At 40.2% G+C, this 72,089-nt stretch overlaps 2 protein-coding genes across 17 annotated transcripts in view; both read right to left on the minus strand.

The window, feature by feature from the left end:
• Positions 1 to 11,375: 11,375 nt before the first annotated feature.
• Positions 11,376 to 39,065, minus strand: LOC114304758 (transducin family protein / WD-40 repeat family protein). Of its 3 annotated transcripts, none has more exons than XM_082909836.1 (7): positions 38,715 to 39,065; positions 36,352 to 36,751; positions 35,999 to 36,155; positions 25,677 to 25,721; positions 16,303 to 16,468; positions 13,684 to 14,054; positions 11,376 to 11,999 (listed from the first exon to the last, which is right to left on the minus strand). In XM_082909836.1, the coding sequence occupies exons 1-7, from the start codon at positions 38,919 to 38,921 to the stop codon at positions 11,681 to 11,683; spliced, it is 1,665 nt and encodes a 554-aa protein (XP_082765962.1). In that variant the 5' UTR covers positions 38,922 to 39,065; the 3' UTR covers positions 11,376 to 11,680. The 3 variants fall into 3 exon arrangements, 2 of the variants coding, with proteins under 2 accessions (XP_082765962.1, XP_082765963.1); XM_082909837.1 differs by having other exon boundaries at positions 11,376 to 12,253; positions 38,715 to 39,044; XR_014357054.1 differs by having other exon boundaries at positions 11,932 to 12,253; positions 12,348 to 14,054; positions 38,715 to 39,044.
• Positions 39,066 to 60,576: 21,511 nt separating this feature from the next.
• Positions 60,577 to 72,089, minus strand: part of LOC145813781 (protein MEI2-like 4) — a 23,017-nt gene continuing 11,504 nt past the window's right edge. For all 14 annotated transcript variants that reach the window (XM_082909835.1, XM_082909829.1, XM_082909821.1 and 11 more), the window contains 9 exons: positions 71,985 to 72,089; positions 71,749 to 71,900; positions 71,495 to 71,580; positions 70,985 to 71,404; positions 62,690 to 63,341; positions 62,064 to 62,148; positions 61,885 to 61,953; positions 61,593 to 61,772; positions 60,577 to 61,038 (listed from right to left, as the gene is read on the minus strand). The exon at positions 71,985 to 72,089 is cut by the window's right edge and continues 12 nt beyond it. In XM_082909835.1, the coding sequence (XP_082765961.1) occupies positions 60,877 to 61,038; positions 61,593 to 61,772; positions 61,885 to 61,953; positions 62,064 to 62,148; positions 62,690 to 63,341; positions 70,985 to 71,404; positions 71,495 to 71,580; positions 71,749 to 71,900; positions 71,985 to 72,089 (1,911 nt within the window). In that variant the 3' untranslated portion in view covers positions 60,577 to 60,876. The remainder of the gene's footprint in view (positions 61,039 to 61,592; positions 61,773 to 61,884; positions 61,954 to 62,063; positions 62,149 to 62,689; positions 63,342 to 70,984; positions 71,405 to 71,494; positions 71,581 to 71,748; positions 71,901 to 71,984) is intronic.

Below are 72,089 nucleotides of genomic sequence, written 5' to 3' on the forward strand. Positions count from 1 at the left end.
TGTCAACATCTGAAATTCTGTGGTTTTGTGATCTCGAACATTGAGTGGAAAATGCTTGTCAAAGAACAGCTCCAAAAATCTGGCCCAAGTCAAGTCTGGATTACCTTCTTGGATCATCATCCACCATCTATGAGCGTCGTCTTCCAATGTAAAGGCTGCCAGTGACACTTTCTGAGCGTCGGTGCTGGGAAAAACCTCGAACAACTTCTCCATCTCAAGAACCCATGCTTCTGCTTTCATCGGCTCTATACCTCCATGGAACTTCGGTGGTGTCATTTTCTTGAATTCTCTGATCAGGGTCAATGTGTCATCTCCATACAAAGCTGGCTGCGGAGGCACTTGTGGTACTGGCGGTGGTGGAACTGCATGTTGGCCATCTGTCTGCGCGGCCTGGGTGGAGGTTGTACCGATGTTCTGCTGCCTTGCTTGCCTTAACTCATCGGCCAAACTTTCGACCAGTCTTTCTAATCTGTTTATCCTGTCTTCGGACTCATCTCGGCCAACTGGGGGTCTACCTCTTCTCATGATGCTAGGAGTATGCAGGATGTGACTCTTAGAACAAAATGAACAAATGAACATGTATGAACATGACTCTGATACCATTCTGTCACGACCCCAAACCGCCCCTAGTAGTTTGGTGCCGTGATGGCCAGTAATCCGAGATTACCGAAGGCCAACTTTCAAAATTCACACACAATCAGAGTATAAATATATGGGGCTCACAAATGCGGAAGCAATAATTTAAAATACAAGTGGTCCATAAGAGCAGTGCATAAGTCAATTGAAATGGCATACATCTTTACATAGCTTTATAACTTGATTACAAATAAAATGAAGTACAAAAATACATATTACATCTTGGTAAAAGGCTTCTCGAGCCGACATAAACAAAATACATGAAATACAAGTTAAGAAATATAATCTTCGGATTGCCGACATAAATATTGCCAACATAACAAATGCTCATGCCGAGATGATGCACACCTTGTCAAGTAGCAAGCAATATGATGCAATCCTAACATCGTTCTAAGGGACATCCTATGCTCTTTAGGACTCAAAGTGTGTGAATAACGTACTATAAGGAACTTGTGCTCTGATACCATTCTGTCACGACCCCAAACCGCCCCTAGTAGTTTGGTGCCGTGATGTCCAGTAATCCGAGATTACCGATGGCCAACTTTCAAAATTCACACACAATCAGAGTATAAATATATGGGGCTCACAAATGCGAAAGCAATAATTTAAAGTACAAGTGGTCCATAAGAGCAGTGCATAAGTCAAATGAAATGGCATACATCTTTACATAGCTTTACAACTTGATTACAAATAAAATGAAGTACAAAAATACATATTACATCTTGGTAAAAGGCTTCTCGAACCGACATAAACAAAATACATGAAATACAAGTTAAGAAATATAATCTTCGGATTGCCGACATAACATGCATCCAAAACATCTGACAAAACACACATCTCGGCGTAACCGACTTCTTGCTTGTTACCTACATACATACATACATAGGGAGGGTGAGCTTGGATACTCAGTGAATGGTACAAGTAATAAGGGGGTTAAATGAATGATACCCGAGATCTTTTCAAAAACGATACATAATATATCTTTATCAAAACCATACATAACATAGCTTAGCTTGACTTGAAATAAAACGTCAATCGAACCTTAGTCTCTCAAAACTTACTTACTTAACATACGTCAACTTAAAACATGGGGTGATGACATTCCGGGCAAAACAAAAGCATAACCTCGGCATCGAGCACACCCGTTCACAGTCCGTCGGTGGCCGATATCTAACAATGGTACTACTTAGGCTTAACGTCCCCTAGCACGAAAGGACAGTGCTACCTAGGCTTAAAGTCCCCTAGCACGGAAAGACCCTCAAAACAAGATGTGCTGCGAAAGTTTAGAGTCCTCCAGCACAAGGGACCTTCAAACAAGATGTGCTGCGAAAGTTTAGAGTCCTCCAGCACAAGGGACTTTCAAAACAAGATGTGCAGCGAAAGTTTAGAGTCCTCCAGTACAAGGGACTTTCAAAACAAGATGTGCTGCGAAAGTTTAGAGTCCTCCAGCACAAGGGACTTCCAAAACAAGATGTGCTGCGAAAGTTTAGAGTCCTCCAGCACAAGGGACTTTCAAAACAAGATGTGCTGCGAAAGTTTAGAGTCCTCCAGCACAAGAGACTTCCAAAACAAGATGCACTGCGAAAGTTTAGAGTCCTCCAGCACAAGGGACTTCCAAAACAAGATGTGCTGCGAAAGTTTAGAGTCCTCCAGCACAAGGGACTTTCCGAGAATGTCACCCAAAACAAAACTTATACTTGACACGCAAAACTTATACTTGATACATAAAATAGGGATATCATTCATGCTTAATAATTACTTTTATCAAAACAAGGCAAAGCTTTATCAAAACCTTATAACATAACTTTATTAAAAATACCACTCACATAGTTCTTGGGACGTCGGGGTCAAGGCAAAGGTCCAAGTCCTACAAACACATGGCAAAATCTACTGAACATACTTCTCAAAACAAGTCTTACATGCATGCAAATGATCTCGGAAAAACATGCTGGGAAACATCTAGGGAAAACATGCTGGAAGTCAAAACACTGTTTTACATGTCAGGGAGACATGCTGGGTACCAACCAGGTCTTAGTCGAGGTCCCACACCTCTTGGCCGAGGTGTGACTACCTAGGCTTCGGCGCCGCACGCCGAGGTGCGCACAAGACAAACCAAAGGTATAGTTGATCATGCAAGGTAGGCCAAGGTGAGATACGATGCTTGGCCTAAGTGTGTGATCTAGGCAAGAGTGATCTCGACGACTACACTTAGGGAAGTGAGGTCTGGAGATCTGGGTTTCCACCCGTGAAGAACAGGAAGAACATGAATATGAAGATCATGAAGAACATAGATGCCAAAATCATAACTTCTTTATTTACAAAATGTGGGATTTCATGCTATGAGTTCGAAAACATGGACCTGGGTACCCATACTTGAAGATCATGTGTGAAAACAAACCCAAAAACATGGATCTAGGCATGAGCTTTCGAATCAAAACATGACTTTTCTTGAAGAATACATGAATGCTATTTTCTCTTTCTAAAACCGAACTTCAAAGCAATGCATGGCTTACAAATCGTATTCAATCATGCAATGTAATAACATGAACATGAAGAACGACAAGAGCAGATCAAGAATCTAACCTTAGAACACAGATCTAGCGGTTCGATCTCTAGAAATCAAGCTTGGAAATCTACTCTCCCTCAAGAACTCCTCTCCCTCTTCTAGAGCTTCTCTCTCTTCTTCAAAAATAAGGATATAACAAATGATGGGTTTCTCTCTCTGCCAGCTGACTTAACACTCAGCTCGGACACGTGGCAACGGCTGGTTGGTTTTCCTAAAAAAGGTGATAGATTGACAAGACAAGACTATGACAAAGTGTATCTAACAAGCTACTTGGTAAGGCACTTCGACAAGTGATGACATCAGCTAAGGACAAAGCTTCGGTAACTAAGGTGACAATGACCTCGGCTTGGAAGGACAACACTTGACTAAGCTGTGCCACACCTTGGCCTAGATGTACCACACCTCGGTCTAGGTCATACCACTCCAGGACAAGGTCACTCAGGTGCAAAGTTAACATCTCGGCCTAGACAATACACATCTCGGCCTAGATAATGACATCTCGGCCAATATGTCAAGGCAAAGGTGGAGGTCAAACAAAGGGGTTCCAAGATACTTTTAGACTGAAGATGACCTCGGCTTGGAATGATCTAGGCTTAACATAACCTAGGCTTAACTTAGCAGGGAAGGAACAAAACATGCATACAACACTTAAGCAAGCAAGACAAAATTCATGAATGCAAACTTAACAAGACAAAGTTATGTAGATGAACATGAACATGACCATGACATGAATTCGGGTTGTTACAACATCTTATCATGGCAAAACATACAAATGCATGCAAACATGACTAGGGCATAAAATGTGGGTTGTTACACTCTTCCTCGAACAGTTTTTGTAGAGGGCAATGGTAAGAGCCCTGTGTTCATATTAACTTGTTTGTTTTAAAGTCTTTAATACTTTATTTGTTTCTAATGTCTGCTTTTCTTGCGGCTCTTCCTCAGCCACCAAAGGGCTTCCATCAGTCTTTCTTTCCCATCAAAGGGTTGAGGAAACTGTTGGATTTGCCGGTCCTCAAGCGGAAGGCCTCTCTTCTACTCAATTTCATTCCTACCTACAAGTCAGCTCTTCCCGACGTCCCCAAGAAGAAGAAGAAGAAAAGCCTTTCTTTGCCTTCTGCTACAACTCCTCAAGTTGCCTCCACATCTCGACCAGATCAAGGATCAACTTCTAACCCAGCAGATCAGCCATCAACTTCGGCTCCATATCTAATCCCAATATCCCAGCGCCGTCGACGACGCCAAACAATTTTTTGCTGCTGAAATGGGCTGCCAAAAAGCAGTTGCCAAAGACCTCCTAGCCAGCATCCCTACCGACGTTGACGTTCAACTAGCACAAATCCAGCCTCAACCAAGGCAAAAGCAAAAAAGAATTAAGAAGGCCCAGCCAAAGGCAAAGGTGACTCAGGTTGATACTGAGAATACCTTGCTAATCTCGAAATTAGTTTCGAGCGAGAGAACTACATCTGCTGCCGAGAAGAGGCCAGCCGAGGTCCAACGATCTGAATCCCCAAAATCAAAGAAGCCGAGGTCATCCGCTATAACCACATCGGGGTCTCGAAAGCAGGATTCCTCTTGGGCTCCCCAAATCACACTAGAGGATAAGCCAGTTAGGGCTAGCGACAGCGCTGATGACATTAATGTCGGCGTTGCCCTTAGTATTGCTCTGCTTCTTCCCGGCTATCTCAACCGAAACGCCGAGTTGAGTAAATATGAAAACTATGCTCTGATGCTCCAGCGCTCTGTCCAAGTGAGTGTCTTTATTTGGTCATTTTTCTTTCTTTCTTGTACTTAGAAAATTTTCTAATAACTTTTGTCTTGTTCACTTTCAGGCCATCCAGCATGCTCATTCCTTCTCAATACAATCCTTTGAGAACCAGAAAGAATTGGCCGATAAGAAGAGAGAAGTTGCTAGTCTGCAAAAGGCCAACAAAAGCTTATAATAAAAAATGAAGAAGTTGGAAGACCAGGCCGAGGCTGCCATCAAAGCTAAGGACGACGCCGATGAAAAAACAGGTGCTGCTAAGGCCATTAACAAGGTTCTTGAGGCCTAGAGGAAAGAGTCTGAAGAAAAGATGGCCCAAGCCCAAAAAGAATTTCAAGATGCCTTGGCCATCAAAGACGCTGAGCTAAAGGAGGCCGACCAGAAGGGGTACAACGAGGGGGTGGCCGATGTCACGGCAGACTATGAAAGGCAAGTAAAGCAAGCATGCAACAAGGGTTTTACCCTTGGTTGGATGACTTTGCTAAAAAATCTTGAAGTCCCTGAGGACTAGCCCCTTAGGAACGCCGACGTCATTCCTCTTCCATTCCCTTCTATTCCAACTCAATTCGACGACGAATCTGAGTCCGAGGAGGAGACCTTGGTGAGGAAATCAAAGGAGGCTGCTGGGACCAAGTCCCCTTCTCTGAATGAGCAAGTCCTCGACTTGACTCAAGATGAGGAGGGTGAGGAAGTCCCCAAGGATGCTACTCCTGAGAGGCCGTCATCGGACGTGCCTCTTGCCGATAAGAGCCTCGATCTATCCCTTTAAGAAATTGACGCTGAGCTTGCGGCTGAGAAGGCTGCTGTGATGTCTTCTCAGCAGTCCTCCGAAGTCCAAACCCAGCTTGCTAATGATGCTGAAGAATCTTAATTTTATGTTTTTCTCTTTCTTCTGTGCTCTGTACTTTTGTCTTTCTTTTGAAACAGTGTAAGCTCTTCATATGGCCAAAGTGCCTTCTTATAAATACAACTTCTTTGCTTTGAACATTTGTATGTTTGCCTTCTCTTTACTACTCTTGTATGATTCCATACTTAGAATATTTTGCATATCTTTAATATACACTTCAATCTTGTGCAACCTTCTCGGGGTGACACACCTCGGTTATACAAACTGATGATTTAACTCGGAAAGTACCCAAGTATTTTTCTTGGTACAACCTTGGTTTCACTCGTAAATTTTTTCATAAAATTTCAACAAGTGTTTAACCTTGGTTTAACTTCAACTTGTAAACTTTTTAAGTTTCAACAAGTGTTAAACATAATCTCGGTTTAACTTCAACTTGTAAACTTTTCTCAAGTTTCAACAAGTGTTAAACATGATCTCGGTTTAACTTCAACTTGTAAACTTTTTAAGTTTCAACAAGTGTTAAACATAATCTCGGTTTAACTTCAACTTGTAAACTTTTCTCAAGTTTCAACAAGTATTAAACATGATCTCGGTTTACCTTCAACTTGTAAACTTTTCTCAAGTTTTAACAAGTATTAAACATAATCTCGGTTTAACTTCAACTTGTAAACTTTTCTCAAGTTTCAACAAGTGTTAAACATAATCTCGGTTTAACTTCAACTTGTAAACTTTTTAAGTTTCAACAAGTGTTAAACATGATCTCGATTTCCAACTCTCTGCCCCCTAATGTGAACTTAAGTTCCACTTGGGTTCTCGTTACGCATGTATTCTCAATATTTGCTCTCAGGAATGCCTTCAACTTTTTTCCTCTTCTTCGGCTAAGCCCGACCTGAGAAGAAAGAAACGTTCTTCATCCCTCTCCTGGACGAGGATTTTCTTTAGTGCTTCTTCACTCTTCTCGGCTGGCTCTTTGCCGATATCCTCTAGGACTTCTACGTCCTCGTCTTCGATCTCTACTTACCCTGGTTCTCGTATGCTGCAGGTGGATTTCATTGCTGCTATGGAGCAATTCTTTGCCTGCAGCTGATCTCCTTTATCCCATGTTCTGTTGGGAACCACAATAGTTGATGCAATGTTAAGGGAATAGCCCCCATCGCATGCAACCACAGCCTTCTCAAGATGATATTGTAAGGGGAGGGTGTGTCGATTACGGTGAACTCTGTCTTTACCTTCTTGGTGCCAGCCTACACCTCCAAGCTCGTCGTTCCCAGTGGCCATGTCGGTATTCCATTGAACCCAACCATTGGGCTATTGGATTGCTCCATATCGTTTGGGTAAAGGCCAAGCTCCTTGTAACATCTGACGTACATGATGTCACAAGAGCTGCCTTGGTCGATTAAGATGCGCTTCACTTGGCATTCCCCAACCTGGAGGGATACTACCAAGGCATCGTTATGTGGATGCTGCACTATCTCAAGGTCGGCTTCAGTAAAGGACACTACTGGTCCTTGACACTCCTCTGCCCGATGTCTCTTCTCCCCGACTTGGTAGACATGCTGTAGGTGTTTTACCTTCTGGGTCTCTCATCGAATCTCATTTTCGTTGACCTTCGAGTGAATTACATTAATTACCCGAGGTCCTCCTGCCTGAGGTTGCTGTGCTGGGGGAGGTGGAGCTGCTGGCGCCTGAGGTAGTCTTGCCTGTTCTTCCCTTATCCTAGCCTCATCGAAAAGGTCTCTCAGATGGCCTTGCCTCACCAGGTCTTCTAAGTGTGTTTTTAGGGCTCTACAACCCTGAGTCATGTGCCCATTTTCATTGTGGTAAGCACAGTGTTTGCCAAGGTTTCTTCCCATAAACTCTCCTGGTGCCCTTGCTGGTGCTTTGAAATAGGGTTGGTTCCGAATTTTGTCCAGGACTTTGTGGACCCCAGTCCTACCTCTTGCTTGCTGGATCCATTGTTCCCTCGGCCTCGCTTCGGCGAGCTGTTTCCTTTTTCTTGCTTTGTCTCCTTTGTCCCCGACGTATCTTCCTCAGCTCTGGCATACTTCTCAATTCTAGCCATGAGCTCTTCCATGCTTTTTGGCAATGTCTTTGCCAATCACTTCCGTAGAGCGCAATCATCTTTCAGGCCGTTCTTAAAAGACACGACCGCCACCTCTTGGCTACATTCGGGTATTTGGTTGAACACCTCATAGTATCTTTTTGCATAAGCCCTAAGGCCTTTATCCTTACTGATCTTCAGAACCATCAATGCGTCCAACCTTAATGGCTGCAGCTTGTTTGTCACGAACCTAGCGACAAACATCTCGGCTAGGCCTTCCCAGGCCTTCACACTTCCCTTTGGTAGTTTGTGAAACCAATCTGATGCAATCTCCCCGAAGGATGAGGGGAACACTTTGCAGAGCAACGGCTCATTCCCACTATACAATGCGATTAAGTTCAAGTATAATCCAACGTAGAAGTTGGGGTCTGACTTACCATCGTATATTTGGAACCTCGGCATACTGAATCTCTTCGGTGCCTCAAATTTGTCCAATTCTACCGAGAATAGTGTTCTCGGTTTAACAGGTGAAGTTACTTCGGCATCAACATTATGTTGTTTCCTTTTGAGGTAATCTCTCAGGTCTTCCTTGCTCCGCCCAGGAGCTCGGCTGTCTCTTGACTTCAGTCTTTTCGGCATATTACTCTCAGCTTCGTTGTGGGCCCTTTTCGACCTTTCTCCATGAGTTGTGTCGAAGCACAACTCCTGCCTTTGAACATGCCGATGTTCTTTGGGGTTTGCTTCTTTAGTTCGATGTGTCCTTCGTGACTCTTCTTTCCTCGACTCTCCTCGCCCGACCTCCCTGGAAGGCCGGTGAGAGTGTTTTTCGCTTCTAGTGTGCTGAGCGGCTATTGGGATTGGCTTCTGTCCTCTCTTCTGGGCATTGGACGCTGGAATCGGCGTGTCCTGCAGCGGGTATGGTGGCTGCATGACATTACTTTGCATCATAAAATTGACGACCGATTGCAGGTCTGCCAACTTGTTTGCCATCTTTTTCACCTCTTCGTCCCTCCGCAGGCATCTATCCTTCCATACTTGGAATTCGTCCTCGTTGTAGTATCCGCTTCGATTTGGTTTCTTTGGCACATCGCCATCCTGGCCGACGTCTTTCTTGCTGTGATTCTGGTTCTGAGTCTCCTCATCGCGACCATCTTCTTCCACGTTTGGGTCAACGTGTTTTCCACTCCCAACAGGGATTTCATCCCCAACCTTATCCTTCTGTCCGTCGCTGGCCATCTATTCTCCTTTCTTTCCCACAAACGGCGCCAAATTGTGTGAGTGAATTTTCGATCACACTACCAACTCAGTATTCAGCTGGAGAGCACTGGCAGAATAGATGGCACCTATCTAACCTGCAACAGAAAGAGAAGATTTCGGTAGTGGTTCGTCCACCCGGGGGCACTCCGACGATCAAGTCAGTATATCTCTCAAAGATAATCAATAATGCTAAACTCACTGTTTAGAATATAATTGCGTACCTTAGACCCATCGGGGGTGCCTTTCTTTTATAGTTAACTTAATCCTAGCCCCCATAGAAGCCTAACTTCAATGGACTTCTGCTCAATGCTTATCCTAGACTCTCCAAGAGATAAAGATAAACTCCCTAAGAGTGTTATCCTTATCCATGCTAAAGTCCTTCCTCATTCTAGGACTTTTGTCCCTTATCCACTTATCTCAGATTCCGATATCTTCGGAGATAACCTCGGCCTAACCGAGATCACCTCGGCGTCATGACCAGGACACGTGGCACCTCGGCGTTATCTTGGCCACGTGTTAGTACTCAGAAAATATATCCCCACAACTATAATACTCAATCTGTGTTCTACATAACAATAACATAAAAAGAAATTGTATAAATAAAACATACCAGACAATTCTTATCTTTATACTTTTACTTTAACAATGGTTGAAAAAGAAAGAAAGAAAAAAATTTTAAACAGAAAAAAAAAAAAAGAAATCCTAGAGGAAAGAGAGGAGAGAAAGTAATTTATGAGGGAAGAGAAAAATATAGAGTAGTTAATTGAAGAACAATGGTTGGAAAAGGAAAAAAAAAAATTTAAAAATTGTTAAATAGAAAAAATGAAATCCTAGAAGAAAAAGAAGAGATAGTAATTTACGGGAGAAGAGAAGAAGTTAATGGAAGAAGAACGTGATTGAGTGGGAAGATAGGAATTTATTTATTAACTAAATGTCACATGGTAAAAGTTTCATGAAACTAGAAAGAGCCTCACTTAATATAGACTAGCGGATAGTACACATAATACGTGTATAATTCAAATAATTAATAATAAAAATAAATAATAAAGAATTTAATATTATAATATGTGTGTTGTTTAAGTGATAAGTATGTTCTTAATAAAATTCAAGGTCTTGGGTTCAAAACTTGCTTATGATGTTTATAATAATTTTTTATTTTAACATATATAAAGTTATCACGTGGCATGAGGAGAAGAAAATTCCACTAAACTAATATCTCATATGTGATAGTTTGCGATAATATTTTCTCTCGGACGAGCATTTCTATTCTTTCACCTGTTTCATCATCAAATGCAAATTTAAAAGATGAAATCAAAAGATAGTTAAAATTTTACCAAATCGAGAGTAAACAAAATCCTTCACTAAATAACAGTCATATTTTTACTCAAATTTGATAAAACTTAAAAAAAAGTAAAGATTAGAGATGATTTTCTTTCATAAAAAATTATTAAAATTTATTAACTAAATGACACATGCTAAAAGTTTCAAGTAACTAAAAAGAGCCTCACTTAATATAGACTAGCGGGTAGTACACACAATACGTGTACAATCAAATAATTAATAATAAAAACAAATAATAAAGAATTTAATATTATAACATGTATTTTGTTTAAGTGATAAGTATGTTTTTAATAAAATTCAAGATCTTGAGGTCAAAACTTGTTTATAATGTTTATAATAATTTTTTTATTTTAGCATATATAAAGTTGTCACGTGGCATGAGGAGAAGAAAATTTTGCGAAATCGAGAGTAAACAAAATCCTTCACTAAATAACAATCATATTTTTACTCAAATTTGATAAAACTTAAAAAAAGTAAAGATTAGAGATGATTTTCTTTCATAAAAAATTATTAAAATAAGTTTTTAGGTAAGTTTAGAAATTTTCAAATAGATTTGTTGAAAAGAAAAAAAAGAGCAAGGATTGGAGATAGAAGTCCAAGGTTTCAAGAGGTTCACTGTTCTCCCTCTCTAACATAAGGTTTGTGGTATAAGCAACTCAATTTTAAGAGGTTCACAACTCAAATTAAAAATTTAATCATTTGAAACTTTTAATGTATATAACTTTCATGTTTGAAGTTTATGACTTTTTACCAATGTACATATTCTTTTATTTTTGTCTATGTGTTTTGGACAAAGCTCTTTTGTATTCCCTCCTAAGGGTGAAAATCCATGCCAAAAGAAAGCCCTGCCAAGTGCAAAACCATGCCCACAATTTGCCATATGATACTGTACTAATTCACTAAAATGCACTATAATTTATATGCATTTCAAAGTTAAAATCTTCCACAGGGGATATGCATTTCAACTCCCCCTCTATTTCCTCTTATAAAAAAAAAGTATTCGGGAACATCATGAATGAGTCTATCCAACGTTCAATTGTTTTACAGTTCATATGTATACCCACCAATCTACTTTTCAATTTCTATTCAATTCAGTCCCAAAATTTGCTATCCATGGTACACTTTATATTTCATGTATTTAGTTGTTCCTCATTAAAGCAAGATACAAAACTTCCCAACCAGTTGGGTAAAGTGAGCAAAACAAGCGGGCCATTGCTTAGATCAAGAACTTCACATGATCTTGTGCAATCCAACGTTCAGATCAGACGATATGGAGATCAGGAGAGGGAGAGAGTGACTCCATACAGCTTTAAAGACTCGTTTCTGATGCGCTCTGACTGACTGGGAAGGTTTGCGAGCGTTATACCTGATATCGAAGATGTGGATTACAGGGTCAGCTGAACCAGACGTAATGTATAATCCATCGGGGGACCATGCCTGATTTATCAGAGCAGACTGTGACTCGCTGCTTTCTTGCTTCCACCCGAATGCATGGATTTCCGTCTGCCTCAATCTTATATCAAACAATCGAAGCTGCCTCTCTGGAGTCCTGCAGAAGGGATGTTTTGGCTGAACTTTAGGGCAACAACATAGAGTAAAAAACATGAGAAAACATTTTGCATTTACAAAGACACCAGAAATAAAAAAATAATTATAATAAACTTGCCATTCCATGATTGAACGTGTTTCCCTTGTGATCCTACAATTTCCAGCTTAGGCATAACATTAATAGGCAGCTATTTTGACTAGTAGCTTATATTTTATCCATCCGAAAGTAGAAATAGGTGTCAAAATACTTCATTGCTGCAATATTTGGGAACCATCAATATAACTCCAAATATTGAGAAACTAGAACATAATCCAAAATAATCATTTCACATATAAATTCTGAACCTACCAAGTTCAGTTGAAAGCTCCAAATCTAGGCTATATCCAACAACAAACAAGGCTTCCCATCAGTCACTGGACACTGCCACATCTGGGGAGGGTCAGTTAGTATCCAAAATATTGGTAAAAAATATCTCACATGTAACCTTTTTGAGGCCCAGACATATTTCCATACAAAATTCTGGGAGTTCCAAGTTTATGTGAAGCGAAGACTCACATCACCTAGGTACAAAGAGAATGTCTAGTGTATAAGCGTGAGGGAAGCCAGCCTAACTTCACAAACTAGCTTTTGGGGTTCAATTCTACTAAAAACCGTGGCACATGGTATCAGAGCTAAGTACTGCAGAAATGAATAGGGTGCATGTACAGAGCCCTGCATGCTAGGCATGAGGAAGGATGGAAAGGCTCTTCCTCCATCTACACCCACCAGTTTTGACGCTCTTCCTTCTGCTTATGTGGACTCAGATATTCCTGAATGACGCTATCCTCTTCGTACTCATCAAACATCAGTAAGATCTGATTGCGTCCAAGTATTTGGAGCAACTAGATCACAAGATGACAAAATGGAAATTTTGTGTCCAAACTGATGTTGTTAGATTCAACCCAAAGACACAAGTTCAATCTGAAATGGTCCAACTGTCAAGGCACGCCGTTGCACCGTAACTGAAGGTGGTTTTCAGGCAGATCCCTTTGTTTCAGCCTCCAATTTTGCGAATTTACCATTTTAGGAAACTTTTGTTTTGTTAATTACTTTCTCTAGAAGATTCACTTTTCAGTGCCAATTGTTTTGACTGTCTCCTTGATTTTCTAGTTTTCAGATTTGGGGTCAACACAAATATTCCACTTTTTGCAATTTTCTGTCTTCTTTTATTTATAGGAATGCTAACCACCACATGGTTAATGTTGGTATCTGTGCAAAAATTGCATTATATGAAAGTGTAGTATAGGAATATGCAAAATGTGTATTACAATTGTAAGTTTTTTGCATTATTTGGCTCTTAATGAACGCCCAATAGACCGTAGTTAGCACGACCTTTTATTTATAGCATAATTAGCTCAATTAGTCATTTCTTTTTTGGGTTTGGGACTTCTCTTTATTATAAATAAGAGTTGTAAACCTCACGACAAATCAGTTTTGAGTAGAATAAAATTCCAAACATTAAGTGGGGGCATCTTTATGAACCCAAAAGGTAAAATGACGGAGCATACAAGTGATAGCAAAGGGCCATTTATAATAGATGAAAAAATTATCCTAGGAGCAGTAATGATTCAATGAAGCATAGCATGAAAATAACAATTGCATAGATCACAAGAAGATTTGATTGTAAGTACTGAATGTTGCTTACCCAGTCTGAACCATGAATAGATTGAAGTCGCATGGATTAGGTAGAACACTCATGCATTTGCTTTCTATTTGATGTTTGTAGTCCGCTCTTCCCGCCAATAAATCAAACCCAATAATTCTCTTGTCTGCACCAACAGATAATATAGTCTGCTTTTGTTGCATCCCAGCAACTCCCATTACAGCGGACGAATGCTGATTCCTGTGCAATGATTTCGGTTTCCACAAGTCTTCCCCGTCTTTATCAGTCCAGAGTACTACCGCATGATCACTGCCACCAGTAACGAAACAGACATTGTCCCATGGCATGAAAACTATGTTGTTGATGATGCCCTTAAGATGAGGCTTTGCATCTAAGAAACTTACACGTGTTGTCTGTCGATGCACAACATTCAAAATTGGAGAGATTATTTTTATCAGCCATAGTTGATATTATTTAACACAACAACTGGGCAAGCATGCCATGGCATAAAAAACAATTAGGCTAACATCAGATAACTTGGTTCTAAGCCAACTTTCACCTACTCCATAGAGACATATGAACTGCCCAAATTCCAGCATTTTTTTTCCCTTCATTGTTCCTATTTTTTTATTTGACATTAACATAATAAGAAACGTGCAACACATGTACACAAGAATTCAAGAAAAGGGAAAAAGAAGCATGAAATACCAAAGGAGACGCCATCATAGATGAGAATTACGTTGTTGCACAAATTATGAGTAAATGACGTCTGAAAGTTAAATACCAAAAAAGGAATGCCGAAACACAGTTTAAGCTTGAGTTTTTTTTTATATCCAATATTACACCACCTTAATCCATGGTAATTATAAGAACTTCATTAAACCTCGATGAAAGACACTACCCAAGCCCCTGCACTAAGTGCACCTTATTTCTCAGTACAAAAGACACCCGTTATAGGAACTGTTCAAACAATATACCCTTGGATGGCATCCTACACCTCAATGGTTCATAAATAAATTACTTTTCAGCTTGCGGAAGAGAATGATGAGCGAGGAGATATTATAGGGCACATACAAATTCTAACAACTGTCAGACGATACCAAAAAAATAATAATAAAATTAGTTAAAAGCATCTCATTCATAGAAAACCATTTAAACAAGCTGAGCAGCTATGTAACTACGTCAAATACTAGGCAGCTACCAATGGAGACAAGATGAGGATACAAATTCAACACAACACAGGCATAACATAACAAATGGTGATTAGGGTTGAGGCATGCCCGGTGCACAACTTGCAACAACTAAAAAGGGCATGGACATTATCTAATGTTGGTATTACAGGTGTGGGGTGCTGGGATGGGTGGCTTGGGCATGGACCTCACCTTCAGCATTGCACCAAGTAGCTATCATCAAAATTGAATGCATTCTCATGCTTGACAGCCCAAATTTGTACCAGACAACTAAAATTTTTATTTGCTACACCCTGTGAAAGCACCTCTCCACGAAGAGTGTTACCCGAAAACCTTAATACCCTAGCAATTTACATTTCGGAACACATTTCAAAACATGATACACTTTCATTCAAAAAAGATATTTTAGCGATCCCAAATTTCTATATAATTTCTTTAAATTTTTTATAGGAGGAAAAATAATCAAATATAATTTTTGGATGACCAAATATCAAACAAATAGGCCATAATGTTTCTAGAATTGTGTTTTTACATGATTAATATAACCATATTTCATTGGTTGTATAACTATTGGACTATAATTGTTATCATATAGATTTAGTAGTCTCTTAAATTCTAGGAGTGTGATCTATACAATCCTACTAGTATTGTACCATATTTTAGAGCATATGGTGTACCACATTCTCATTCCCATTCTTTGTACTGAAACAATCCGCATTCCAGTTAACATAGTCTGAGACACATATTTCATAAACCCCATCATCCAATAATGTGTGCCTCTCAAGCACTTCATGCTTGCCAAATGTCTAGAAAAGGATTACTAAATCTTCTACGGTAAGAAATGGGTTTATGGTCAGATGCTATTCACATATAATGAAGTTGGTGCTTGACATGGATGACAAACGTGGTAGCAGTAAGTAAGCAGACTGCAGAGAGAAAAAAACTTGAAATTGGCAATTATTACCTTTCCCTTTCTATATGCAAATGCAAACGACTGCACAGAGCTCATAATTTGAATTACTGCAACTAAATACAACACAAGTGAATAAACAGAACTTGGCAACTTCACAAATGCATACTTAGCATACATAGGTCATAACTCATAAGTGGCACAATTTTTGAACCATGACCCTTAAAGACATACATGATTTTATTACCCGATGGCCACTGATATTCAATCAACTTCGCACACACGACTGACATTGGAGGAGTATCTAATCCAGCAGCAAACATGACAGAAAGTGGACACAACTACTGTATATTGGCAAATTCTATTCTTGTAAACTCATATACGTGTACACGCATAAACTGTGTTCCTAAGATGTAACTGTAAGTGACAATCACTAATTCAACAGAATGAAGTAGAAAATTACTCCGTGCATTCAAAAGCACATCCAGGCATGCATATCTATGTGGTGAGTGGTACAAGCATACGAATTTTCAGGAAACCATTTTTGAACCATGACCTTACCCCTCTTGTTTTATTGAGATCTATGACTGATATCTGAGAGTCCCCCCCATCAGCACTGTATACAGAAAATAAGCTGTTTCCCTCTGGGTGCCATGCTATATCTTCTGGCCATCTCCTCTGCTTTTGGGATACGCAGTCAGTGGAACTTAGTAGATTGGCACTTGATCTGCAATTTCAAAGCAATAAGCGTAAAAAATTAAATTTGCAGTTTAATCCTTTCCAGCATTTCTATATGGCACATGCTTAGGTTGGTCATAGAAAGACTTATAGCAGTGCCAGCTAGGAACTTGAATTATGTAGGCTAAATTATATTGATCTCTCCTGAGGTTCCAATAAAATACAATAAGCCCCACAAGTTTGACATGATTATACTGACCTCCCTTTTAGTAAGAGTAAAACAAGTGTAACTAATGCAGATGGTGTATGAACACAACGCATGCATAAGCAAGGTAAAATATAGATTTCAGTATGAAAAGATGACAACTTTTTTCATCCATATTACTACTGGTACGAATTATGGCACGGGTAGAAAGTGTTCTGAGAATTTAAACCTTAAGGAGCATAACATAATTATGTTAAACTTGTGGGCACATTGTTTTTCTTAAACCTTAAAGGAGGTTAGTGTAATTTATACATGTTGGGCATCTTTCATTAAAAAGAGGTCATGGTTCCTGAATGCTATATAGAAGAATAAGATGCAAAGAGAGAATAGGCTTTAATATGAAGTGAGACCCACACACGTTTTAGAGTTATTTGTTTTCTATTTCACTCCCATTACAAGCTTGCATGAAAGGTTCAGTGCGGCAGTTGATGCAGCATTTGATCCTCCATTGAACAATTTTTTTTTTTTTGATAAATAAAAATTTATTAAGAAAGCATCCAAAGGAATAGAAAACCAACCCCTCAAACAGGGACCTAACCAACTAAATCATCAACAAAGTCTAAAACAGCAAATAAATTAGGATCCACTATTCCCGACACCCAACTGTACAAAACACTGCAAAACCGAGACTCTAACTGAGCCATCGACTGACAACTCCCTTGAAAAACCCGACGATTCCGCTCCAACCAAAGCAACCACATCAAACACAAAGGAGCTAATGCCCAGGCTCTCCGCCGTCTCTTCCCAACTCGCCCCCCCCCCCCCCCCTTCTCTCAACAACAAAGCATATCCATGACCTGCTTTGGCTAAAACCCGCATCACTCCAAAAAAAGAAAAAACAAGTACTCACAAGCGAGAAGCAACCGGACAATAAATAAGCAAGTAATCCACTGTCTCCGCATCCGCACAACACATGCACATCAATTCACCAAAATATGATGCCGACGGATCAAATTATCAATAGTCAAAATCCTACTAAAAACTGCCGTCCACACAAAGAAAGCTACCTTCGACGGAACACCAAATACCCACAAGTGATGCCAAGGGAAAGACCCCCCACCACTGCCACACAAAGTCCCATAAAATGACAAGACGGAAAAAACACCTTTCGCACGTGGAACCCCCCCCCCCCAACTAAAACATCCTCCCCCTCCCGGCCGACCTTAACCTTATACAAAAAGGCCAACAAATCCGCTAACTGCCTAACCTCCCAATCCTGAGTTTGCCGACGAAGCACTATATCCCAAACCAACCCCTCACCTCCTCCACCAAAATATGAAGCCACCATCACATCATAATCCACCGCCAACTAAAAGATCAAAGGGAAATACTCCTGCAAAGTAATCTCCCCACACCACTGATCCTTCCAAAACCGCACACACACTTCATTACCCACGCGATATTGGATTTAATCCCAAAACCCAACCCTACCCAACCAAATATCTTTCCACAACCCGCACCCACCATTCACCCCTCCTCGGTACACCATTCACCCCTCCCCAACCCATACTTAGACGCCAACACCCTCCGCCATAGCTGATCCCGTTCATTGAAAAACCTCCATAACCACTTTCCCAATAAAGCCAAATTAAATTTACACAACCTCCTCAACCCCAACCCCTCATCCTCCTTAGGACAACAAATCTGCTTCCAATTAATGAGATAATACCAAAACTGTTAAACCCACTAAACCTAACCCACTACTACCTACCACACACACTCACCTCCTCACCTAACCTACCACTACCACCTCCACTTCATCCCCTACCACTTCACCTACTACCTTCTTCTCTTCTATATATTTGATCATTGTAAACATAACAAAATATCAATATACACAACAATCTTGTAATACAACATCAATCAATAATACATATATTTCTACATGGTATCAGAGCTATAGGTTAGCTCTTGGTGAACTTCACCTTCCGGCGGGCGGCAACCTTGCCTTCACCGCCCGCCGGACCCTAACCTGTTACATAATCAAATCTCAAACAGACCTGATTCACACCTCACAAAACATCTCATTTCATTCATCTGTTTCGTACCCTGTTGGCCTTCTTCCTTACCTTGCCGATCGGCGCCACCGCGCTACTTGCCTTGCTGTCACCGCCGTTAGACTTTCCGGCGTTGGTTCTCTACTCGCCACCAGTGCTCTTCGCTTGTCATTTCTCTCCGGCGCAACCCCCCAGAACCGTCGCCCAGCGTCTCGCCGGCCTACTCCTCTCCGCCGCCGCCGTTCATTATGGCTTGCTGAAGCCGCTCCTGCAGCGCCGCAGCCGTGGCCACTGCTCCCATCCAGTAGGTCTCCATTCCCCGAGAGAGAGAGAGAGACTCCTTCCGGGCTAGGTTTTTGGCCACCCAAAACGGTAGCTGACCGCGGCAAGAAATCGAAGGTCACCGATAGAACTCAGGACGAACATTCCGATCACATTGACACTGACCTTGTCCTCTCGATCGAAAAGTTGCAGGAGGTCCAAGACGACCTCGACAAGTTTAATGAAGAAGCTAGCGAGAAAGTTTTGGAAGTAGAGCAGAAGTATAATGAGATCCGCAGGCCTGTCTATGTTAAACGGAATGAGATCATCAATTCTATTCTTGACTTTTGGTTGACCGCTTTCTTGAGTCATCCTGCACTTGGTGATCTTTTGAGCGAGGAAGACTCAAAGATTTTCAAGTACCTAGATTCTCTTGAGGAGAATAAAGAAGAAAAGAGCAAACAACACAGGGGGGACATAGCACACACTGTCACTCTCTCTCTCTAATAATCACCCCCACATGCCTCAAGATATTTCACGTGGGTACTCCACCTCCATAGACACATCAAATATTTTATTCACCCAAAATCATCATTTTCCACCGCCCCACTTTTTAAACATATTATTATTATTATTATTATTATTATTATTATTTTAAATATATTATTATTATTTCTTTCTTTTATTTTTATTTTTATTTTTTTTTTCACTTTATTAAAAAAAAAAAAAAAAAAAACAATTGCAACCAATTTACAAATTTGCACAATACACTCATTTTATTCATATCGGGATCAACCCCGATCCACATTTTACACAAAAAAAAAAAAAAAAAAAAAAAAAAACAACAACAACAACAAAAATCCACAACAACAGCTTTGTTTTCTTTTCTGCAGACGGCCACCCACCGACCTACTCTGCCGCCGGTCTCTTCTTTTTGCCTCCGTCCTGGGCGGCCCTTGCCGGTGTTGCCTCCGTGTTTCCCACTCCACTGGGCATGATCACTACTCCCTGCTCCTCCACTGCAGCATATGGCGGCCCTCCAAATCGGAACATCACGGTGGCCTTCCACTTCAGCTCCTTATTTTCTGCTTTCAGCACACTTATCTCTGCTCGCGCATCCTTATACATGCGTTGGAGCAGAGCCAGTTGGGCGTTTAACTGCTGCACCTCATTTGTCCTACTCTGCAGCCGGTTCGACAAATTTGTGACCGCCGTCATGGTTTCCACACATGACTTCAAGGTATACTGATTGGCCTCCACATCTGACTGCACTGCCATTCTTTGCTCCACCAACCGCATCGGAAAGTTCAACGGAGCAAACTCCGGGGCGCTTGGTTGAGGTTCCAGTGCCACCGCACCAGTTCTCTCTCTTGTTGGCTCGTTGAGGTCGGGAAAGAGGGTGAGCAGTCCACGGGAAGACGAAGCCATTTTCTGGGCAACAGAGTATTACAGCGTATTATAGAGTTTCTCTCTCAGCAACCGCAGAGTTTTTCAGAGGTTTTGTAGCAAGTTTTGTCTCTGCCTCAGCCTCAGCATCAACCTTGGTTAAATAGCCAAGGCAGCCACGCGCATCGCGCGCCTCTTGACGCCAGCCGACCAACGGGCGCGCAAGCCAAGGCGCCCACGTGCCTCGCCATCATATCTGGCACACCTTTTGATGAATTGGGCACGCCTTTTGATGACACCCCTTTTGAGGGCACGCCTTTTGAGGGCTCGATATCTACATCCATGTATATTTTTTGGGCAGCCTATATACACACTCCTACAGTGTCTTCTACACCGGTCAGCTTTATCAATCCCTTTGTTTCAACCTCAAATAGGTTTCTATCTTCACACCTATTTGAGTTTGAGGGGGGGTTATACACAGTATCATGTATAAGTCGCTCATGGCGCACTGTGCACCACCACAACCTCTGCTACACCGGTCCGACATGACCCCGTAAACTGTCCTTCTACAACGGTCCGACATGACCCCGTAAACTGTCTTCTACATCGGTCCGACATGACCTCGTAAACTGTCTTCTACAACGGTCCGACATGACCCCGTAAACTGTCCTGCTACAACGGTCCGACATGACCCCGTAAACTGTCTTCTACATCGGTCTGACACGACCACACAGTGTCTGCTACATCGGTCCGACATGACCCCGTAAACTGTCTTCTACAACGGTCCGACATGACCCCGTAAACTGTCCTGCTACAACGGTCCGACATGACCCCGTAAACTGTCTTCTACATCGGTCTGACACGACCACACAGTGTCTGCTACAACGGTCCGACATGACCCCGTAAACTGTCTGCTACAACGGTCTGACACGACCATACAGTGTCTCCTATCCTGTTTTATTTTATTTATCAGTTTATTTTTCTGTTTTGTAACTCTCTCCAAACTCAAGTTGGTTTGTGTCTAACCTCCTTGAGTTTGAGGGGGGCTGTTAAACCCACTAAACCTAACCCACTACTACCTACCACACACACTCACCTCCTCACCTAACCTACCACTACCACCTCCACTTCATCCCCTACCACTTCACCTACTACCTTCTTCTCTTCTATATATTTGATCATTGTAAACATAACAAAATATCAATATACACAACAATCTTGTAATACAACATCAATCAATAATACATATATTTCTACAAAAACTCCCTACCATCATTTCCCCACAAAAAGTCTCATTGCAACTTCTCCAAATGGCGAGCCACTAACATAGGAATGACATAGACCGGCATAAAATAAGTCGGTATACTACTCAATACACTCTTCACCAAAGTTAGCTTTCCATCTTTAGACAGATATTGTAGCTTCCACCCTGCCAACCGATGCTGCACCCTCTCTAACACCCCATCCCACACCCCTTTCGCCTTATAAAGAAGCCCCAAAGGCAAACCCAAATAAGACACTGGCAAATAAGACACCTTACAATCCAAAATGGCTGCCAAAGTCGAAAGATGGCCGACCTCCCCTACCGGAATTATTTCCGACTTGGCCAAATTCACCTTCAGACCCGAGAATGCCTCAAAGCATAGCAAAACACAGCACAAATGCTCTAATTGCTCCGCATCAGCCCCACAAAAAATCAAAACATCATCAACATATCAAAGATGAGAAACACCAACCCCATCTCCCACTGAAAAACCTACCAACAAACCGCCCTGCACCGCCCGAGACAACAACAAACTCAGCGCTTCCATGACAAGAATGAACAACAAAGGGGACAATGGATCCCCCTACCACAAACCCCAAAATATCTGGAAGTAACCCGCCAACATCCCATTCACCAATACAGACATCCGTACCATCAAAATGCAAAACCAAATCCACCGCCTCCACTGTTCCCCAAAACACATCCGCTCCATGACGGACATCAAAAAAACCCCAACTGACATTATTATAGGCTTTCTCAATATCCAACTTACAAATCACTTGACTATACTCCTTGCAAACGAGAATCAACACTCATTAGCCACTAACACTGCATCCAGAATCTGATGCCCACCTACAAAAGTATTATGTGATTCTGACACCACCTCCCCACACTTGCAACTGAAGCTTATTGGCCAAATTTTTCGCTAAAAGCTTGTACACACTTCCCAACAAACTAATTGGCCAAAACTGTTGAATATCCTCAACCCCTCCCACCTTAGGGATCAAAGCAATAAAAGTCGCAGTGAAACTCTCCTCAAACTGGCCCACCTGATAAAATTACCCATTACAGCCATCACATCCCCCTTTACAACACCCCAACAATGTTGGAAAAAAGCCATAGTAAAGCCATCTGTGCCCAAAGCCTTATCTCCACTCATCCCCTTCAAAGCACCCACCACCTCCTCTTTTGAAAACGACTGCTCCAACCTATCAGAATTTGAGATCCTACTAAACTCCACACCATCAACCCCCGAGCACCATCCCTCCCCCTGTCTCCTAAACAAATGCTCATAAAACCCAACAATCCCCATCCGAACCTCCTCTGCTTCCGACAACTCCGCCCTATCCACCTTAATCTTCCCAATCTAATTTACCCTCCTATGTGCATTTGCCATCCGATGAAAAAACTTTGTATTACAATCCCCTTCCTTCAGCTACAAACACCTCGATTTCTGTCTAAAACTGACCTCCTCCATCTAAGCAATCCAAACAAAATCAGCCCGCAAGCGCTCCTTCTGAACCACCTCCTCGTCAGTCAAACCCACATCAATTTTCACAGAATTCAAGATCTGCAATTGAGCCAACACCTCCACCTTCTGCCCATCCAAATGACCAAAAGCTTCCTTATTCCATTGTTTCAAGTCCACCTTCAGCAATTTTAACTTTAGTGCCAACATATGACTCGGAGATCAGAACATAACATAACTCGCCCACCATCGTTTCACCCTATCTGCAAACCCATCAGAACGAAACCACATATTCTCAAAACAAAAGGGTGAAGGGCCCCTCTAAATACCCCCACCATCCAACAGAATAGGCCGATGGTCAAAACACACTACATTGCCCCTAAAAAATGCTCCTCAAACTCTCCCGTCACCAGAAAACAATCAATCCAAGAAGAATCACAACCCCAAGACCATGTGTAATCCCCACCCTATAAAGGCATATCCACCAAATGCAACTCATTAGTCAAATCCAAAAAAGCCCGCATGACGCTCGTCATACGGCCCCCTCCCGACCTTTCCCCCAGCCGCCTCACCATATTGAAGTCACCCCCCATACACCATGGCAGCTCTCATCGAAATGCAACACTCTCTAACTCTTCCAGAAACAGCCGCCTCTCCACGCCCTGCACCAGCCTATACACCCCTGTGAATAGGGGTGCAACTCGGGCGGGTTTGGTCGGGTTGGGGGTCTGCCCAAGCCCGACCCGAATTGTATTTGGCAGTGCCCAAGCCCGCCCAAGCCCGACCACGAACCCGAGCATTGCTGCCCAAGCCCGGCCCGAGCTTTGTATTTTGAACTCGGGTTAGCCCGAATTGCCCGAGTCCAGAAACCTGTAGGTAGATCTAAGGGTAGACATAAAATATGCTAATCTAATGGTAGAAGACTAACCAAAAAAAAATAAAAAATAAAAATTAAGACTAACTCTTTTACTTAATAGAAGACTAACCAAAAAAAAAATAAAAAATAAAAATTAAGACTAACTCTTTTACTTAATTTATATATATTATATAATTTATTATATTATATATATTATATATTATATAATTTATATAATATATTAAATTCAATTCGGGTTCGGGTTGCTCGGGTTGGCCATTGGTTCTGCCCAAGCCCGGCCCGAATTACAATTCGGGCATCAAAAATTTGCCCAAGCCCGTCCAGATTACAAGATATAGTTGCCCAAGCCCTAAAAAAACTCGGGCTGGGCTCGGGTTGCTCGGGTTGAGCCCGCCCGAGTTGCATCCCTACCTGTGAATACCCATCGAAATCCATCCTCCATACATCTGAACAAACAAGACACTGAAAAAGCCCCAACCTCCTCCTCTCTCACCACCACCCTAGTGTCCTAACAAACAAGAACCCCCCCTGCCACACCAAACGCTCGAAGGAACACCTACTGAATACACCGACCACCCTAAATCTCCTTGACAACCTCCCTACCCATACACTCCATTTTCGTTTTCTGAATACAAACCACATCTACTTTCGCACTCCTCAACAACACCCCCACCGCCACATGTTTCCTCCGTTCATTCAAACCGCCCACATTCCAAGATAATACCTTCAATCTCATTTCAAAAACAACTGCTTCTCCCTCCCCCATCTCACTTTCTTCTCTTGCTCCCCCGAACGCCTATCATAATTAATAGAACACTCCAAATTCCGCAACTCCCTTTCCCCCTTCTGACGTTGGACTCCATTGAACAATTTTGGATGTGTATCCTTGCTTAGAGAAGATTTATATTCTGTCTGCTGCAGTGATTCAGTTTCAATGACAAGTGTAAATTTCTTTTATAATTCATCTTTTCTTTCAGGTCAATCGCAGACTTTAAGGCAGATAGTAGCTTGTAGAGATGGCACTGAAAGGATAAGATATATTTATACATATATCTATAATTTCTTGAGAGACACATCTGGTTAGTTACACAGGCATAGTAAATGATATATTTTGACTCTCTGTTAAAATCTCCCGAGCCTAGGAGAATTGTTGGCACATAAGATTAGTTCCCATACACTGTCTCCTTATATTATATATAGTTTGAAAACACATGAACTACTTTATCTACTTCCAAAACCAGAACTTCTCTACAAGTATCCTAGTTATCTTCAGGAAAAAGGAAAAAAAAAGAAAAAAGAAACAAGAAAAAAGAAGAAAGAAAAAGAAGAGAAGAGAAGAAGAAATTATTCTACACAAGAAAATAAATTTTAGTTTCTTAACATCGTCTTTTTTATGAAAATGTTTAATACAAAAAATAGAAATTAATTAAAATGAAGCAGCTGATTCCTCCACAATTTCATGGTTAAAATTAAGACATTCACCATTTTATAGAACAAATGAAAAATATGGACCAACCAATGAAGGAAGTTGCACATTATGATCAACAAGTAGTTAGGGAACTGCTGAAATAAGTACCCTTTTTCAATGAAACTAAATCGTGATATAGTGTATTCACTGCCCACTAGATCGTCCATATGTGTGTCGTCTAACCATAAACCAATTGTATGAAATGAAAATTTTCATGAAAGAACAATATTTGACACATGCAAAAAGATGTGGATGAAAATTTGAAACATACCCTTTCGCCTGAACTTGCCACAAGTTGACTACTCCATCCAAAGCACTGCAACCATTCCAAAACACTAGGAAGTTAGCTCCAAGAAGACATATAAAACAACTAAAAAATCAATTCTAATCCTCAGTTGCTTCAAAAGTTATGAAAGGTACACATGGAAATATGTTCCTTTAAAAGATGGAACCAAACGATGTACTACATAAGTACCCCACTCAAAACCATTGTTTTACCACCACCCAACATTTTGTAAAAAAGCGAAATTTATCATAGCTAGAGCTTCATAGAAAGTTTGTAAAACAAATTATAAAACTAGGGCCTAGGCTACCTATGAAAGGATTTTGTGTGAGGTTTTTGGCTATGGAAAGCTGTTATTTTACAACATGGAATAAGGCTTATAAGCTTTCCATGTGGAAAAAAATGAATTTTGGCTTGATTTTTAAAAGTTGCATTTTTCAAGATTTCTAGAATTAGCAACTAGAATCATCCAAACAACAACAATTTTATGATTTTAGTGTAAATTTAATGGCCAAAGGGTAGGGTAAAGTATTAGGGTTTAGGCTTGATGTGGTGGTATTTATGTTAGAATATGTCTTAGAATCTTCCTATTATTTGTTTCCTTAGTTAGATTATTCTGTAATTCCTCAATCAGTGTAATTCCTTGATCAGGGCCTTTGGGCTTTCTTTGTAACGGTTGGTTGATTAATATAAAGGGAGTGATATCATTATCACTCTAGATGTCGATTTACCTTCAAAGCAAACATAGTATCAGAGCTTTAGGATTCCAAACCTAGCACCCATTATCGTCTCATCATCACCCAACACCAATCAAAGAGCACTAACTACAACCTAATCAATTTCGGCGCCTAACTATCTCCTACGACTCATTGTACTTGGTTTTCGACTGCTCCTCATGCCTTAGGAGGGATCACAACACTCGTCAGAGCCCTTCTGATCTTCATCGCTTGTCTCCTAGGCCTCTGGCTAGTTCGTGATTCACCCTAGGTCATCTGACTCTGCTTCGTGCTTCGACCCATATCAGGTTGTTCCTTGTGTGACATCGACTAGCTTGTCTAGTCACTCTCTCATCTTCATACAGCTTCGATAGGTTAACATAGGCAACCTATGGTCTGATTGGAATTTTTTATTCTCATTCTCTTCAGTACATCATTTTAAACTTGTGATTGGGTCACCAAGACTGCTACTTTGATTGAAGCTTTACGTTTTATTATTTTATTTAATTTTTGGGGTGATAAATGGCCCCATTAATCTGAGTGTTATGCTCCATTGTGATCTGTGTTAAATTGCTTGCTTATTCCATTCTCTCTTCCTATTATTGTGATTAGTGTTGTGGTTTTTGGTTAAGTTAGTGGCATAGACATGGCTGACCCATCTAGTGAATCCACTACTTTTCACCCAGCTAAAGGGGAGAGTCCCAGTCCAGTTATGACTACTACTTCTAAGAACCTCAACCCTAGCCTAAAAATCACCATCTTTTTGTTTAATGGTCAAAATTACCTTACATGGTCTCAATATCTGACATTTTTCTTGAAGAGTAAGGGGAAGATGGGATATGTAAATAGAAGAGTTCAAGCACCAGGTATTACTGATCCTGGCTATGATCAATGGGAGATTACCAACTCTTTGATCATGGGGTGGCTCATTCATTCCATGATCCTAGAGATTGATGAAGGTTACTTATCTATGGAGTCTGCCCAGGATGTTTGGGAGGCAGTAGCTGTTATATATTCCAGAAAGGGAAATTTTCCTTAGTCATTTGAGTTGCGCTGGTCTATTGAGCGCTCAGTTCAGGGGGCGCAGATAGTCCTTTAGAATTACACCTTTTTGACTAATGTTTGGAAATGCCTAGATCATCTCCTAGATTATAAGCCTGACTGTACCATTGATTTAGTTGGTTACAGAAAGTTTCTTGCACAGGAGAGGGTTTTCAAGTTCTTAGAAGGCCTCAATGTGGAGTTTGATCCGGTTCGGAGTCATGTCTTTGGTATGGATGTTCTTTCATCTCTTCAGGAAGCTTTTGCTTATGTTCAGAATGAAGAGAGTCGTCGGTCTACTATGTTACCTCCGACTTCTACAAACCATTCAGAATTACTTTCTGCACCTTTCGGGAAGGATAGTTTGTTCTGTGATTACTGGGCCGACCGAGTCATACCCGTGAGACTTGTTGGAAGCTTCATGGGACTCCATCAGGGAGCCGAGGAGACCGCTCTGGTCATAGAGGTGGTCAAGCTAGTCAGTCAAGAGGACATGGGTCCCACTCTTGTGCTCATCAGCACAATACTGTAGAGATACATGATTCAACTCCGATTATGCAGATGTCTGAGGGACTCTTTGGTATGTCATCCTCTGAGTTTGAGGATGATCTGCGCACTCTACTTGATCGCCGATCTCCTGTTTTTCTAGGTGCATCTTCTGCTTCTTTGTTTGCTTGTTTAGGTAACTTAGCCTCATCTTCTAATGCTTTCTTATCCCATAAGGCCTTGCCTTGGATTATTGATTTTGGTACCTTAGATCATATCTCTGGGTCTTCTGATCTCTTCTCAAACTATACCCTAGTCTCCGGTCAAGACAAAGTTAGGATTGCAGATGGTACTATTTCCTTTGTCTCCGGGAAAGGTTTAATTCGTGCGACCCCTTCCCTACCTTTGTCTTCTGTTTTACATATTCCTAATTTTTCTGTTAACCTATTGTCATTGATTCGTCTTGCTCAAGATTTGAATTGTAATGTAACTTTTTTTTCTTGATTCTTGCCTTTTTAAGACCTTATCATGAAGAAGACGATTAACAGTGGTAGAACAGAAAATGGTCTCTATATCTTAGATCAAACTGATCAACAGGCTCATCATTCCATCCAGTCTCCATCCACCACGAAAGATTTATAGCTATGGCATCAGTATCTAGGACATTCATCTTTTTTGTTACTTAGACATTTATTTCCTTTTGTTTTTATTAAAAATAAAGTCCCTAAGTTTCTTTGTGAGTCATGCCAACTTGGCAAACAACACCAAGCTTCTTTTGCTCCTAGTAATAATAAAAGTTTTGTTTTTTTTTCTTTAATTCATTCGGATGTTTAGGGTCCCTCTCGTGTAATGTCTATGAAGGGTCATCAATGGTTTGTTACTTTTATAGATGATTGCTCTCGTGTTACTTGGGTGTATCTCATGAAAGAAAAAAGTGAGGTTTTTTTTGTGTTTCAAAACTTCCACAAGATGGTTAGCACTCAGTTTAGGGCGATTGTCAAAGTACTGCGTTCTGATAATGTGAGTGAGTATCTTGATTCGAGGTTGGCTCAATATTTTTTCACTCATGGCATTATTCATTAAATATCTTGCACTGACACCCCCCAACAGAACGGGGTTGCTGAGCGCAAGAATCGTTATCTCCTTGATATGGCTCGTTGTATGTGTTTTACTATGGGTGTCCCTTGGGCCTATTGGGCCGAGACTATTCTCACTGCTGTATATCTCATTAACCGTCTTCCTACCCAAGTCTTACAAAAAAAGACACCTCTTCAAGTTCTCTTAGGTTCTGACTCTCTATTTTCCATTCCTCCAAAAACCTTTGGCTGTATCTATTTTGTTCACAATCATTCTCTTTCTCGGGGTAAGATGGATCCTCATTTTCTCAAATGTGTGTTCTTGGGTTACTCCCCTACTCAAAAGGGGTACAAGTGTTACCATCCTCCCTCTCGTAAATGGTTTGTGTTTATGGATGTCACATTTTTTAAGTCTCACTCCTACTTCTCCTCCAATCTTGCATCCCAGTTCTCTCTTCAGGGGGAGTCTTGGAGTGAAAAGAGGCCCGTTACTTCTATTATTCCTAGCTCAATACTGTCATCAGAGATACCTGTTATTCCTGGTCCAATACCACCTCCAGTGGTATCTATTACTAGCAATACAGAATCCGATGTTGCCAAGAACAAAGAAAGGCAGGTCTATGTCAGGGATAAGGAAAGGCAACAAGTTACTTGGATATAAAAAACCATTTTTGTGATCAATCACTGCCGTTTCCTTCTCTTGATGAAGGTCTAGGTAATCCTGAAACTCCTGATATTGCTACCTCTGAGCCTGAGCCTATGCCTATTGATCTTGATATACCCATTGCCAAGAGAAAGGATATGAGATCTTACACTCATCATCTTATTTCAAACTTTGTGTCTTATTCTCGTTTGTCCTCTTCATATAAAGCCATTGTGTTTAAAATTTCCTCTATTAGTATACCTAATCATTTTCAGGATGCTCTTACTACTCCTGAGTGGAAACTAGCCATGGTGGAGGAAATAAAAGTACTTCATAGGAATGACACTTGGAATTTGACTGAGTTACCTAGGAAAAAATGAACTGTTGGATGCAAATGGGTGTATACTGTGAAGCACAAAGCAGATGGTTCAATTAAGTGGTATAAAACTCGGCTTGTGGCAAAAGGTTTTACTCAGACCTATGGGATGGATTACCAAGAGACATTTGCTCCAGTTGCGAAGATGAATTCAATCAGAGTACTTCTCTCTCTAGCAGCTAATCTGGATTAGCCATTTTATCAGTTTGATATGAAGAATGCTTTCCTACATGGGGACCTAGAAGAGGTGTATATGGATATTCCTCATGGCTTTGAAACTCTTCAAACTAAGGGTAAGATGTGTCGACTTTGGAAGTCATTATATGGCCTCAAACAGTTCCTTGGGGCTTGGTTTGAAAGGTTTACTCAAGTGATGCTGAAATATGGTTTCAAACAAAGTCAGGCTGATCATACTTTGTTTGTTAAACATTCCTCTCATGGTAAGACTACAGCTCTCATTGTGTATGTAGATGATATAGTTCTTACAAGAGCTGATATTGAGGAAATCCCTTTGTTGAAGAAGTATTTGGCAAGTGAGTTTGAAATCAAAGACTTGGGGAACCTGAAATACTTTCTGGGGATTGAAGTTGCAAGGTCCAAAGATGGAATTTTCATCTGTCAGAGAAAATATGTCCTCAACCTATTAAAGGAAACTGGAATGCTTGGAAGCAAAGCCTGCGACACACCACTAGAGCCTAATCAGAAACTTTGTGATGATAGTGGGGGAGCAATCGCTGACAGGGGGAGTTATCAGAGATTAGTGAGTAAGCCCATTTACTTATCCCATTTTCATCCTGATATTGCCATTGCCGTGAGTGTGGTTAGCCAGTTTACGCACGCTCCTCATGAAGCACACTTGGCGGCAGTTATGAAAATTTTGAGATCCTTGAAACTTCTTCTGGAAAGGGTCTTTATTTTTCCAAACATGATTATCTTAGTGTGGAAGCTTATACGGATGCTGATCGGGCAAGATCAGTCACTGATAGGAGGTCCACTTCAGGGTATTATACCTTTGTTGGAGGAAATTTGGTTACTTGGAGAAGTAAGAAACAAAATGTGGTTACCTTGTCTAGTGCAAAAGCTGAGTTTAGAACTATAGCATAAGGTGTGTGTGAGCTCTTGTGGATCAAGTTGTTGTATGATCTAGGAATTGAACAGAAAGTCTTCATGTGACTATATTATGATAATAAAGCTGCTATCAGCATAGCTCACAATCCAGTTCAACATGACAGAACAAAGCATGTTGAGGTTGATCGTCACTTCATCAGAGAGAAGCTCACTAGTGACACAATATATACTCCATTTGTGTAGTCTGGTGAGCAACTTGCAGATATCCTCACCAAGGGAGTTAGGAGTAAAACATTTCATGATATTCTTGGCAAACTGGGCATGAGAGATATCTTCATACCAGCTTGAGAGGGAGTGTTAGAATATGTGTTAGAATCTTCCTATTATTTGTTTCCTTAGTTACATTATTCTGTAATTCCTTAATTAGTGTAATTCCTTGATCAGGGCCTTTGGGCTTTCTTTGTAACGATTGGTTGTTAATATAAAGGGAGTGATATCATTATCACTCTAGATGTAGATTTACCCTCAAAGCAAACAATTTATTGTTCTAAGGTTGTGAACAATAACTTGGAAATAGCATGTTTGTGGAAAAGAAGAAGGTTGCAAAGGCATCACACAAAGCCTAGGAATCACCCATGGGAATCTATTAATCTTACCTAAGACTCCCTAGGATCACTGGTAAGGTAGCACAAGGCATCACACAAGCCAAAAAGCTTCACACAATTCTCTAAAACTCAACTCTCTCATAAATAGAAAACTTAAACATCTATTAATAAGCTGTTGGGTTTCCTAATTTTACCAAGAATATTATCTTAAAGCACACGAAACTCATTGATCACTAGACTATTATAGACCTAAATAAATAAAACCTCATGTAATGACCCAAAACATAACTTAAGACAAGGTTTTAATAGATTTAGAAAAGAAAAATGTAGAAATTTAATGTATAAAGAGAAATAGAGAATTGTATTATTGATTGATTTATATTGATGTCTATATATTACAATGATTCATGATTCCTATATATAGAAGAGGGTGAGTGTGTAGTAAGTAAGGAGTAGGTGAAGTGGAGGTGGTAGTGGTGTAGTGGGTTAGGTTTAGTGGAGTAGGTGAGGTGGTAGTGGTGTAGTGGATTAGGTTTAGTGGAGTAGGTTTAAGTGGGTGAAGTAGGTGATAGGTTTTAACAGCCCCCCGCAAACTCAAGGGGATAGGAACTAGCCAACTTGAGTTTGGAGAGAGTAACAAAACAAGAAAAGACATAAAAATAAAAGAGGATAGGAGACACTGTATGGTCGTGTCAGACCATTGGTGAAGACACTAGATGGTGGTGTCATAACGTTGTAGAGGACACTGTATGGTGGTGTCATAACGGTGTAGAGGACACTGGATGGCGGTGTCAGACCGATGTAGAAGACAGTTTATGGGATCATGTCGGACCGTTGTAGCAGACAATGTTGTGACAGTTGTTGTGACAGTTCACAGAGTCTTGCTGGACCCTTGTAGAAACTAACCGGAATCAATGTCGGGACAGCTTACAGAGTCTTGTCGGACCCATAAAGGAGCTAACCGGAATCAATGTCGGGACAGTTTACAGAGTCTTGTCGGACCCCTAAAAAGCCGCACCCTCAAAAGGTGTGCCCAATCTATCAAAAAAGCGTGCCATCAAAAGGCGTGCCCAATCCATAAAAAGGCGTGCCATCAAAAGGCGAGCCCAAGTCATAAAAAGGTGTGCCGGACATGATGGCGAGGCACGTGAGTGCCTTGGCTGGCGCGCCCGTTTGTCGTCTGGCGTCAAGTGGCGCGCGATACGCGTGGCTGCCTCGGCTATTTAACCAAGGTTGATGCTGAGGCTGAGGCAGACAAAAAACTTCTGAAAATCCTCTGAAAAAACTCTTCCTTTGCTGAGAGAGAAACGCTGGAATACTCTGTAACCAACCCGTCTCTGAAACATGGCCTCTTCTTCCCGTCCAGCTACCCAGAACATGGCCTCCTCTTCCCGTGGTCTGCTCACGCTCTTTCCAGAATTGAACGAGTCCACAAGGGAAATAACTGGTGCGGTGGTCAGTGAACCTCAACCAAACACCTCTGGTTTTGCTCCGTTGAACTTTCCGATGTGGTCGGTGGAGCAAAAAATGGCGGTGCAAACTGATATTGAGGCCAATCAGTATACTCTGAAGTCATGTGTGGAAACCATGACTGCGGTCACAAACCTGTCGCACCGGCTGCAGAGTAGGACAAATGAGGTGCAGCAGTTAAACGCCCAACTGGCTCTGCTCCAGCGCATGTATAAGGATGCGCGAGCAGAGATAAGTGTGCTAAAGGCGGAAAACAAGGAGCTGAAGCAGAAGGCCACCGTGATGTTCCGATTTGGAGGGCCGCCATATGCTGCTGTGGAGGAGCAGGGAGTAGTGATCGTGCCCGGAGTAGTGGGAAACACGGAGGCATCACTGTCAAGGGCCGCCCAGGACGGAGGCAAGAAGAAAAGACCGGCGGAATAGGCGAAAAAGTGAGGTCGGTGGGTGGCCGTCTGCAGAAAAGAAAACAAATCTTGTGGTGTTGTGGTTTGTGTTGTTGTGGTTGTTTTTTTTTTTTTTTTTTTTTTTTGTTAAAATTGTGATCGGGGTTGATCCCTGAGATGAATAAAAGATGGTTTGGTGTGCAAAGCTATATGGTATGAATGGAATTTGAAAAAGATTAAAAAATAATGTGAAAGAAAAATAAAGAAAGAAATAATAAAAATATATTTGAAATCAAAATGAAAGATGGGGGAAATAAGGAAAGTGGTTTGGAGAAAATAAATAAAAATAATGGATTTTGAAATCAAATGGAGGAGAGAGAGGGGACAAGCCCATGTGAGAGAAAGAGGGGAAAAATGATAGCCGATGCACCCAAAAATAATCTAGCTGCTATCCACAGGCGCTTAGGGGAAGGAAATGGTAGCAAGAGACGGCCAACACCATATATGGCTATAGCAAAGAAATGGAGTATCAAGCTCAATGGGCTAGGATTTAGACCAGAGAGTAAAGCCACTGGTCCTGTTGAACACACACCTCCAAGGCTCAAATAATCAAAACATGCTTCACGCATTTCCTTCCTTGCTTGATCAGGAGATGCACAAAACACCTTATACAGGGCTCCAGTCATTCCTCCACCAGTTAAAGGATGACGCATGTTGAAAGCATCACCTATTAATAGTGCTCCAGGAGTAGGGTAAGGAGCAGCTGGCATACTTCTATTGGGCATTGTTCTAATACTTCCCTTATCAATTGCAGCTATAAATGAATCATGCAGCTCAGGTGGAACCTGGGGAGCCACCAGAGGGAAGCAAAGCCGAAGGCTGTAAAAGCGAAAAAGGAAAAGAAGGCTCCGGCTAAGACAAAAGCTGCTGTGCCAAAAGCTAAAGCCGCTGTGAAGCCCAAGCCAGCGGCAAAGGCCAAGCCAGCTGCGAAGCCAAAAGCTGCTGTGAAACCGAAGGCTGCCGTGAATCTGAAAGCTGCAGTGAAGCTCAAGGCTGTGGCGAAGCCCAAACCAAAGCTGAAGGCGAAGGATCCTAACAAGAGGCAAATGAGCATGGAGGAGAAGCATAGATTGAGTGTTGGGTTGCAGAGTTTGCCCCAGGAAAAGATGCCACAGTTAGTGCAGATTATGAAGAAGAGGAATTCACATTGGCCTCAAGAGAGAGGATTTAGGCAGTGATGGGAAGGTATGTGTAGAAAATAAGCGGAATAGGTTGAGGTCCGGCGGGCGGCCAAGGCGAGGTTGCCGCCCGCCGGTGAAACGAAAAATATTAAGTGCTTAACCTTGCTCTGATACCATGTAGAAATTTAATGTATAAAGAGAAATAGAGAATTGTATTATTGATTGATTTATATTGATGTCTATATATTACAATGATTCATGATTCCTATATATAGAAGAGGGTGAGTGTGTAGTAGGTAAGGAGTAGGTGAAGTGGAGGTGGTAGTGGTGTAGTGGGTTAGGTTTAGTGGAGTAGGTGAGGTGGTAGTGGTGTAGTGGGTTAGGTTTAGTGGAGTAGGTTTAAGTGGGTGAAGTAGGTGATAGGTTTTAACAAAAAAATATATATATGTTAAAGTGCCTACAAATATAATATGGTGGGGATGAGAGAAAAACGATTCAAAATAAGTATAACCAAAAATAAATATATGAAACGCTATTTTAGTAATAATAACAGAAAAATATTGGAGAAGTAAAAATTGAAAACAAGGTGATAATATACAGCGAATAAATTTGTTACCTAGGTTTGATTATTAAGAAGGAAAGAGAAATTATTAGAGATAATGTAATGCATAGAATCAAAAAAATGTTGCCTCAAGTGAAGGAGTGTTACTGGTGTATTATGCAATCGATATTTACCAACAAAATTAAATGAAAAATTTATAGAACGCCATCGATACTTTACGAGCCAGAATATTAGGCAACTAAAAAACATGTATATAAAATGAATGTAGCTAAGATGGAGATGCTTAAATTGATGTGGATGTGGGACTTATCACTATCAACATCAGTATAGTTTACTATATCCATAAAATGTCAAAGTTTATCAAATGAGAAAACCAATAAGGAAACAACTTGAAAGTAAAGTCATTCAATATTGCCCACAAAAATTTATTTCCATCATTAGAGAGGAATGAAGAAAACCCCAGAAATGATAACAAACATTTTTCAGTTCACACGTGCACTTCCTTTACATTTATGTGTCTATGACCTCCGTGAAACATCAATGACCTCATAAGTATTATAACCAAGAAGTACTATATTTGAACTACAAATTGCGAGCCCTTAGTCATGACAGAACAGCACAACCCATACTAAAGTTTGAATTTGAAAAATTAAGGGCATAAAATATCACAAATTACTCATAAACTAAAGAAAGCCCAAACTACCTCGTCAAGAATAGTTGATCATTTGTCGGACATAACACAAGACTTCTCAACTTTCTCTTGTGTTGACTAGAGATGAGACAACCAGTCTGACAGCGGATTGTGCAAGAAGAAGAGCTCTCACGTATCAGTGGTATCAATTCTGTGTGTTCCTTCTGCTCTGTAATTCATGAGAAAACTTATAATGAAAAATAAATAATAAGCACAAATAAAATCAAGGAAGAAAATGAAGATCAAGCAATACCAAAATGTGAAGAAAACTGCAGTTGCAGAAATTGAATACAATAGGCACACACATACACACCCACAGAAAAAGTAATAATGATAATAAGCCTTTGAAAAGTTGAAACTTTTACCAAACTTCCTTTTTGTCCCTTTAGCTTGAATTTCAGTGGCTTCTATCTCAGAAGTTCTTTGAGATTTGTCCTCCTTATGTTTCACAATACTATTAGTATGACTACGAGCTTGGATCCTAGCTTGAGAATGAGAACCACTTGAAGCTTTCGTGCCAGGCGCCATTTTTATAGGTGGGGAAACTTTTGGGTTGACAGCTGGAACTATGAGTTGTGGTCTAGATTGAGGTTGGTTTTGAGAAGAATCTTCACTGATCTGGAAAGGACTAGCTGACCTTCGCTCAACTTTAACATCTTTAACATCATCTCCTTTAGAGTTTTTGGATGATGTGGCAATGTCACGACCTCTAAGATGAGCTAATTTAGACTGTGAATCCTCCAACCTTCTCTCTGCTTGATCAAGCTGCACACCATTGCAAAAGAGATGATTAGCTATGCCTTCATAAAACAATACCGTAATGATTTGAGTATTAAATGATAAGCATTTGTTGACTCCATTTAGTAAACCACCACAGGAATCAATTCACTAATAGGCAACAATCAATGGATAGTCATTCAGGGTTGGTTTGGCATAAACTAAATAATACAAAAAGTCAAAAAGTCACTATCCTATTTAAGTCACATCATCTTATTTAAATCACATCACTTCTCTAACACATCACATCACATCAAACTCAACCCAAACCCAACCCATATAAGCCAATAAGTCAAAAAGTACACTTTTTTAAAACATCCCAAACCAACCCTCAATATCAATAGCTGATATGGAAGTAATTCCCATAAGCACACCCAGATTCTTTTTCAGGACCATTACATGCAATCACAAATGGTGGATAAATTAGATGTCATTTACCTAAAAAGCCTGAAAATAAAAATAAAAAAACCAATAGAACACACAAAAGAGAATTAAATTTTGAGAAATATGAACTCTTGATATGTCATGAATACTGAAAAAATTGAAGACCATAAGCAAAAGAATTTAGACATAATACGAACGAAGTCAAACAGACGTGCCAGTCTAAGTATTGGAAAGATCCAAAAATGTATTATGACTTAAAGCATATCTTACCGTATAAGTTGCATTAAGTAATGGTTAAAAATAGATTCTGAAACTAAGCACAATCATTTTCATTCAATGTACACAATATCCTCAATGTCGGCCATATCAATATTCTTTGTGCATGGATTCTCACCTGATCTCTTGTGACAGTTCATTTATATGGCTATTTGGTTTGCTTAGGAAATTAGCACCTGCCTAAAGCAGTCACGTCTTAAGTTAAGATATGCCTTCCCATTTCCACTTGTCCTAAACATCATGTATCGTACCATATTTCACCTTGGAACTAACCACAACCATTTCATTCAATGTACAAAATATCCTCGATGTAGGTCAGATCAATATTCAATGGGCATGAATTCTCACGTGAACCACAATCATTTTCACTCAATGCACACAATACCCTCAATGTAGGTCAAATCAATATTCAATGTGCATGAATTCTCACATGATTTATTGTGAGAGTTCATTTATATGGATATTAGATTCAATAAGGAAGTTAACGCCTTCTAAAAGAGTCTCGTCCTAAGATATGCCTTCCCACATTCCACGCATCCTTAAAAAATCACATATCATTCCATATTTCACCTTGGAACTAACCAGTCATTTTCATTCAATGCACGCAATACCCTCAATGTAGGTCAAATCAATATTCAATGTGCATGAATTCTCCCGTGATCTCTCGTGACTGTTCATTTACATGGCTGTTAGATTCAATTAGGAAGTTAGCGCCTTCCAAAAGAGTCTCGTCCTAAAATATGCCTTCCCACTTTCCATGTGTCCAAAAAAAATCACTATCATTCCATATTTCACCTAGATTTATTGCAAATCAATTGCAAGATGAATCAAGTCTGGCATATACCCACGACGTGTAAAGTTCCACTAAAATTAATATCTAAACAAACACGATAATTCATAAGGTATAAATATCCAAGAAACCATTCAATTACTTTACTTTCCAAAGATCATAAACAAAGCATATTTGGTCTTTCAATCTGAAATCAAAAAGATCAAAACTAATGATTCAAGCATCGTAAAAGTTAGCATTTTTTTCTTTTGCAGTTGAAGGGATTTTAAACCCAAAAAGAAAATACCCAACTTTTGTGTACACAATCAAAATTAAAGTTCAAATTTTAGATCCAACTAAGGTTACTACTAAAAAGTGAATTCAATCAGTACAAAGATTGTGAAAAGATTAAAACCCAATAAAGACCCATTTTCAATGATTCATCACATCAATAAATAACTCACATTCAAAAGCTACCCAACACATAAAAATTAAAATCCAATCCAATAAAAATGTTAGAACCTGGGATTTGTAATAGGAGATGCGTTGGCGGAGATGTTCGACTTCTTTAGTGCGGTGTTCGATGAGAGCGACCATGGCTTCTTCTTGTTCGTCTCTGAAGCTGCTACTGTTTGCTGTACCATTCTTGTCGGAGACGATGGCCACTTCGCCGTCCAGCTCTTCTCTCTCCTCTGCCTTGGGCTTCTTCAGAACCGGAGGCGTGCTCATCTTACCACCTCTCTCTCCCTCTCCCTAGTTTTTTTGTTTTTTTGGAGGGGTTGGGTTCTATTTGGGTTTTGTGTCTTTTGGGTTGGGATTTTATTGGTTTTGGTTTTGGAACCTCAAAACAAGCATTTCCATCTACTTATTGCTACCTACGCAATTGCTACCTACGCTAATTAATATATGAAAAATGCTTGGGAGCACTAATTAGTGCTCTCACTAATTAGGTGGCAGTGGGTCCCGTCATTAATGATGTGATGTTTTGGTTTTGGAGTTGTGTTTTTTTTTTTTTTGTTTTACTTTTTTAATGTATTAGTGCTATTAGTGGTGATGTTTTTAGTGGGATGAATCATTGTTGTTAATATATTAAGCCCACGTCTGGAAATAGAATATTTTAATAATTTTTTATTTTATTTTTTTATTAAAATATGAGATAAAAAAATTAATATGTTTGAAATAATTTTTTGACTTTTTATAAAAAAATGTGTAAAAAATAGAGAGAAAAGAAAATCTTTAACTTTTTAGTATAAATTGTTAACTTTTTAATTTTTTTAGTAACTTTTAGACTAAAACAATCATTTGCCAAACGAGACCTAATTAATATATTAATATTAATTATAATATTATTATTAACCTTACTCATTAATTAATTATATTACAAATATCAAAAAAAATTTAAATTATATCATATCATCAATTAATACACTAATTAATATATTAATTAATATATATATATATATATATATATTATTATTCATGTCCGATATATGTTAATAATACTAGGTACTATGGTATTGGTAGGGCATCTGCATCTGCATCTGAAGTTAACGAGACCACACCTTCATTTTTCTATATTTTTTCATACTCTTTTTTTAATTCAAGTTTGCATCGATTATCTAAACCATCAATTCCGTAAGTTTTTTAATAAATGGCATTTATGCATTGAGAGGGGAATTTATATGTAAATTGGGCCGAGTTGGGCCGTTGTGGGCCTCAGTACGAAGGGTTGAGTAAAAATGCCATAAAGTTACTCCGGTCCTAAAGAGGTTAGCTTGGTCACCATACTAAAACTTGTACCGGTTGTCGCAGTATAGTTAGTTCGGTCGCTACAGTTAGTTCGGTCATGGCATAGGGAACCGAAGTATACTGAGCCCTCTTCAGGACTTGGTTTTGGGTTAGTTCAGCTTAAACTCTTTTATGGATAGCTCGGTCTTGGCATGTGAAGCCGAGGTAGGAGAAAAGCAAGAAAGAGCCGAACTAACAGTTAGATCGGTCACTCTAGTTAGTCTAGCATGGCAATGTTATTTCGGTTGTATGGTAGTCCGGCCATGGTAAAACCATCTCACTTGGTTTAAGCAGTGAGGGGTGTGTTGAAGGATAAGCATTATCCTTCAGGAGTATGAATCCTAGGAGGACTCTACATAGAGGAGTAAGAGTCCTACTTGGATTGTGCCACACGGAACCTATAAAAGCTCACCAATATCACCTATGGAAAGGTAACACAACTTTGATTCCTGAATACACAGAGCTTTTTGTCTAGTTGCTGACTTAGGCATCGGAGGGGTTTCCGGCACACACCCGCCGGTTAGCTCACGTTTGTGTTTTTAGGTGACAAAGCGGCGACATTTGGAGGAACGCGGACTTGATCAACAGGATTATACGAGAAGGTTTATTTCTTTCCCGTACAATTGGCGCCATCTGCGGGAAATCAGACAAGAACAAAATCTCTTGATCAAGCTTTTCCTCTTTTGAAGCAATGGTGCACAACGAAGATTTGCCCCAGTCCGCCATCGACGGACAAACACCGGAGGGGGGTGCAAGACGCGAAGGCCTACCTTCTATTCCTCCCATGGCGGACTTAGAGCCACAGCGACAAAATCCCAGGAGGGATACAAGGGGGAGGAGGCGGACTAACAGCCCCCGTCACTCTCGTTCACGAAGTCCTGACAGACAAAGGAGGAGGATTGATCCTCAAGTTCTTGAGGACCGCGGGAAGGAGCAAGATGAATTAATAAGGAAGATAGCAGCGGACATGGAGGCCATGAAACGCCAGTTGAAGGGAAAAGGAGTGGCGACAAGAGAGGGGCGCAAAAGCAAGACGCCCCCTCGCCGCTCAGAAGACCGTGGAAGGCATTCCACATCATCACAAGCAGAGAGTAGAAGCCTCAAGACAGGCGATACTCAATCCAGAACCTCCAGAACTCGTTTCTCCAGGTCTGAGAGAACGAGATCATTGAGATTTTACACGGAGGGAAGTACCTATCGATCCTCGCGCTCGCACCAAACATCATCCAGGCAGACGGAGTTACCAAGATCATCCGATTTGCGGAACATGTTGGAAGAAAAGGCACGACGAAAGGAGGGTACTAGGGCGCGCAACCCTCACAGGGTATCTGCCCTTCAACGGTTGGCTCCTCAGACGCATGGAAGCGTCGAGGTCGGAATGCCGTTGCCACGACCTGCCTACGAACCAACGGACAAAGCATTAGTAAGGCTGCAGACCTCGCCGTTCGTTCCGGCAATTGAAAACGCGCCCCTTCCTTCAGGTTTCCTTCAACCCAAATTCACCTAGTACGAGGGGAAGACAGACCCTTACATACACCTAAGCCACTTCCGCCAGGTTATGGCAGTATATCGGCGAAACGAGGCTTTGATGTGCATTCTCTTCCCATCAAGCCTTGGTGACCTAGGCTTAACTTGGTTCGAAAAACTTCCAGAAGGTAGCATAACCTCCTGGGCACAATTGGCGGAGGCGTTCGTCACGAGGTTCAGAACGAACACCAAAACCCCGGTGGAGATTGACCAGTTACTCTCCATCGACATGGGTGAAAAGGAGACACTAAGATCCTACAATAGTCGCTACTGGGAGACATTCAACCAGATTGGGGACTGCCCACCAATCTCGCCATTGCACAGTATAAAAGAGGTCTTCCAGTCGGAAACAGACTAAGGGACTCAATCACCATGACACCGCCTCTCACCATGGAGGCCTTGATGGAAAGAGTGCATCAGCACATCAGGGTGGAAGAGGATGGCGCCCGTGCCAAAACAAAATCTGGCACGACCGCAGTACCAGGATAAAAAGACCACAGCAAAGATCAACGCGGTAGAACATCCGAACAAAAACGGACGAGGCAAGCCAGACAACGGTGAGGACCAAGATAAAAGATAGCTAAGAGTCCGCACTGCCATAACCACGGTATTCAAGAAACCGATATACCGCATTCTGAGCAAAATACGCGATGAACCTTTCGTCAGATGGCCAGCTAAGCTAGGAGAAGCACAGAAAGACTACGACGAAAGATCACGATGTACCTTCCACAAAGAAAATGGGCCCCGTACTGAAAATTGCATGCCGTTGAGACAGCACCTAGAGGAGTTGGTGGTAGCTGGTCACCTGGATAAATACATTGAAAGAGGGACGCAACCAGCCCCCCAGGACCACAATAACCCCAATGGAATGCCAATTGACGCCCCACCTCAAGGAGTAATCAATGTGATACATGGAGTATTCGAACTTGAGCGTGTATGCGAGCTCAGAGGGTCGATCAAGAAGGCTAAGCACTTAAGGGAGGTACTAAGTGCCCAACCTACTATCAAAAAGGGGAGGACAGAAGCCACGAATGTCATGTCTTTTTCAGACAAAGACTTGGAAAGAATATATTGCCTTCACAACGATGCACTGGTCGTCACCCTCCGCATCAAGGACTATGACGTCAAGCGAATTCTGATAGACCAAGGTAGCTCGTGTGAGATAATGTACTACGACACCTTCAAACAACTGAAATTAGAGGACAAAGACCTGGCACCGGCTGTATCCCCCCTGATCGGATTCAACTCAATGCCAGAATGGCCAGTCGGCAAAATCATTCTTCCAGTCAGGGCAGGAAGCGTGACAAAACAAGTGGAGTTTTGGGTGTTAAAAGTCTCTTCCACTTACAACATAATCTTGGGAAGAACATGGATGCATGCCATGAAAACAGTAGCATCATCCTACCATCAAGTAATGCGGTTTCCCAACGGAACCGGAGTAATTGAAGAGGTCTTTGGAGACCAGATTATGTCCAAGCAATGCTTTGTCACGGCTAATGGCAGTCGTGCTGCTAAGGGATATGTTCATTCGGTGGAAGAACCTGAGAGTAATAAACTGTTCGCAGATGTCGGCAGAGCAGCTGATCAAAAAGCGATGGAAGATTTGGTAGAGGTAAGAATAGATGAAAAGAACCCAGATAAGTTCTTTTTGCTCAGTTCGTCGTTGTCCAGCACTAAGAGATTAGAGGTCTTGGAATTCTTAACCTCTAACATCGAAGTGTTCACCTGGACACCCTACGACATGCCAGGCATTGATCCAAACTTCATCTATCACCAACTCAATGTCCATCCATCTGCCAGACTAATCATTCAACGCAGTCGCAGATCGGCACTCCACCACGCCGAGATAGAGGTGGGAAATCTGCTAGAAGCAGAAGCTATCAGAGAGGTGCACTACCCCAGATGGATTTCCAACACAGTCGTGGTACCAAAGAAGAATGGCAAATGGCGTGTCTGCGTCGACTATAAAACAGTCAACAAAGCATGCCCAAAGGACAGCTTCTCCCTACCACGGATAAATCAATTGGTAGACCTAACAGCGGGGCACAACCGGCTTAGCTTTCTGGATGCATACAGGGGCTACCGTCAGATTGCCATGTATGAACCAGACCAGGAGGTCACGTCCTTTACCACTCCAAGAAGACTGTATTGCTATAAGGTCATGCCATTTGGCCTAAAGAACACAGGGGCAACATTCCAAATATTGGTCACCAAGATGTTTGAGCCGTTGTTAGGCAGAACAATAGAGGCTTACATCGACGACATGGTGGTCAAAAGCAAGAACGAGAACGACCATCTAAGGGACCTAGGTGAGATGTTCCAGATCCTGAAGAAACACAAGTTGCGCCTTAATGCATCTAAGTGCACGTTCGGTGTAGGATCTGGCAAATTCCTGGGCTTCCTGGTGACCAACCGAGGTATAGAGGCAGACCCCTCCCAGATCAAAGCTATTCAGGATCTGAAGAGGCCTAACTCAGTAAAAGAAGTACAGCATCTGACCGGCATGGCTGCTGCACTCAACCGATTCATTAGCCGGTCGTCAGACAGACTACGACCCTTTTTTCAAGCATTGAAAGCCAAGTTCGAGTGGGACGAAGAATGCGACCGCGCTGTGGAAAGCTCGAAAGAATACATGTCTTCTCCACCACTGCTGGTCACCCCAATACCTGGAGAAGAACTCTTCCTGTACCTGGCAGTCTTTCAGTACACAATTAGTGTAGTGTTGGTTCGCGCGGAAGGAATCCAACATCTGCCCATCTATTATGTCAGCAAGACATTGCTGGGTGCCGAAACAAGGTATTTGCCACTGGAAAAACTTGCATTGGCCTTGATGATGGCCTCAAGAAAGTTATCGCACTACTTTCACGTCCACACCATAGTCGTCCTCACAGTTTTCCCATTAAAAGCTTTGTTTGAGAGGGCGAACTTTTCTGGGCGAATCTTAAAATGAGCAGTAGAGTTGGGACAATTCGACATCAAGTTCCAACCCAGAACCGCGATAAAGGCCCAAGCTTTGGCAGACTTTGTCGCAGAATTCACCCCAGGAAGTCATCATATCTGCCCAATCGACCTGACCGATACAACCAAACCAGGGATAGAAGTTGACGCCAGAATAGCGCAACCCCTGGTGCAGGATATTCAGTCAGACCCCAAGGCAAACCAGAATAAAGACAGCAAGGAAGAAGCAAACCAAGCTACACCGAGCCAAAACTCACCAAAAAATAAAGACTTGGTACAATCAGATAGCGAGGGGCAAACAGCAAGCATGGACCTTGAAGAGAACACCAGCAACATTCTTGACCCCACGACATCATTTGACCCCTCCACTTGCTGGAAGTTGTTCGTTGGTGAAATGTGGAAGCTCTTTGTAGATGGAGCATCCAACCGGCATGGTGCAGGACCTGGCATAGTCCTCATCTCACCAGACGGCCTGGTTGTGGAGCAAGCAATCAACCTTGGCTTCCCAGCATCAAACAACGAAGCGGAGTATGAAGCACTTCTTGCAGGACTCAAATCAGCATTCTACATGAAGGCCACCGAATTAATGGTCTACAGTGACTCACAGCTGGTGGTAAACCAAATTTCTGGCGACTATGAAGCAAAGGATGACAGGATGGCCAAGTACCAAGAATTAGTCAGAACAGAGATCAAGAAATTTGAAGTAGTAAGGATAGAACAGATTGGCAAGGAAGAAAACAGCAGAGTAGACGAACTAGCAGGCTTTGCGTCAATGGCAAATGCATCCATCCCTCACCCACTACTAATTGACTACCTACCAAGACCAAGCATTGAGGACCCCGAAGTAGAAGAGGTATGTTGCGCCGAATTAGGCCCCTCATGGATGGATCCCATCATATTGTTCTTAAAAGACGGCATCTTACCGGAGGACAAGAAAGAAGCCAACAAAATTAGAGCAAAGTCACAGCGATTTTGGCTCTTCCCATCTATGGCATTGTACAAAAAGTCATTCTCAGGACCTTATCTAAAGCGTGTCCACCCCAATAAAGTAGAAACATTCTTGTTCGAAATACATAAAGGGGTGTGCAGAAGCCACCAAGGAGGAAGATCGTTAGCTTACAGAGTCATTTCGCAAGGATACTGGTGGCCATACATGCAAGCTGACTTAGAGAAGTATGTGAAGAAGTGCGAGAAATGTTAGAAGTTCGCACATCAAATACATCAGCTGGCCAGAGAACTCCTACCATTGACCAGCCCATAGCCCTTTGCAATGTGGGGCTTGGACATAGTAGGGCCACTTCCAACAGCGCCCGGAAATAGGAAGTTCTTTCTCGCAGCAACAGACTACTTTATAAAGTGGGTAGAAGCAGATGCACTGGCATCAATCAAGGAAAAAGATGTGAAGAAGTTTGTCTGGCAGAATATCATTACTCTATTCGGCATACCTAAAGCCCTAATATCAGACAACGGCACCCAGTTTGATGGCAAAATCTTTAGAAGCTTTTGTGAAGAATACAAGATAGAATTCTACAATTCTACACCATATCCTCAAGCAAATGGCCAAGCAGAAGCATCAAACAAGGTTGTCTTGGATGGATTGAAGAAAAGGTTGGAGAAGGCAAAAGGCAAGTGGGCGGAGGAACTTCCTCATGTTTTATGGGCTTACCGCACCACACCTCGACGATCAACAGGAGAAACACCATTCTCCTTAGCGTACGGCATGGAAGCAGTAATCCCATTAGAAGTTGGTCTTCCCACAATTAGAAGCGAAAATTTTGATCTAGACTTGAATGGAGAAGCCATAGCATTGGAGCTCGACCTCGCCGAAGAAAGAAGAGAAAGAGCACTGGTTCACATTGCCTCATACCAACAAGAGTTATCCAGGAAATACAACAAAACAGTGCATCCAAGGCAATTCAAGATCGGAGATTGGGTGCTGCGCAAAGTAATGGGACACCTTGGTACCAGGAGATGGCAAGTTAGGGCCTAATTGGGAAGGACCTTACAAAGTGGTCGGATTAGTTGGCAAAGGGGCATACCACTTGGAAGATGAGGACGGCAAAGCCATTCCTAGGCCATGGAATACTGCCAATCTTAAACTATTTTATTTTTAGCTTTTTTTTTTATAAAGTATGTGTAATTTTCCTTTTTCTTAATAAAACAAAGTCGATTCTTTTCAGCATAGTTGTTTTTTGTAATAGATTGTATTAAGAAGTTAAGGACATCAAAAGCAAGGTTGGCTGGAAAAACCAACACCCCTCCTAAGCCCAAGATAAGGATCCAGGCTGCAGGACATTTGGTCGGAATAACCAAACACTTTACTTTAGGTTGGCTGGAAAAACCAATCTAAAGGTTGGCTGGAAAAACCAACACCCCTCCTAAGCCCAGGATAAGGATCCAGGCTGTAGGACGTTTGGTCGGAATAACCAAACACTTTACTTTAGGTTAGCTGGAAAAACCAATCTAAAGGTTGGCTGGAAAAACCAACACCCCTCCTAAGCCCAGGATAAGGATCCAGGCTGCAGGACGTTTGGTCGGAATAACCAAACATTTTATTCTAACTTGGCAGGAATAACCAATTTAGAGGTTGGCTGGATTAAACCAACTCTTAGTACTCTTTAGCCAAAGTAAGGACATCGGCTAAAGAGTGGTTGACTGAATTAAACCAACTCTTAGTACTCTTTGGCCGAAGTAAGGACATCGGCTAAAGAGTGGTTGGCTGGACAAAACCAACTTAGAGGATGGCCGAATTAAACTTTTATTACTCTTCAGCAGAAGTAAGGGTTTAGGCTGAAGAGTAATTAACTGAATTAAACCACTCTTGGTACTCTTCAGCCGAAGTAAGTATATCGGCAAAAGAGTGGTTGGCTAGTAAGGTCAGTCAGATGGCACAGCTAAGACCGAAATAAAGTATCTCAGCCGAAAATAGTATGTTTCAAGTTGCAGTTAGAAAGCATGCTCAAACAGGAAAGTAAACTAAGATAACAGTTGGAGCAATAGAAGTCATTGAAAAGTCATTACAGGTACAAGCATACAGATTAAACCGGAATAAATGTTGAGCAGAAAAGATGATTTTCATTGATCAAATTCAAAACAAGTACAAATGAGAGGCCACAGCCTGGTTACAAGAGCAAAAAGAAAAAAGAAGATACAAAATCAGTTAAAGAGATCGTCCAGATCAGCATCCAGCTCAACTCTGAGTCCGGTCTCAGCAGGAAGTTCGGTCGTAGCCAGAACTCGGTTAGGCTCGGTTGAAACAAGCTCCTCTGGGTTCGGCTCAGCTGGAGACACGACTATAGCATCAGGTGCTGGGGGACTGGAGATCACTGGAATTGGAGGAGTAGACTAGCGACCGGGCTAGGAGTCGTCTTCAGAAGAAGAGCCTTCATCTCCACCTTCTTCAAGAAATTGATTCTGAAGGTCGACAGCATACTCCGCCAATGAAGCCGGAATGAAATACTGAGGAGCATTGTAGGCCTCGGTTTCGGGCCCACAACCGAGCTGCTCCACGGCACCTCTCTAGCCGCACTTGAAGAATAAATCCTTTGCTGCTTCACATTGTTTGATATAAAGGGCTTCGCTCTCCATGAAACCCCGGAGCTCGGCGTCTTCTGCCTTCTTCTTTAGCTCCGTTATCTCGGCGTCCTTCTTACCTTCGAGCTTGACTAGCTCACGAAGGTACTTATCCTTCATCATAGTTAGGGCCCTCTGTTTGTCTGCATCGGCCGAGGTAACTAGTCCGGTCAAACGAGCTACCTCGGCCTCCAGCTGGGCTGTTTTCTGGTGGACTCCTTCAGTTCGGTTGTTTTTTCTTCAACCTCTGCCATGGCTTGCCTTGTTGTGTTCTTGAGCTCCAACACCTTTTTATGCGCAATTTGGCCCTTTTGCACGGCCTGAAAAAGAAACTAATGACAAAACCGAACAGAAAGTTGGTGATATTTAGATAGACAAGAAGAACAACTTACCAGGATCATTGATTTCGTGGCCGAACGAATGGCCTTTAGCTCGGTCAAGTTCTTGTGGTGTTCCATGTCGGCTGGGAGGCACACACTCTTGGCAAGATTGAAAGCCATCAGATGGTCTTTTTCAGTGACAACTGAATTAGTGTCCTGAATATCACGGTTCTGGAAAGTCAGTTTGGGTGCCCATTTGGAAGAGCTGGCTCGGTCGGTGTGCTCCAGTTGAGAACTCGGTGAAGGGCTTGGTGGCAGAGTGGTTTCGTCTTCATCAACTAAGCGTTGTTCGGTCTGGGTAGTACGGGTGCGCTTAGTTCGGCGTGATGAGGAGGGTTGTTGTGATGGTAGGGCCACCACGGTTTCTTGTGTTTGGTTTGGTGGTGGTACCTCAGCCCTATTTGTCTTGGTCAAGAGGGCCTTGACTCTGTTTCTCTTGGCCATTTCTTCTTCAGCAGTCAGTAGGATTAGGTTAATTTGTGGCAAGGTTGGGTCCGGTTCGGGGGCGTCCTCCAACAAAAAGTCAGTTACTCTGGCTTTTCGGCGGCCGCTGTATCTGTATGTCTGTTCGAAATTTAAAAGTTTGGCCCAACTTCTTTCTGGAAAACGTAGTGCGGCGCGGATAGTGTTCAGGTTGGGGTAACTGTACAAGGATTTTAGATGGGCTGAATCTGCATAAAGAAGACAAACTGTTAGTTCGGTTCAAGAACAGGTAATCGAAATAAAACAAAGCATGCCAACAAACCGATGTAATTATACCAGGTGTTCCTTTATTCCAGTTTATACTTCGGCCAGGGATCTGGGCTTGCTGGTCTTCAAAATTGCCAGACACCCAGAAAAAGTCATCATCATTCAAGTCTTCGTCCGGTGTGTTTTTTATTATTTTTTCTCGGCGGCGGTGTATTCTAAGATAGTAAACCCAGTCGTCTTCTTTTGACCCTATGGAGTACTGGTGGAAGATTTCGGCTAAACCAAAGGTTAATGCCAGCTCGGCGGTTTAGCTCGGCTATGCCCATTATTATGCGGTATGAGTTGGTGGAAAGCTGAGTTGGGCATATTCTTGTTTGCCTAAGGAATTCACAAATTAAGGGTTGGACTGGAAATCTTAGTCCGGTTTCTATTATTGATAAAAGGGTAAAGGGTACAAAGCCCTGGTTTCCCCAGGGTATGATATCTTGTTCGGCTAAGGTAAGGTGGACGTCGTCAGGAATGTTGTACTCCCTTCGGAATTCGGGCATGCCGCCAGGTGTTTCTACCAAAAACCTATATTTACCCATTTACTTTTAAGTTATGTATAAAATTTACTGTGATAGCTCGGTTAAAAAATGACGCTGAGTAGCTCGGTTGAGTGATCAAAATGAGTATCTGGGCAACCTAAGTCTGCAAAGTGAAAAACAGAAGTGTTAAGCACAGATCTTTAGACCGTGCTACAAAGTAAAAACAAGTTAAGTCCTACTTCGGTTTTGTGAAATGTTGCAGGTCCTATCTTGGTTTCAGCAAGGTGATTGATAGCTCGGTTTGGGGCAAGTGATTTGTTAGACCAGTTGAAATTCTAGGGGCAGCTTTCTTAGTTCGGTCTGAACTAAGAGTGCTGGTTTAACCCCAAGATAGTTCGGTCGGAATTGAGGCCTTCAAACACACTAAGTGCAGACTTAGTTCGGTTTGTTATCTCGGCTAAGATAAATCAAAAGATGGTTTTTTGTTTTGTTAAAACTACTGGTACAAGTGTTGGTTCGGTTGAATGGTCGGGCTAGACTTACACATAGCATAAACAGTATCCTAGTTCGGTTGAGACGTGTTTATGGATCAAACAGAGTGTTCTACAGATTGCTTCGTAAAGATCATGAGGTTCTCATGAAGTTTTTTCCCAGAAAACGTAAGGCAAAAAAAGCAAAAATAGTGTTTTGTAAAAACACATGAACAGATTGCTGTGGATTGTATAAAGCAAATATGAAAACAACAAAAGCAAGAAAGATGGATTTGAGTGACTTACCAGATGAAGGGGTAGAAGCACTGAAGATGAAGCAATGGCAGTGAAGAACACGAGCTCCTTAGTTACAAGAAGGAATGCGAGAAAGAGAGAGAGAAGAGGTGAATAGGAAGATGTAATGATTTGAAAGGAAAAACGAAAAAATTTGTTTTTGTGGTTAATGGCGGGAACTGTTCAAATTTTGCGAAGTACGAGGGCGACGTGACAGCTGTAAAGGGCCAATCAGAGCCTGACACGTGTCACTAGAATGGGAAGCGATTCAGTTTCTGTGACTGAAGAGACGTTTTGGCCGGATAAGGATAAGCTCGGCTAAAATGTAGCTCGGCTAAAAAGGCTTGAGAGTTTTTAGCTCGGTTGGAAAGGCTAAAGGGTTTTTTTAGCTCGGCTGGAAAGGTTAAAACTTTAGCCCGGTTTATAGATAGGTAATCCCTATCATGCTACGCAAATGGAATTAAGGAGCAATTAAGAGGGGAATTTATATGTAAATTGGGCCGAGTTGGGCCGTTGTGGGCCTCAATGCGAAGGGTTGAGTAAAAATGCCATAAAGTTACTCCGATCCCAAAGAGGTTAGCTTGGTCACTATACTAAAACTTGTACCGGTTGTCGCAGTATGGTTAGTTCGGTCGCTACAGTTAGTTCGGTCATGGCATAGGGAACCGAAGTATACTGAGCCCTCTTCAGGACTTGGTTTTGGGTTAGTTCAGCTTAAACTCTTCTATGGATAGCTCGGTCTTGGCATGTGAAGCCGAGGTAGGAGAAAAGCAAGGAAGAGCCGAACTAACAGTTAGATCGGTCACTCCAGTTAGTTTAGCATGACAATGTTATTTCGGTTGTATGGTAGTCCGGCCATGGTAAAACCATCTCACTTGGTTTAAGCAGTGAGGGGTGTGTTGAAGGATAAGCATTATCCTTCAGGAGTATGAATCCTAGGAGGACTCTACATGGAGGAGTAAGAGTCCTACTTGGATTGTGCCACACGGAACCTATAAAAGCTCACCAATATCACCTATGGAGAGGTAACACAACTTTGATTCCTGAATACACAGAGCTTTTTGTCTAGTTGCTGACTTAGGCATCGGAGGGGTTTCCGGCACACACCCGCCAGTTAGCTCACGTTTGTGTTTTCAGGTGACAAAGCGGCGACGTTTGGAGGAACGCAGACTTGATCAACAGGATTATACGAGAAGGTTTATTTCTTTCCCATACACAAATTATAAATTTTATCAAAAAATTATAAATCCAGGAATAAAAAAAATTATTTTATAAAATAAATAATTTAAGTTTACAATCACGTTTTATTATTCATTTTATAAAACAAAATGTGATTTCTTTTTAAGTTTATAATTTTTTGATGATTTTTTTTTTTACATGTATGACATTTATTACAAATTTTATTAGATATATGATTTGAATCATCGGTATAAATTCAAATTAAGACAAAAATATGGAAATACGAAAGGGAGCTTATCCCTTGATCTATATCCCATGCCAACAAACCGCCTATGTTGAAACATATTTATGGTCTTTCCATTCCAAATTATTACTTCCTTTTGAGAAATTTATTTTTTTTTTTGATAGTATAATTATTACATTTTAAAATGTTAACTTTAAAAAACTGTTATTTGGTAATATAATTATTACACTTCAAAAATATTAATGTCAATGAATTATTAATATTTTTTTTAGTAATTTTATTTGAGGTTATTATTGTGATAAAAAAAAAACTAAAAAATAGGGGTTCAAAATAATTGATGAGATGCTAATAGCAATACTCTATTTTAATCCTTAATTTTTGAAAATGAACTAATACTTTGGAACAACGAAAAATAAAATAAGAAACTAATATTTTGAGATGGAGAGAGTAATTGTTTTGGCAAACATCCACTTGATCCGTTAAAATTGTATAATTTGAACCAATTCGCCATACAATGAATGGCTTCAATAGTCCAACAGATGCATTTTTTCAACACATCTAAGTTTGGATAGATAGCCAATGAGAAGTCACCCAACCGAACCCAACCCAACCTGATCCGCCAACACTCCTAAGAAAATAAAGTTATACTTTTATGTTTACGTGAAAAAAAAAGACATTTTATTTAGTAATTATATTTTCTATTTTATAAAATATGAAAATTTAGGCTTTATTTTTATTATAAAAAATGAACAATAAAATTTTTTGATCTGAAAATAGTAAAGGATCATTGAAAAATAGCTTTAAAAAAACCCAAAACAGTAAGCCTAAACCTCCAAACCAATCCGCATTCACCCACCAACCCACCGCACGACTTTCTCAATCTACATTCGCTAACTAAGTGGATGAATGTAAATTGATTTTTCTCAATCCGTCGTTAGAATGGATGGTGGATAAGAGGTCACTCGACCTAACTCAATCCATACGTACCCCTAGTTGTCATTAGTGGTGAAATTTGAGCAGTTTCAACTAGGGGTGAGCATGGTTCGGATTAATTAGGATTGGCATAAAATCGGGACCAATCTGTTATCTACGGTTCGTGAAAATTAGAACCAATCCAATCCGTTTAAATCGTGGAACCAATCCAACCCAATCCAAACCAATCCATTTAAACACGGATTAGATCGGTTTAAGACCACGGATTCACATAATTAAATAACAAAAAAATATATAGAAAACGTTAATTTCATAAAAACATGAACATAGCACTATATTTATTCCACAATAGAAACATATATTTCCGTAACAGTGACATGATGTTTTAGAATTTATAAAACCATAGGAAAACTAGTTCCATCATAAATATTTAAACCATTACAAATTAAAATAAAAAGCTAACAAACAAAAGTAAAAAATGAATATACTACACAGTTTTAGATTTAGATTAGGTTTTATATGGAATAAAAGAAGATACTATGCAAGAGGGTATATAATATAAATATAGGCTATTTGTATACGGTTCGGATTGATTCCAATCCAAAACCGTGGAGTTCAATTCGGAACCAATCCGTGGACTATGGATTTTTTATTTTTCAATCTGGAACTGAATCACGGATTCAAAAAAACTAATCTAAATCTACCGAATTGGACTGGACCGGATCGGATTACGGATTTCACGAATTCCTTATTCAACCCTAGTTTCAACCCAAGTAATTTGAGTTTAGCTCCAAATTGTGTAGCTTAGGTAACAAAATTTTAATTTTGGTATGGATTTTGACATAAATTTAAAGAATTGAATTAAATTTGGGCAGAGTTTGAAAAAGGACACCAAATAACCTTAACAATTTGAAACCTCAATTATATATAAATTATTAGTCGTTCAATTATGTTAAAATAATTTAGATCATTAAATTATGTTCAATATATTATATACACAAGTAACACGATATGAAATTTTATCATTTTTTTTCTTACTCAGAAATTGCAAAGACCATCGCAACAGTGTATTGGTTCTTTAATTCTTATATTTCTTCTCTCCATCTTACTCACATTATATAAGTTTTTTACTTTGAATTTATTAATGATTTTATCAACCAAAAAAATAATAATAATAAAGTCTAACTTTAACAAATTAATCAACCTAGTTGCAAAGATAAATAAATGAATTAATTAATCTATGTACAATTTGGACTTAATTCGGGTCAGGTTTAGGCAAACAATCTCAAGTTACAAATTGTGTTTGGGTAGACCTGAACAACTCTCGACACAACTCAGATTGAATTTAAATAACCTCTCCGCTCACTCAAACATGCCAAGTTGACCCTTAATTGTCATACTAGGTTAACAAAATATTGCAAGTAAATGTTTATATATATTCCTCAAACCAAATCAAAGCCAAAACTAAATCAAATCAAATTATACGTGTGTACAAATTACATATATTTTTCATACACAATTTTATACAAGAATCAACAAGATTTTTAATTTGTCAAGTCTTGTTAACAATGATTTCCTAAAAGGTAACTAACAAATTTTAAAATAATTATATATTTTTCGGTCACATATTTTTATTTAAAAAATATATAATTATTTAAAACTAGTTGATGAATAGGCAATCGGTTAACAAAATTCAAAGTTTAATTATGACTACTAAACTTTTTAACCTGGTTGGAGTTGTGTGATCACTTCTTATCATTTTTTTCTTTTTCTTTAAAGGGAAAATTAGTGAAGGGTCCCTCTCCCACTTTTCGTAATGGAAAAGATCCACAAAATTATTTTTTGATGTCTAAGATCCCTGAACATATCACAGAGAAATTTGACCTTACCAAATCAAAACTCATGTCTCTCTCTCTCTAAACTTCTCCATTCTCAGACCCGTCCAGATCAACTCTTGTTCCTCACCCCTGACTTCATTCTCCAGCCGATTGAGCTCTATGATCTATATATATATTGTGGGTGTGATCTGATTAGGCGGCTCTACGATCTCGTGCTCTTTTTCTCTCATCTTCATCGTATTCTATCTATTCTATTACTCATCAATGGAAGCTAGGGTTTAACACCGGCGAAGATGGAGTCGAAGGAGGTGCGAGGTGGGAGTATGATCAGAGCATTCTCATTTTGATTCAGATTGTCCTTTTGTTACTCCAATCCTAGAGCCGCAGCCGTAGCAGCAGCAGAGAGCCCCCAAGAAGAGGGGGAGAAGCATCGCCTCTGATCGGAATTGTGGCACAATGAAGCTGATAGATGGAGATTAATCAAATCAGATTCCCTTTCACACACCAAATAAAAGTCAGCCTCTCTACAGATTAGACAACTCAACAGAGCTCCAATGAGGTTGTAGATATATATACATATATATAGAGAGAGAGAGATGGTTTGGGGTCGTGGTGAAGAAAACATGGCACTCCCATCATAGATTCAAAACGGTGACACAACACTCGATTCAGGCCATGCTCGCTTCGACCAGCTCGGCTACAAACAAGAACTCAAGCGCGATCCTCAGTAAGTCAGAGAAATTCTGATACTATGAATTCACTCAATAAGATGGAGAATTCTGTTAGAGTATCTCTTAAGAATCTTGGAGTGCCATACTTGGATCTCTATTTGATGCATTGGCCTGAGAGCTCGGCATTTGGAGATGCTACTGATCCTTCTACTAAGTCAGGGAGTGAGTATAGGCAGTTTCTGAATCGGTTCAAGACTACATGGAAAGCAGGAAGGTCTGGTGGAGTTGGGTCTAGTTCGAGCCATTGGCGTTAGCCATTTTAATATAGAGCAGATCAAAGAATTGCTTAAGTTTACAAAAATGGTTCCAGCAGTCAATCAGGTTAACTCCTTATTCTTGGATTTTTGAATTGTGATTTTAGTTGATTTTGATTTACAACTTTTATTTTTAATTAATGTATTATGAACTCCAATCAGTAGTGGTGACTCTAGGAATTTTGTTTGCGGTGGCATTCAAATTATTTTTTGTGTATTGTTTTCATTTCATGTTTTGTGAACAAAATGATGAAAAGTTTGATAACAGCCATTGTAATGAAGATTTGGGTCTACCAGAGAAATCTCTGGTTTTTACACTGAATTTTCTCTGGGTTGAAACCAGAGAATCAGAGAAATTCTCTGGTTTTTAAACTGAATTTTCACTTCTGTAACTTGTCTCCTTGTCTTGGCTTTTCTCCAAACTTACTACACTATCGTCTCCTCAACCAAACCATAAATAAAGTAAGACCATTTGTTTTCCTGAGTGCTATTTGCTTTCATGTCTCCAGGTTAGTTAGGTCTCTTCTATTTGTTCTCTAGGTATCAACATTTGTTTAACCCCTCTCTCTCTTTTTCTATTTAATGTGTTTGTGTGTGCATTGTTTTTCTCTGGTTTGGAGTCCAGAGAAATTCTAAATTTCTCTGGGAGAAAACTAAAGAAATTTGCAAATCAGAGCAATTTGAAGAGAATTGGACCAGAGAAATTCAAAATTTCTCTGGACTCAGCCAATGCATTAGAGAAATGTTGAGAAATTGTAGGAAGAATTGGGCCAGAGAAATTATGAGAAATTCAGAATTGCTGTAGACTTTCCAGAGAAATTTAAATTTCTCTGGACCGAATTTCTCTGGATGAATTTTCTCTGGACTGAAATTTTTCTGGACTGAAATGTCTCTGGATCAAGGTTGAGGGACCTTAGACATTATGAAAATATTGTTGAGGGACCTTAGACATTATGAAAATATTTTGTGTCCTTTATGCTATAAAATCATAATATTAGGGACCTTAAAAAAAAAGCCCCTTCTTTAAATGCTCAAATTATCTTAATTTTTAATTTTTTTTGCTGTTCTTTTGACATCATTTGTTAATTGCTACAATTGGTTGGTTGATTGATCATCAAAATTGTTAGGAGGAGAGAATCAAAAATTAAAAAATTAGTGATATCTTCTGAAGTTGTAGTCTGTATGAGTTAAGAGTTTTACTCGAACAAAATTTTAAATTATGAAATTATAGGTTCACATCTAATGTTATTATACTTTTATTATCCCAATTTACTCCTTGGTGATCAACCATGTATATTGAATTGTGATTAAACAACTACAGGGACCATCTTTGGATCTCATAAGAACTGGTGTTCTCTTAATCGAAGAGTGTAGTGAAGAATACGGGTCAATCACCGCAAAAGCTACATAAGCATTTAACAAGTAGAGAATTCGGTTTGATTTTTTGTTTTATGCTTCCTTTATGTTGATTGTTTCCCATGAATACTATAGGTAGTATTGGATCCAAAGGTTAAACCCGATATAGTCGATGGTTTACTCACTTCACCTGCACTTTTAAGTTCAACTATCCCATCTAAGAGTACATGCTTTTCCCTTGTATTTTTCATTTGGAAAACAATAAATCTTGAATCTTGATTATCTATCCTTGATGTCATGAAGCAAATAGACAATTTATTTTTGTAGACTAGGCATATTGTGTTTTTTAAACAATGAAATTTCTTGTCTTCAGACAATGAAATTTCTAAAGAAGGTTAGTAAATTCCACTGACTTTTAGTAAATGACAGTGAAATTTCACTATTACAAAGATAACAAACTTCTTGAAAATTGTCATTTTTTTACTCGAAATTTCATTTTACCAACCGGCATTATTTGATAGATGTTTATGAGAGGATTTCAAAAATATGAATTAAAAAAATAGAGACTTCAATAAAAATTTATTAAAATTTTATATTTTGAAATTCATTCCAAATATGAAAATAATGTTATGAAAATAATGCATCTAATATATGCTTTATCTAATTTATGCGCTAATAATCAACAAGGATATTTTTATCCAAAATAATAAAGAATATTATGGAAGGACTTACATTAGTAAGTTTCATTTTTTGTGTCCTTGTACTAGTCCGAACTCATGAGTCATACTCATAGCCATAATGTGCATACACCAAGATGTGAAATAAATTCAATAACAAATATCATTTCTCTTAATTAATGTCTTTGCTTTATCTTTATTATATTTTTAAAAATCTTATTTGATATTTTTTACCGGAACTGCTACGTAGCTCGAATTGTCGAGCTCGAAATTGGCTCGAATCCAATTTCAGAAGCAGAGAAGGAGAAGAGGAGGAGGAGGAAGACTGGAAGGGGCATAATCACAGGGGAAGAAAAGAAGGAATGAGGAGGAGGAGGAAGGAGGAATGGGAGGGGTTTGGCCGACGGCAGTGGTGCTGCAACGAAGGGGAGGGACTCGGCGGGACCGGAGGCGACGGTGGTGGTGCTACGACGATCGCTGGTGCTGCGACGAAGCGGAGGGGCTCGGCCGACGGCAGAAGTGGAGAGGGGCCCTCTCTTCTCTCCATTCCCTCTTCCCCTCCTCTTTCTCTTCTCCTCTCTTCTCTCCCACTTTCTTCTCTGTTTTAGACCACCCAAAACGCCCAAAACGACATTCGAGCCAATTTCGAGCCAAGATTTTCGAGCTACGGCTCATTTTCCATTTTTTACAAGGTCACTCATGCCATAAATCCAAATTTGAATTGTTTCTGTCCAAAAGTTCACACGCATAACTATTATGTTTATAGGGACATGATTGTGCTAAATGACCAAATTACCTATATATATATATTATCCCTATCAACTGTTTCTCTGATTTTTAATTTTTTTGATGAATGGATCTGCTTGTTTAATATAGATCTAAGTGATCTATTATCTTCTAGGCTAGATTGATTAAGTAGATGTAAGAATAATGGTGATAGAGAAGACATTTGAGTTTTTTTTTTTTTTTTTGAATAGATTTGTGTTAAATCTATTTTTTTTAAGATTTGAGCTCAGATTTGTGTTATATCTGTTGATGATGATGATGATGATGATGATGATGATGATGATGAAAAAGAATGCAACAGATTAATTTTTTTTGTTCTTGTTTTGAACAGATCTATCTCTTTTTCTACCTAGGGTTAGGGTTTTGATCTATGTATATCTATGTAATATTTGAGTGTTGGTAGTAGATAATTCCAATAGATAGAAAACTAGTTTGTAAATTTCAAACAGATAGGAAAAATGGGCTTCCAAATTTGAGAAACAGATAAGAAATTATTATTTTAACAGATACAAAAATGGACCAAATTAGAGATGCTCGCAGTTTGGTTTTGGACGGTTCGGTTTGTGGTTTGGACTCGCCCGCATATGTGCGGCTTGGAGAAAATTGAACCTGTAATCGCCCACAGTGCGGGTTGCGGTTTGTGCAGATAAGATTCGCAGATATGCGGGTGGTTTGCGAATTGGGTTTTTTTCTTTAAAAATTTATTTTTGAGCATTTTTTTTTAAATATTTATTTTGGGCCATTTTTCCCTCATTTTCTAAAATGGTCAACATTAATAATTAATGAATTAAAACTTATAAAATTAAAAATACAACAAAATCAATTCCCAACACAAGTAAATCATTCAAAATCCTAAACTTTTAAATAAAATCATAAACCAACACAAGCACATCTTTCAAAATTCTAAACTAAATCATCAAAATCATTCACTACCTAACAATACAATTAAAGTAAAACCATTCAAAATCCTAAACTTACCTAAAAGTAATTTTTCATTAATTTTTACATTCATCCAAAATAAAATAATAAAATAACAATAAATTGTTGTCAAATTTTATCCAATTCAAACCCATTAAATAATGATTTTGATGTTAAGAGATTAAGAGCTTGGTTTGTTGGGCCAAAAATATATAGGATAGGATGAATGAAATCAACAACCCAGGTTTTAAAAAAAAAAAAATTCTAAGTGCCGGCAAGTTCTTGCGGGTCCGAGTAAAACCCACAATCTGCAATAATGCCATATTCCAAATCGCGTCTACCCGCATTGTGTTTGCGAAACTGCCTATTTGTATGCGGATCGGTTCAGATTGGGCGGTTCTAATAACCCTATACTCAGCCCTAGACCAAATAGTAAAAAAATTAAAATTTGAACCCCAAAAAAAAAAAAAACAAATTGGAAAATATTTGAACAAATAGTTTTAAAAAATTAAATAGGCAGTTAAGAAATTGAACAAATAATAAAATTTGGCAAGATATTTACACGAGAAAAAATTAAACAGATAGATATAAATTTAAACAAATAGAAAATAATTTAAACAGATACTCAAAAAAATTTGAACAAATAGAAAATAATTTGAACAGATAAGTATAAATTTAAACATATGGTAAAAAAAATTCAATAGATAAATTAAGAAGTAAAATTATAAACATGTTCTTCAAAACAAACAAAAAATCTTCTCACCAAATTATTTCACAAAGAATAAACCTCTCACTAAAAAACAAATATTCACTAAACCTAATGGTTTATACCCTCTTTAAATTGGACTTTTCAACAATTTTCTCTTTTTATAATGATTTTTATTGTATTTGTTAGATTCTTTTTTGTTCTTGTCTTTTTCAAGAGGATTGGCGAATTTTGTATTCAAGTCCTTTGTTAACATTTCAAAATTTTCAATTATATCTAAGTTCATACAATGATCTCATTCATGCTTTTTTCTTAGAATTTATTCCTAATAAACATCAACCGTCTATTAACATGGCTTATTTGATTTATATAAGCAACGCATTGCCTGGACATAAGAGGCATTGTGCTTGGAAGCATTCACAAAAATGTTAAAGAATGGAGGCCTGTGAAAGAACTGTATCCATTTTAACAGTTGTAACTTCAACATTTCAACAGGAGAGAGAGAGAGAGAGAGAGAGAGAGAGAGAGAGACTAAAATGACGCAACAAAAAGCAATGAAGCAACCTCAAGCTGAATTGCGAGGTAGCGCCTTCCTTGGAAACTCTATACATTGCAGTACACTACATTCGCAAACATCCAAAAATCTTGAGGCTGTCAAGCCAGTCTTTTACACTAGTTTGGTTCTGAAAAGAAAACTTTCTTTTAACAGAACCAAGAAAATTGTAAACCAATTTGGCTATTTTCAAAATTGATATGAAACAAAAAAGAAATGTCTATAATGGGGGTGGACATGATTGTGTGTACCCATGATAATACGCCGCTCTAGCAGTTAGTGACTTTGGAAAATTGGCTTCCTCAATCTGACTCCCTAGCAGAACCAGAAGAGTCCGATCCGTTGGGAGAGTCAGATCCAGTTACAGACATTGATGGGCTCCCTTGGCCATGGCTCTCCTCATTGACATTGCTTCGAGCTTTGCCAGCCTTTAGTCGGAAATTGGTCCCGATGGGGAATGGCTCCTACAAGGAGGCAAACAGATCAGTACGAAGTATATACTAGGTGAGATGCATAAGCGATGATATCAAATTTATGTTAGCTGGGGCATGCATTGGAACGGGAATGGGAATGGAATCGTGAACAAGATACGTCACATGCTCTAAAATGTGGCACAATAGGCGTAGACTTGTATAAATTATCTTATAAGAATTTAAGCTACTTTTAGAATAATTTTTTTTAAACAATTAGACATCCAATAAAATGTATTTTTGTTTCTCCAAAATTCATGTAGCAACACATTTATGTAAGCATCATGATCCGTTCATGAGATTTGTTCCTGTCAAAACTTTCCTCACCTTAGATTTAATTCATTATATTTGATTTTTTTTTACTCATGAAGAAACCTTTAGGAAAAATAATAGTGTTTTTTGATAACATTGTATCATATATAAAGTGCTAAATCAAGAGCAAGTTACTCTCCCTTTGTTATGGGAAAGGGCAAAAAGAACAGAACATTTGACAACAGAAATGATGGATGACTTGATAAAAAGAGGCAATCGTATATGGAATATCCTACCTGTTCACCAGCATTTGGACCGTCAGTACAGAAAAGAATAGGGCGGCAACGTTTATCCTCATTCATCAAGCTTGAATTCTGAAAATGGGCAACGAGAGCAGCTTTCCCCTGAATTCGAGCATACGCAAGAGCAGCCACCTTTTCACTGTTGAACTTCTCCCATTTTTTGCCGTTGAATGCCTGCATGAGGAGACAAAAATTCTATAGTAAATATACACCAGTAACACAGCAGTCTCCTTGTGAGCGGATAAATTACACAATCTAATTTCCTACTATAGTGCGTTGGTCAAACCTTATAGAATGGAATAATTTGGAGTGGATCAATCAAGTTGACAAATGCATAACCAACATTGCATTTATTCTGTTAAAAGAAAAGATACAGTTGCCAAAGTTTAATTATTAAATAAAATATATTATTGAATGTGATATTGTGTCGAAGGAAAATAAAATAATCACTAAAACATTACTTGCCTTAAAATCAATGGGCAAATAAATAAAATCATAAGTTCCTCGACAATGTTCATCGATCGCAGCCAGAAGCATTTTAGAAGTATACCTGCAGTTACGATCGCATTAAATGTAGGAAAGACTTCTACGTTATCAGTATATCAAATCAGAAGTTGGTAAGTCAGAGAAGGAAATTGAAACTCACAAAATTAATAACTTTCTTATAGTGTTTGTAACTTGATACAGAAATGAATATGTACAAAATTTACCTGCATATGTGCCGTAGCAAAATAATTTGCCATCTCCAATAATTTTTCTTGGCCAGATAAAATGACCAAAACCAATCATAATCACCTTTTCTTTAAAAAAATAAAAAAAGTTCTAACTATTTAAACCATTCAGGTGGTCGTTTCATGATAGATAATCTAAAGAGGTGGGCACTGAATGAATTGTAGACAAAGTATGAGGAATCACAAATGTCATGTAAACATGAAAACAAAATAATAGCGGTAACAAAAAGATAGTTTCAAGTTGAAGCAATTGCAAGGATTAACATAAAGATAGAAGAAAAAACCAAAATAATAACAGTAACACAAACAAAAACTAAAACTAAAAAAATAAAGAAATGACAAGGGTTTTCATTCATATACTTGTTGGGGATGTTCTTTATCATAAATGTTGTTCGGTTGTCTTCTCCACACAATATGCGGTCAATATCAAGTTCAAACTGCTTCTTGTCAGCATGACTGGAATTGCCTTGATTTCTTCGGTATGACAGGTTTCTCACACACTCACGAGGAGAACCAAATGAGCTTGACAATGAAGTAACTGTGTTTTGACTCGGATAAATGTAAGACATCTGGTGAGGAGACTGTAATGCATCATTTGTAGACTTCTCCATACAGTTGCCACCAGCATGAGAAAAGATATGGGAAGCTCTTCCCAATAGATGCAATGGAGAACTACCGGGGAAACCTACACTTCCTAAAGAACCGAAGCAAAAAGCTGAGTCTTCAGGAGATTCCCCTGTATAACGAAACTGTCTGTTCCAAAGAGAGGGGCTAACAGAAGATGGGGCTGATCCGGTGTGGAGGTGATGTGAAGATGAAACTGTATTCAGCATATCAGGTGACATTCCAGATAATCCAGTCAGTGGTTGAGGGCAAGGACCGTTAACACCATTGGAAAATAACGGAGAATTTGGCCAAACAATGGGACTTGAGGGATGTTGCTGGAATGAATTGGAGTTGCTCCAATAATGTCCATGAACAGGGCAGGTGGCATTCCCAGAAGGGCCAGAAACTGCAGGCAAAAGACTTTCATAAGGAACACTTTGTTACAATCATTAAAATGTTGCTGACAAACTAGGAACATAGCCATATATGCTGAAATCCTAAATGGACCACAGCTAAAATCATCGTTCAATGATGTATTTTTTTTTTTGATAAATAATCAAACTTTATTGTATACTTTCATTTTTAGTAATAAAATCAAAATCTGTTGTGAATTAGGTCATTGAAACCCACAAACCTAGAAGCATTAAAAAAAGGCGACCCAGTGCACAAGGGTCCCGCTAGAAGGATCTTGTTTAAATTTAATCAAGAATTAGAAAGAAGAAATAAAAAAAAAACAAACTAAAAGCAATCACGAGACTTACATGGTTTGGCATTTGACCTACATCCACATGTAAATTGGCAATAAAAATTCTTCCATTATCAAAGGAAGATGTTAAAAGAAGATAATAGGAACTTGTTAAAATTGATATATTATTGAATGATTTAATGTTATATTTATTACAATGATTCATGATTCCTATATATAGAAGAGGGTGAGTGTGTAGTAGGTAAGGAGTAGGTGAAGTGGAGGTGGTAGTGGTGTAGTGGGTTAGGTTTAGTGGAGTAGGTGAGGTGGTAGTGGTGTAGTGGGTTAGGTTTAGTGGAGTAGGTTTAAGTGGGTGAAGTAGGTGATAGGTTTTAACAGCCCCCGCAAACTCAAGGGGGATAGGAACTAACCAACTTGAGTTTGGAGAGAGTTACAAAACAAGAAAATACATAAAAATAAAAGAGGATAGGTGACACTGTATGGTCGTGTCAGACCATTGGTGAAGACACTGGATGGTGGTGTCATAACGTTGTAGAGGACAGGGTATGGGGGTGTCATAACGTTGTAGAGGACACTGTATGGGGGTGTCATAACGTTGTAGAGGACACTGTATGGTGGTGTCAGACCGATGTAGAAGACAGTTTATGGGGTCATGTCGGACCGTTGTAGCTGACAATGTTGTGACAGTTGTTGTGACAGTTTACAGAGTCTTGCTGGACCCTTGTAGAAACTAACCGGAATCAATGTCGGGACAGTTTACAGAGTCTTGTCGGACCCATGAAGGAGCTAACCGGAATCAATGTCGGGACAGTTTACAGAGTCTTGTCGGACCCTTAAAAAATACACTGTATGATGGTGTATATAGGCTGCCCAAATATATATATATATGGATATATATAGTGAGCCCTCAAAAGTCGTGCCCTCAAAAGGTGTGCCCGCACCCTCAAAAGGCATGCCATCAAAAGGTGTGCCCAAATGCATCAAAAGGCGTGCCATGAAAAGGCGTGCCAGGTTGTCGGCGAGCGCCGAGCGGCGCAGGATGCGCGTGTCTACCTTGGCTATATAACCAAGACGAAGGCAGAGACTGAGGCAGAGACTGAGACAAAAAAAACTGAGAGAAACATCTGAAAAACTCTTCGTGTTCTGAGAGATTCGTGTTCTGAGAGAGAAACTCTGTAATATTCTGTAACACTCTGTTGCCCAGAAAATGGCCTCTTCGTCCCGCCCTCTGCTTACTCTCTTTCCCGACCTCAACGAGTCCACAAGAGAGATAACTGGTGCGGTGTCCCGTGAATCTCAACCAAACACCACTGGGTTTGCTCTGTTGAACTTTCCGATGCAGTCGGTGGAGCAAAAAATGGCGGTGCAAACTGATATTGAGGCCAATCAGTATACTTTGAAGTCATGTGTGGAGACCATGACGGCGGTCACAAACCTGTCGCACCGGCTGCAGAGTAGGACAAATGAGGTGCAACAGTTAAACTCCCAGCTGGCTCTGCTCCAACGCATGTATAAGGATGCGCGAGCAGAGATAAGTGTGCTAAAGACAGAAAACAAGGAGCTGAAGCGGAAGGCCACCGTGATGTTCCGATTTGGAGGTCCACCATATGCTGTAGTGGAGGAGCAGGGAGGAGGAAACTTGCTTGGTGGTCTAGGAAGCACGGAGGCAACACCGTCAAGGGCCGTCCAGGACGGAGGCAAGAAGAAAAGACAGGCGGCAGAGTAGAGAAGAAAAATCCCGCCTGTGTATGTGGTTGTTTGGGTTTTGTTTGTTTGGTTTTTTTTTTTTTTTTTTTTTTTTAATGTAAAATGGTGATCGGGGTGAGGCCCGACATGAATAAAATAAGGGAAGGTTTGGTGTGCAATTCTGCCTTTGTTTGTTTGTTTGTTTGTTTGTTTTTTTTTTTTTTTTTTTTTTTGGTTGAAATAATAAGAATAATAATAATATATAAAATAAAGTGTTGTGCCACGTCTTGGGCAGATCAAATACTTTGGAAAAAAAAGTTGAAAACATAAGGGTATTGATTAGGTGATATAATAATGCGAAAAAGATGTGGTGGTGGGAGAGATATATTAAAAAATTGATTAATATTCCTCTCTACTCAAGGCTGCTCCTCTGCAACTCACGTGTTGCACACTCATCTCCACGTGCTTCCTTCTCCTTCCACGCTTGCCGACATCACAAACCACATATAATAATCACCTAGTATGACTGAGCAGAAATCCTCGCAGCAGAGATCACAGGGTAGCATCCTCTGTTGACCACTGAGAGTGAAAAAGCTGGTTGAGAAGTTGAGTGAAGGAAGCCATCCTGGTTTCTCTTCACCCTCAGGTTCAATCGGTTTCATTTTGTACACTGCCATGGCAGAGACTCTGAAGAAGGAAGGGGACGTCATGCCAAATGAACGTGAAGCACAGCATCGTTATGCTCACCGTAGCATCAACGCCGGAGTTAGATACACAACACCATGGCCAAAGCTTGATGAACAGGCCACGGAAGCTCTCTAACTCGAGAGAAAGAGTTTTGTAACTGTTTAGAGAAGTAGTGAAGGAAGAAGATGGGGAGACAACCATGCTGTGAGAAAGTAGGGTTGAGAGAGAAAGAGATCAGGTTGAGGGAGAGAGCCGTGGGCCTTGGTGATCGATGACGCAAGTGGCGAAGCCGGACTTGGCGAAGAGGACGGAGGTGAGCTGAATGAGCCAGCTCGACCCGCCGGTGAAGTCGTGGACGACGGCGACTATTCCGATGATTCAGTTATGGGATTTGTGGCAGCGGATGGAAGGTATGTGTAGAGGTCCGGCGGGCAGCCAAGGCGAGACTGCGGCCCGCCGGTGAAGCGAAATTACTAGGTTCTCAACCTTGCTCTGATACCATGTTAAAATTGATATATTATTGAATGATTTAATGTTATATTTATTACAATGATTCATGATTCCTATATATAGAAGAGGGTGAGTGTGTAGTAGGTAAGGAGTAGGTGAAGTGGAGGTGGTAGTGGTGTAGTGGGTTAGGTTTAGTGGAGTAGGTGAGGTGGTAGTGGTGTAGTGGGTTAGGTTTAGTGGAGTAGGTTTAAGTGGGTGAAGTAGGTGATAGGTTTTAACAGAACTTATCTTTCAAAATGCAAGGAGAAATTCTTTGTACCCAATTCTACAAAGCCTGAAAACTATTTACTATTAACATAGGGTCTATGGTTTACACTTGGATTTCAAGGGAACAAGAAAGGTGACCCACTCTCTAACGCCTATTGAACCTCTCTAATATCTCTATCTACAATTCCTTTCTTTGGAAATAAACCTATAGAAGAAAAATTAAACACACTCAGTGGACCACACCACTGTCTATAAGACCCAATCCCACATCTTAAGTCAATATACCTAATTGCTCCTTCATAAAGAAGAAAAGACCAACGCAGAATGGTGTATTTTTTATACTAATATTTTAAAGAACAATACTTGGCTCATGTGTATAATAAATTACTACAGTCCAAGGTATGGGCGCCATAATGGGAACGGGGATAGACCACTAAACGTATAAGTTGGAAAACCTAACTAAATTAAAATGTACCAAAACCTACCACTACACCTACTCCACCCACTTCACCTACTCCACCTACTACATACCTACCTCCTCTAATCTTCTATATATAGGACTCATTGTAAACACAATAACATACATCAATCAATAATACATCTATTTCTAACATGGTATCAGAGCAAGGTTAAGACCTTAGTATTTCTCGCTTCACCGGCGGGCGGCAACCTCGCCTTGGCCGCCCGCCGAACCTCAACCTAGTCCACTAGAATTTTCTACACATACCTTGAAATTTCTTCGAGTCCACCACCTTCAATAAACCCAACTGAGACTACTCTGGCCTCAAGAGGATCTGTCACCATATGCTCTGTCTCTCCTCTTCCTTCACGGCAGAGACAGGTGAAGGACCAGCTGTCCTCTTTCTTCACGGCTTCCCTGAGCTATGGTATTCATGGCGCCACCAGATGCTCTCTCTCTCCTCTTCCGACTACAGAGCAATCGCCCCGATCTCCGCGGCTACGGAGACACCGATGCTCCTCTTTCCGCCACCAGCTACACCGTCCTCCACATCATCAGCGCTCTCGTCTCTCTCCTCTTCTATTTGATGAGCTCAACGGCAACAATGGGGTCGTTGATGATGACGGCGGTGACAGACAACTCGAGGATAACAGAGGCCGTGACAACTAGTTCCACTTCAATCACGATCACTCGGTGGTCCAATGAGTGTCTCAGTCTTTCCCGCCGCCCAGATCTCCTCGTCGCTACTCTCCTGCACCAGATCTGAACCACATCGCACCGACGCCGACGATCTGAACCACATCGCACCGCCAGTCGTTCTTTGTCTAGTCTTTCGTTCCTGCCACTCAATCTAGACCTCCAGCGCAATCCGATCTCAGTCTGGTTCCAAGAGAAAAAACAGAGAACACAGGAAAGTGGTTGAAGTCAATGAGGAGCTCCATAACTCCCCTGGTCTGGTTAATGCAAGCCCATCCGAAAATGGCTGGATTATGAAGGTGGAGATAAGCAACGGTGATGAATTGAAATCCTTAATGGACTCTGATCAGTACACCAAACACAACACCACACAGCTTCCAATGCCATTATAAAATATTATCCCAAAACATCCACTAGACCCCCTTTAATCATATCCACCACTATTCTTTTCTTTATCACCTATCTTTATATTATTATTATTATTATTATTCTTAAAAAAAAAAAAAAAAAAAAAAAAACCAAAACAATTCCAAACACCATTGCTGTTTTTCGCACATGCGTGTGATCCAGATTTGCACACCAAACCTTACCTTATTTTATTCATCTCAGGGATCAACCCCGATCACACTTACAAAAAAAAAAAACAAAAAAAAACAAAAAAAAAAGAAAAAAAAGAAAAAAAAAACAGCAAAGACAACCATCACAACAAACAAAGGATTTTTTTTTCCGTATCCCTTCTCTACTCTGCTGCGGGTCTCTTCTTCTTGCTTTTCTCTTGATTGTCCCGTGACTGCCCAGCCTCCATGCCTCCTAGACCACCAAGCAAGTTGCCTCCTCCCTGCTCCTCCACTACAGCATATGGCGGACCTCCAAATCAGAACATCACGGTGGCCTTCCGCTTCAGCTCCTTGTTTTCCGCTTTCAGCACACTTATCTCTGCTCGCGCATCCTTATACATGCGTTGGAGCAGAGCCAGTTGGGCGTTTAACTGCTGCACCTCATTTGTCCTACTCTGCAGCCGGTGCGACAAGTTTGTGACTGCAGTCATGGTTTCAACACATGACTTCAATGTATACTGATTCGCCTCAATATCTGATTGTGCTGTCATTCTTTGCTCCACAGACCGCATAGGAAAGGTCAACGGAGCAAACTCAGGGGCGCTTGGTTGAGGTTCACGGGCACCCGCACCAGTTACCTCTCTTGTGGACTCATTGAGGTCGGGAAAGAGAGTGAGCAGACTACGGGACGAAGAGGCCATGTTATGGGTTGCTGAGTGTGTCAGAGAAGGGTTGGTTACAAAGTGTTTACAGAGTGTTTCAGAATGCAAATGTTCAGCGGTTTCAGACTGGTTTGCACAGCCTCCGCCTCAACCTTGGTTAAATAGCCAAGGCAGACACGCGCATCACGCGCCACTTGACGCCAGACGACAAAACGGGCGCGCAAGCCAATGTGGTGACGCGCCTCGCCATCATGTCCGGCACATCTTTTTATGACTTGGGCACGCCTTTTGATGGCACGCCTTTTGAAAGATTGGGCACACCTTTTTAGGGTGCGACTTTTTAAGGGTCCGACAAGACTCTGTAAACTGTCCCGACATTGATTCCAGTTAGCTCCTTCATGGGTCCGACAAGACTCTGTACACTGTCCCGACATTGATTCCGGTTAGCTCCTTCATAGGTCCGACAAGACTCTGTAAACTGTCCCGACATTGATTCCGGTTAGTTTCTACAAGGGTCCAGCAAGACTCCGTAAACTGTCTTCTACACCGGTCCGACATGACCCCATAAACTGTCTTCTACATCGGTCCGACACGAGCCAGTGTCTTCTACATCGGTCTGCCATAACCATACAGTCTTCTACAACGGTCTGACACGACCATACAGTGTCTCCTATCCTCTTTTATTTTATGTATTAGTCTATTTTCTTGTTTTTGTTACTCTCTCCAAACTCAAGTTGGTTAGTTCCTATCCCCCTTGAGTTTGCGGGGGGCTGTTAAAATGTACCAAAACCTACCACTACACCTACTCCACCCACTTCACCTACTACTCCACCTACTACATACCTACCTCCTCTAATCTTCTATATATAGAACTCATTGTAAACACAATAACATACATCAATCAATAATACATCTATTTCTAACACAATCCAATTATTATAAGAAACCTGTCAACGTATCAAATTGCATAAAACCATACCACTAAGCATTTCCTGCCCCCTCCCCACCTAAATTTTGAGTTTCTGACATTGTGTGAACCTTCCCTCTTATTCCTCCCCTTGATTAAATTCCAATGTAACCAAAGTTAGTGCTCTAAAACAAAAGGGCAACTGATTCCGATTCATGCATCCTGAATCGTAAAGGAGAAGGCTACTTACAATTTGTGATTGAGACTAGAAAAAACCACCTAAGAGCAAATTATTAAGATACCTTAGTCAATACTGATTGCTTGGATAAAAAAACTCTACGTATGCATTCAGGAATATGAGAAGATTCAAACAACAAAATTAAAATCCACGAAAATACAAAAACTAAACATGTATGGTACAAATAATTTCAAGAATGAAAAGAAAAACCAAAAATAAGGATCAAAATTTATCTTGGCGTGTTGTTTCAATAAGCACAAAAAAGGGAAACATTTCAAAACCATTTCAGAAACATAGAGGAAGCAACATAAAGAATTTAAAAATAAAAGGAAAAGTTTAGAAGTATAAAATTAAACCTGTCAATATGTATAAAAGCCAAATAATTGATTAATTGAACATAAATCAGGTTTATACATTTGTTCACGTAAAAGCACATGCATAAATTCAAAATGTAAATGTTGATTTGAACAAGAAGTCATTAAATAATGTCAAAAACATAAATGATATCAAACATAGGTTATAATAACTACTAATGATTTAAGGTCCTTACTCTTTATTTAAAAAAACAAAATTTTTTGAAAAATTCTAGATTCATGTCCACACAACTTAATTTCAGACTTTAATTACTACCTGCCACTATCATTATAGGAATTCACCAATTACTACTTCATAAAGCAATCAAAGAATAAAGAAAGTAAACTGAAAAATTGCACGCAGTAGTCCCTGCACTTACTCCCTCCTTTAAGTTCCATTAGCTGCCCATTTGAACCCACCATACTTATGTGCCTGCCATTCATTCCATCTGACACTCTTGAACCAAATTTTCTGGCCATGTTGGCAACAGTACTTGAAGAGTTATGTGGAACAGAAATATTGAAATTATCCTGACAATCAGGGAAGGAATGAGGATGGAAGCTTGGAATGCATTTGCTTTTTACTTGATCCACAGAGTGGTGGGACTTATGAAAGCCAGGGTGATTGACAACAGATGCCACTCTCAATGGAGAGGGCAAAGAGTTCAGGACACAAGAACTCCCATGACTGGGTGCATTTTCGGTTAATCCACTAAGAGGCACATGGCTTGCAGAATGTAAGCTCTGGACAGATCCATTATCATAGCAGGCGACTGTTCTACCTCCATGAGAAATAGTTGCTGTAGAAGATAGTATGCAGTCAGGAAAAAGTAGAAAGAGGAAAAATAATATAACTTAAATGCAGGAAACGATATCAGGAAGAAACCTACACATGCTTTCTGATGTTGAAATATCACTAGAGCTTCTGGACAGACCAGCTTCATCTTGCTCCAACTCAGAGCACTTCTGAATCAAACTGCAAAAAATTTGATGTCAATATACTAGAGGAAGAAAAAATGAAAAATATAGAATTAATTTACTATTTACACCGTCAGTGTAACAAAGTAATCCTGGAATACAGTGCAACTATTCCAGAACCAGAACCAGAACCAGTCAAAAAAGGGAAAGACGAGCAGAAAAATACCACTGCCTTGCACCTCCTGGAGAGCTTGGTCCAAGATTGATCCACTTCCCAGCAATATTACACTTGTTCAATGCACAGCGAGCAGCTTCTGCAGCTCTAACATCATAGAACTCTATGAACTTGGGATGAAACTTGTGGGGAGTTTCATGGATCTGCCAACCATAAAGAAAAAACATGAAATTTCGCATGTTTCAACAACATATATCTGTAAGGAATGTAGAATTCAGCATACATACTTCCTTGATCTCGCCATAAATGCCAAAGATTTGGTGAAGATCATTATTTGAAATGGAATAATTGAGGTTAGATACAGCAACAGTGCCCGGGTTAATATCTTTCTC

The sequence above is a fragment of the Camellia sinensis genome, chromosome 15 (genome assembly GCF_055761805.1).
Source record: "Camellia sinensis isolate YWXY chromosome 15, ASM5576180v1, whole genome shotgun sequence".
Classification (NCBI taxonomy): Eukaryota; Viridiplantae; Streptophyta; class Magnoliopsida; order Ericales; family Theaceae; genus Camellia; species Camellia sinensis.

Excerpts from the sequence above, each read along its gene's own strand:
- LOC114304758 (XM_082909836.1), bottom strand. The coding sequence starts at position 38,921 with ATGAGCACGCCTCCGGTTCTGAAGAAGCCCAAGGCAGAGGAGAGAGAA. Across the intron at positions 36,752-38,714 it reads TCTCCTATTACAAATCCCAG|CTTGATCAAGCAGAGAGAAG; the intron begins GTTCTAACATTT and ends AATGGTGTGCAG. Across the intron at positions 36,156-36,351 it reads AGGGACAAAAAGGAAGTTTG|AGCAGAAGGAACACACAGAA; the intron begins GTAAAAGTTTCA and ends CATGAATTACAG.